We start from the raw sequence: 72089 nt of genomic DNA on the forward strand, positions 1-72089 counted from the left end.
GAGTTTTCACACTATACTTACCATGAGTGGTATCTTTGTGTGACTGAGATGTCTTATGTGCTTACCCGTGTATTGTGATATTCTGCATTATGTATTTGAGAATTATGCTGAGTATTATTATTATGAGCTTATTGAGTTAGGACCGGAGGGTCCACCCGAGTTTTGGGACTGCAGGGTCCCACTGAGACACATCGAGCGGAGGGTCTTATCTGAGTATAGCCATGAGAGGCTATTGAGATATGTGTGTGGTATTTTGGGGAACTCACTAAGCTTCGTGCTTACCGTGTTATGTTATATGTGTTTTAAGTTTTCTCAAGATCGCGGGAAGGCACCGGCTTGATTGTACACACCAGAGCCCAAACGGTGATTTCCCAAAATACCCTTACTTATTTGTCTTATGAGTTATTATTAAGATATTAGTGATGCATGCTAGAAGATAGGCTACGTATTTCATATATTAGGGCTAGAGTTTCCTGATTTGTGATGTCTTAGCCTAGGAATTGTTGTTATCTGTGATGTGCTTTGAGTATGTGCGGAGTAAGAGTATCCAGCAGGAATCTTTTAGAGAGAACTTTGAGTAGAGGAGTAATCTAGGAGAGATACCTAGATGATCATTGGAGAAGCTGTCACACCCCCAAAACCTATGAACGGCGGAAACGTTCTGGGGTGGAGGACGTCATGTACAGTATCACAACAATGCAAGTAGTAAACAAGCAACAACATCATCCATTGCATTAATAATATAATTTCATACAAGTGTGTTCTGTCAAGTTTTAAAGACACCAAAACAATATACATCAAAAATGTAAGATGAGCCTTGAACGAGCTCCATCTTCTCAAAACCTGGCTCCGGTACCTGTCTACTGGTGACCTGAGAATAAAAGTTATTTTGAAAGAGTTTATCAGCTTTAAAGCTGGTGAGATCATAAGTATATTAGTGTCTGTGTTTGTATGAAAGCATTTGTAAGATGTTTTGTAAAATGTATTGTATATGTTTGTAAAAAGTTTGTATTTGTTTGAACTCTCCTAGAAAACCCTATGTTTCCTACTAAAAGTAGCCTTCTACCAAGGCATCTAGTGTCTGTGTGTGTATCTCTTGTAAAAGTGTGTATTTTCCCAAATCCGACTATCATTAACCAAAAATATAGTTTTTACATCATTGTTTATTGGGTGAATAACACAAAGTAAAATGTAAGGGAAAATGTTATAGTACTGTAATGATGTATTAAGTAACTACTGCTGTACTAACTACCTTAAGCCAAATGTAAAATTTTAAGGTAACATGTGATCGGCATGTATCTTGCTACCGACTCAATAGTAAAATGACAATGTAAGATGCCGTAAAAATGACGTTTGGCACCCGTAGACTTGCAAGTCCCACTGTAGCGAGCAGCAAGGTGTAGGATAGTCAATCCAGTATAGATCTATACACAAACTCATACGCTCCCCAATTAAGGAGATTCTGATACAAAAACAGTCATGGCAGGTAGTGCCATGCCCTGTTTAATGGCTCACACAAATGTATTATTGTAAATGTTATGTGATTTGTGTGCTAGCTGTATTGTGTGTTCTTTCTCTGTCTAGCCTGTATGTTTGTTTCTCGTCATAGTGTCTATTGTTTGTTTCTCATCACTCTGTTTTATGTTTGTTTCTCATCACTCTATTTTATGTTTGTTTCTCATCACTCTGTTTTATGTTTGTTTCTCATCATAGTATGTACTGACTCATGTATGAACTGACTCATTGTATGTTTCATTGTTCTAGTAATCGTATCTTCCTAAACTACCCCTATGGTAGCTTACTAGCAATGTATGAACATGTTTGTATACCCTTGCTACCCAAGGGCATGTAACTGAATGAAGGAAATAACCTTTCATATCCATATACATATACATAATATATAACTAGGATTCAAACGACCTTCGGACAACTAACCTTGATACCCTAAGTCCACAACCAAACAAGGAACAGGAAGTAAGGTAGGCTAGCAGTCCTAAGTCTTTTCAATCCTACTTATATAACTATATCTATATAGATACACATAATATAAGTTAAAAAGACTTTAAGTAAAAGTATTTGATAAGTAAAAGCGTTAGTAAAGTAGTTTGAGGTAAAACAGTTTGATCAACAGTTTGAAAAGTAAGAAAACCATTTGTTTGGTAGTTATTAATCATAGGTGATTGATATAATAACTATAGTTGTTCAACTTGTATCCCCCCCCATAAAAGCATTTAAAAACATTTAAAAGGTTAATTAAGGGGGTATGAACTCACCTGTAGTGAGTGGTTTGGATGTACTGAAGAGATAGGATTGCTAGGTGTCAAGTGAAGACTTGTACACACACAATGATCCTATTTAACATATAAATACACATATATGTATTCAATTAGTCTTTAAACAACTAATTTATAAAGTTAAGACATCCTAAGACAAGTTAAACACTTTATATAAGTGTTATAAGTCCCAAGGATTGCATCTAAGTGTTGTAGGACCAAGCTATGGGGTTTAGGGTTCAAGGGAACCCCTTTCATGAGTTTACGGTTTCTTGACCATAACCACATGAGTTTACGGTCGTAAACCCATGCGTTTACGGCCGTAAACTCACACCCCTTTGACCATTTGTTGTTTTGAAGGTTTCTAAGTCCTTAGAAGTGTTTCCACTTGAAGTATAAGTCTATGGAAGAAGTTAGGGCACCATTTCACTCCTATTTGGAGTTTACGGCCCTAGGACCATTTCCCTTTGGGTTTACGGCCGTAAACCCCTATGGATGATGGTATTTTGATGTTTTCAAGTCCTAAACACATTAAGGTATAAGTCTAGACTAGTTTCCAAGGCTAAGGAAGGGACTAGGGTCACTTTGGCCCCTTAAGAAGGGTTTACGGTCCAAGGTGTTCTTGGACCGTAAACACCTTTGATCTTGGTGTTTCCTTGTGTTTTCTTGATGTAAAGATGTGTAGCAAGCTTAAACATACTCTAGGATAGAAGTACTTACAATATAGAAGCTTGAAATGAGCCAAAAGTCCAAGAACACTAGTGTGTGTTCTTGGTGTTCTTGGTGAAACTTGAAGATTTGATCTTTTGGAAAGATCTAACGGATAGAAGTGTGTTAAATCACTAGATTAAGTGATATACTAACTTAAAAGGGCTAGAAACACTTACTAGATTGAAGATCTTGAATAAAACTTGGATGATACTTGAGAGGATTTGATATTTGTTCTTGAGAATTTGTAAAAATGATATAAAATGACTAAGTGTCATATATATACTCTCAAATTTAGGGTTTTTGGCTGTATATATTTTATTCAGGCAGTAAACTCCAATTTCTTGGAGTTTAGGAATAACAGTGATGCACTATAACCCTAGGGCATCCTCTCCCCTGATATCTCCTAAAGTGTAAATCCTAAAATACTCAAACTTATTCCAAAAAGTCTGAAAATTTAACAGTAACTGTTTTGACTTCTATTGACTTGACATGTTGTACAGAATAGAAATTTCGGGTTGTCACAGAAGCCTAATGAGGGAGTAGTTAGATATCTGCGAGACATATGGTTGCTTGAGTTCGATGATACCTTTTGAGTGTAAGTAGAGAAAATAGAGTTGTAACCTAGAGTGGTTTTACGTGCTGGTGGAGATTATTCGATGCACGAATGATGCTTGCTTCGTGCTTTGTGGAACTCTTGATGATGGGAGTCAGCTACTAAGTGAATATGATGATATTCTGGAGGTAGATGGCTGGCATCATAAGGAGTTCTTCATCAGCTGATGGCAGAGAAGTGTGAGAACCTAGGAAGATCCTATGGAGTGACCTTAGTCAGATGAGTATGCTGATAGAGGAGTGTATTCGCTGGGGAGTGACCATGTTTAACGAGATTGGTGATCGAGAAGGTTGAGCAGCTACTTAGGAAATCTAGGACGATCCGTGTGGAAAGTATGGGTAGATTTGGCAGGTAGTATGAGCCCGTACTACTGAATGCAGAGGACCCATATTCGAAACAGGAGAATTCCAAGGGTTCTAAGTAGCAGATTGAGAGGGGATAACATGGTTCGGGTACCATGATTCGTAGATGATTGAGAGGAGATAACATGGTTCGGGTACCATGATTCATAGCAGATTGAGAGGAGATAACATGGTTTGGGTACCATCATTCGTAGCAGATTGAGAGGAGATAACATGGTTTGGGTACCATGATTCGTAGCAGATTGAGAGGAGATAACATGGTTCGGGTACCATGATTCGTAGCAGATCGAGAGGTGATCACATGGTTCGAGTACCATGATTTGTGGCGGTTAGTGCTTCTGGTTTTACCAGTTATCCCGTTCTGATTGATTAGACTGAGATCAGATGTGATAGAGTGTGGGGCCAGAGGGCCATGTCGAACGAGTTTCAATAGAGCATACCTTGAGAGGGAAATCGAGTTAGTTTCAGAAAGATTTTTGGTGAGATGCCAGTTGGATTCGCAAGACTCAGGTATGAGTAGAGATGATGCTTATTGGAGGATCGCGGTCTGAGTTGAGCAATCAACTGATAGATGAGGCGTCACCTTCTGTGGCAAGAGTTGAGCTGTCCCCGTTTCCCGGGGGAAGAAAAAGAGATGACGAGCTTCCGATTTCAGAGTTTGGAGGTAAACCCCGTGGGGTAGCATAGGGTTGCAACCTTTTTACCAGAGTATTTTGGGCAATATATTTGCTACGAGGTATTTCTTATACCATGAGAGAGTCATTTGTGGGTCTAAGATGGAAAAGAACAAGGAGGTGCCTTATTGAGGGAGGCATACTTTTAGCGGCAGTTGCAGGTGGTTAAGAGGAGTATATCGGGGAGGTGGCCCTCGTTCTCACCATTGTGTATCGACTGTGAGAGTGATGTCTCTTGATTTTATGATGATTCCCGCGATGGTAGGCTGGTCGAGGGGTCAGAGACGAAGTGCGTGATAGTGCATTATTTCCGGACCGAGACTCAGGACTAATTCGTAACATTTGGGGTATCCGGCGGTATATCGGTATGAGGCTTCGTGATGACTAGAGGCAGTCACGTTGGGAGGATTATGAGATTTTTTTCTGAGTTACGGGATATTTGGAGTTGCTTGGTTCCATTGGGAAGATCATTGAAGTGATTATCTGGTACGTTCCAATAGTCAAGAGGGATATACCTGGTGAAACAGTCTATAGAGTAGCTTGTTGGTATGCAAATTGGTGATGGTTCGAACCCTGAGTGGGGGAGAAATGAGTATTCTATTGAGAGGATCAGCGATCCGTTCAAGTGCGGTTAGAGAACTGGTTATGGAGATCCGGGGTGCGGACACATGAGACCTGGGTTATTGGTGGGTGAGGCGAGGTGCAAGGCGGGATGATATATGAGTATGTGCTTAAAGAAGGATGAGTGAGTCCACGATAGGTGGCCGTTGGTCAGAGAATTTATTATGGCTACGGATTTTTCGGGTTTGCAAATGTTGAGTTCGAGGCGGTTGGGTCATTGAGTTCAGGGTGCAATAGCTGAGATTTGTGGGTATAGGTATAGATTGTGATCTATACTCCAGGAGGGGCAGCAGTTGATTTGTCAACCAATTTTAGAGTCGATATGAGTAGTTCGTATGGGCGATGATCAGTAGAGGGTGGAGCTTCGAATTTTCGTCAACGTGTTTTCAGTCGTTGACGATTCCTCCGTGTTTCAATTTGTGAGATGGGAGTATTTCAAGGTTTCAAGTTGCGTAAATGGAATATCAGTGGTTGAGGCAAGACATCGTGAGATGTTGTGATGGTGTATTGAGGTTCCCGAGTATGGTGTCCTAATTTTTGTTCATGTTGAGAATCGAGTTGTGGGATGGGGAGTGGAGTACCGAGAGACTTTTTTCCCAGTGGGAACCCATCAGTTAAGTGTCACCAGATTGGGACTGTCTAAGGGTGTATTTGTGCTGAGAAAAGTGCCTTGCCTACAAGAACTTACATCAGGAGTGTTGGTGCATAAGTTGGGTGGGTGTAAGCAGCTATCTATGTTGAGCTGCGGGGCATGAGTTGGTGAACTCAGTGTAGTGATGGCTTGATGATGAGATTATAGGGCGATAAGAGAGCAAGTGGATCCGAGTGGGAGTAATCGCTTGGGATTATTAGGAAAACCATGGAGTGAGCCCATGGCTATTCAATGAGCGAGAGAGTGTTGTAAGACAACAGGGAGCCGTAGCATCCATGAGTCAGTGAGAGAGTGTCGTGATACTGCGTGGAGCCGTAGTATTCACTGGTTAGCGAGAGAGTGTTGTGATACTGCAGGGAGCCGTAGTACTCACTAGTCAGCGACGGAGTGTCGTGATACTGCAGTGAGCCGTAGTATTCACTGGTTAGCGAGAGAGTGTTGTGATACTGTGGGGATCCGTAGCATTCACGAGTCAGTGAGGGGGTGTCGTAGGACTATGGGGGCACCGTAGCACTCAGTAGTCGATAAGAGTGAATATTGTTCTGACGGGAGTTGTAGCATTCACTACTCAGAGTATGACGTAGAGGACTTCTTAGGCTTGGGTAGCCTTACCACTTGAGTCTTCTGGAACCTGGTTGCCGGACCAGGGGCGACATTGGGGTCTCCATGACGGTCGAGGATTGTTGTATCCCGGGTTGAGGAGGGATTATCGTAATCAGAAGGAATTGGAGAGACGGTGTGTGCATAAATTCACGAATCGCGGGTTCGGGTTGAGTATCAGATTGGAAATGAGTGGTTCCAATTCTGCTGTGGAATCAGACTCTTGAGTTCAGTTTGGGATAATTCGTGTATTGAGTAGGCGAGATAATGTTTTGGATTCATAGATGGGTTTCATTTTGAGGGGTAACGATCTCTATCTAATGTCTCAGACCGGAGTGGGTCAGTTTTGTTGGTATGGGAAGAACCGCGAGACGCATGGAACCAGTAGGTGGTAGACGACAGAGGTCGGAGGTGAGACGACTTCAGATGGGGTTGTAGTATTTGCTTGGGGTAAAGAGAACTTTGTGACTTGTGTGTCACAATGATCCGAGATAGTTATTCTGAGAAGGAAGCCGGTAAGTCGTTTTATTAGGTGTGCAGTGGGTAACCTTTGGAGGTTCAACAATTGGGTCGGAGTTGACCTGGTGCTCAGTGTTGGAAGGGAAAATTGAGATGAATTGGGGCTTATGATTAAGGGTGTCAGAGGATCATTCCGAGCTGGCTTGACCGCTTCCTTGTATGAGGACAGAATTTTGAGGATCATTCCTTCAGAAGAGTTCTGATAGCTGTTCAGGCGGTGGGTCCTTAACAGGATATGACCTTTCCGTTCCTTTTGAGTTGGGATCGGGATCTATTAGAGAGTCAGATTTGGTAGAGTGTTCTTAAGTCTATTATTCGATGAGCGATTAACATGATGATATTTTGAGAGGGTGGTCTGACAGAGAGACAGACCACTAGAGTTTCCAACTTCCGAAGAGTCAGACCGAGTACCGTAGCGGCAAAAGGATCTGTCCTTCTTCAGGGTCGGGAGTTCCTGTTGGGTTCAGGTGCTTTTGGAAGAGATTGTTGTATGATATGAGGTCCTTTCGGTGGTTCTTCTTGGGTTTGAGTTCGATCTATGTGTAGATAAGGAGCGATTTCGAGGGCGAAATCTGATTCAAGTGGGGGAGAATTGTAACATCCTGTTTCGGATCGTCTGTGATTAGGGTTCGTAGGCTGCAACCCGGGAATGAGGAAGTCTCGGGGTTGCGACGAATTGCTATAAGCGTAGGGCATCTCGTCACCTTTCTGTGGATATGAGGTTCATTGGAAACGGAGTTATATCAAGGAATGGAAGTTTGAAGTTTTGGCAGGATTAATCCCATATTTGAGAAAGGTGGCAGATGAGTACGTTGGGCGTACATGTTTGTACGCTTAGCGTACTCATGTGCGTGATTTTTTAAGCAAAGCTACCTGGTATGCTGGGCGTACCAAAGGGTACGCTGGGTGTACTAGGTGCTGAATGAAAAACCCTAGTTGAGGGGTGTCCCTATATAAAGAATGAGATGGCCTCATTCCTAGCCACCACCCTCAGATTGCAAACCCTCTTAAACCCTAAACCTTCGTTCATGGAGCTTGTGAGTGCATTTGAGAGCCTTTGAGTGTTTTTGTGTGTTCTTGGACTGAAGAAGAAGCTTTGGAGAAGAAGGAGTGAGAGTCCAGGCCCTTGGATCTGAGCATATCTATGTTGGGAGCTTCATATAGAGGTATAAAGCTTCAAGCTTTCTCACTCTTTTGATTTGTGGACCTTAGTAGAGTATTTTAGGGTTTTGTCCCAAAATTTGGAGACTTTATGAGATATTGAGCTCCAGAGACTTTGATCAACCCCTTTGAGTGTATTTAGTGGTGTAATGTCATAAAAATCAAGACTTGGACATTGGAATCAAGCCATGCATGAGATATGAGCATTTTGTGACAGAAGAGTGAGAGTTTTGTGTGTTTGTGACCTTATCAGCCATGGCAAGGCTTAAAGTCACTGACTTTATGGAGTAAGAGCTATTAGGGAGTCCAGATCTGTGATATTAGCCAAGGTCTTAATGGATTAAGACCAAATGAGTAGAAAGAGTGAATCTGGGAAGTACACTTAGCGTAATTCCAGTACGCCCCGCGTACTGACCATGTGTCCCCGATGGCCAATCTGGATTCGTGAGTACACTGAGCGTACCAAGGGAGGCACGCCCCGCATAACGTCACTGTGGACTTTTTGGGCTAAGTCTCATTTTGGGCCTTGAGTGTTGGGCCTGGAGTTTGGGCTTGTTTCAATAGAGTTTTGGAACAGAGGAATATATATGTGCTTTGGGGCCTTAAGTTGGGCTTGCCATTTAGATTTGTGAGTTGGGCCTCGGAAAGCCCATTTATTGTTGGGCCTTGGTGGGCCCAATGGGTTTTAGGTTATTGATGGGCTGGTTAGTGGACTACTTTTAGACCTAATGAGTGAGAGTTGGGACTTAGTTCCTAATTGGGTTAATTGTAGGTTTGGCTTAGAGATAGAGGCCGGTGCGTAGCAGCAGCAACATTTATAGGGGATGTTCATCATCCGAGGTGAGTCTTCTCACTATACTTACCATGAGTGGTATCTTTGTGTGACTGAGATGTCTTATGTGCTTACATATGTATTGTGATATTCTGCATTATGTCTTTGTGATTTATGCTGAGTATTATTATTATGAGCTTATTGAGTTAGGACCGGAGGGCCACCCGAGTTTTGGGACTGGAGGGTCCCACTGAGACACATCGACCGGAGGGTCTTATTTGAGTATAGCCATGAGAGGCTATTGAGATATGTGTGTGGTATTTTGTGGAACTCACTAAGCTTCGTGCTTACAGTGTTATGTGATATGTGTTTCAGGTTTTCTTAGGATCGCGGGAAGGCACCAGCTTGATTGTACACACCAGAGAAAGAGTTATGTTTTGAGGATCCTTGGTTATTAATCAAATAATTATGGAGTTGTGTTTTGTAAATTAAATCAATGAGATTTTTGTGAAATGTGTTATGATAATTATGTGATTTTAAAATGAAAATTTTGTTTGAAAATTTACGGTGTTACAAGTTGGTATCAGAGCCTTCGTTTGAGGGATTCGGATGCACCTTCGGGTATGTCTGGACTCAAACTGGGGATTTGAGAAAAAATTTCAAAAGAAATTATTTTTCTAAAGTGAGCAAGAGTTTCTAAGAGAAAACGAGAAGGAGCAGTGTGTACAATCAGCCAGAGCCCAAACGGTGATTTCCCAAAATACCCTTACTTATTTGTGTTATGAGTTTTTGTTGAGATATTAGTGATGCATGCTAGAAGATAGGCTAGGTATTTCATATATTAGGGCTAGAGTTCCATGATTTGTGATGCCTTAGCCTAGGAATTGTTGTTATCTGTGATGTGCTTTGAGTATGTGCGGAGTAAGAGTATCCAGCAGGAATCTTTTAGAGAGAACTTTGAGTAGAGGAGTAATCTAGGAGAGATACCTAGATGAGCATTGGAGAAGCCTAGTGAGGGAGTAGTTAGATACCTGCGAGAGGTAGGGTTGCTTGAGTTCGGTGATACCTTTTAAGTGTGAGTAGAGCAAATAGATTTGTAACCTAGAGTGGTTTTACGTGCTGGTGGAGATTATTCGATGCACGAATAGATGTTAATCATTTCAGAATATGAACATTATCGTTATGGAAAACGATCAAGTAAATAATCAAACATTTAAATAAAATAGCTGAGACATATATATATATATATATATATATATATATATATATATATACATGATAAATTTAAAACATACATTGTTTTATATTACAAGTAGTATATGCTCTAAGCATAAATAATGAACTAAACTCCAAGAGTGTAGTTCCAACTTGGTTGTGCTCAGCTGGTTACTCTTTTGTATATATTTAGAAGCAAGTTACAAATATTAGTCTAACATATAAGTACCAAGTACTCGAGTGTTATATGAAAATTATGAGGTCTATCTAGTAGATACCTGAAGTATTATTCTCTTCCAGACTTTCTTTTCATATAAGAGCAGCAATTTCTCTTCCAATATCCAGTTTCTCCATAAAAGAAATAAGATCCATCTATGTGGGCTTTCCTGGACTTCTTGGGTTTAACGATGTTCAGTCCATAAAACATAGGCTTCTTAGATTACAAAAGGTGACTCCTTTTAGCCTTGAATTATTCAATTGTTTGAAGAAGTTTAAAACAAATATCATTGTATTTATTGTAATATTGCTTAACATGTTATGTCATCAGATATATCTAAATTACCTAAGACTTCGTCGAAGTTAGAAATAACTATTGCTAGTATGATGTTAGAAGCACCTTAAGCATCAAAGTGATGCATTTAATAGGTACCATGTGCAGGTCTATTGCTCAAAGCAAGTTGTTTAGGACTAGGACCTTTAAGTGCATACAATTTCACACCTCTCAAGAGATTGTCTCTCAAGACATGATCCTATTCATTGAAGTTGAATCTATTGATTATTATTGTTTTATCAAGTAATTTAAAGAAAATGACTATTAATGGTAATTAGAGTGGATTATTTATATATACAAAATTTTAACAAAATTTTTTGAGTATTTTCCATATTTAATCTTTAATAATTAATACCATTTTAGTTTCCAAAAACATTAATTATCTAAATCTAGGATCCAAATGGAAAAACAAATAAATGGTTAGGTATCATTTATCCCATCCATTTGAATTCAACATGGTAGATATTGATTATCAATTATATCTGACTATATAATTCTTAAATTTATGGGATCGCCAATAACAAGTTTAATTAGACATGTTTGATCCCATCTATGCCTTAGAACTCTCTTGCTTAGTTATCCTTTATCACAAAAGATTTCCGATCAAATCATTCAATTTAAAGAACTTGTGTAATCGACATATAACTTGGCTATAGAAAACACGAAAATACCCCGACCATCAAAAGATAACACTAAGCTGTTAGGTATCCTTTATCCCACTAGTCACACAAAAGATGTATGAGTGTTCTTCAACATGGATTGCATAGATTTTGATGTTTGTAAGGGTTATTAGATGTTTTTATAATTCTAGTTTAAAAAACATATTATATCATGGTTATTGTATGCATCCAATAAACCATGATATAATTTAAAAACTCTTATTTTAGATAAATATCACATTTTAACAGTGTTCTTTTATAAAACTTTGATGGGAATAATATTCTCTAAGATCGATAGATTCAAACAGATATCAATAAGACAGTAATAAGTAATAGGAAACAATGAACACCACTGTGAATCAAACGAATTGCGAATGATTAAAACAGCAACACCTCAGAAGAGCTCGACGAAGAACTTCTACTTTAGAGGCGTGCTAGGGTTACAGTACTTGTCAAAGGAAATATTCAAAAGCGTAATTAATATAATGCATGCATGCATTATATATACTAAACCCTAAAAACAGAACACGGTTGGACTGGCCCAAACCGTGAATACATATGGACCGAACTAACAAAGCCCAATGGCGCAACCCATATACTCAACAATCTCCCCCTTTGCGCCAATTGAGGCGAAAGATCACTTCGGTTGAGCAACTGTGGTTTTCTTCACAGTCTTGAACAGCTTGGGGATTATGGCAAGAAGAGTTTGACGAAAGTTGATGTACCACCAAAGCATATCGGAAAACATCTTCTTATCAGCTTCACTGTTCTGATCGCATCCGTGTATGATATCGAGAATATGCTCCAAGCAGGCAGTGGAGAACAGGTGTTTGTCAACAAGAGCGAACAGGCATTTTTGACCTTCGCCCCTGATGAACATGACTGTATGAAACTGTGGGTCAATTTTACCCTTCATCATCAAATTGATGTCGCTTGCCTTCCCTATTGGCTTGATAGTGGGCTTCTTTCTTATGGCAGAGGCGATTTCTTGATCCATCTTTGCGACTTCAAGAATGTAACACACCCGTATTCGCTTCATGTGATCTATAATAGGCTCATACTCCTTTTGATTAGTCAGCAAGATATTGTTCAGGAGAATCCAGTCGTGAGGATTCAAATTTGGCAAATCAGTGAGGGAGATCATATGAACCGAACTGTCTGAGCCTCGGGTCACTTTGAACTTGATATTGATAAACTTCCCCGCTGAAGTGGGTTTCAACACCTTGACTGTTGTGATCTTCTGTTTACTCTAAGTCAGGTATTGAGGTTGAGAGAACTCAAGATAGTACTCAAGCAGGTCTCGATCAACCTTCGGGTCAGGAGAAGGGATGGCAACTTTTGAATCAAAATAATGAAAGATGAATGCCTTTCGGGTGATTGACATATCAAATTGAGAATCCTTGGAATTCTCAAGAGCGAATGAAAGGACCGGTTCGAGCCAATGTGTGCTTGGAGCTTCAATTACCTCCTTCAGAAGTTTTTCCATAGTCCACAGAGGGAACATAGATTTCCTCTGTTCTAATACTTCGTTCGCTTTCCTCTCCCTATCAAATGCTTCCTTTGCTTTATGAACCTTTTCCTCAATCTCTCGATCATTAGGCTTGACTTTGAAATTTACGGTGTTGGAAGTTTTTTCTCCTGTATCAGTCACATCATCGATTTCATCCTCATCATCATCACCAATTTTCTTCTTTCGTTTGTCCTTCATACTGCCCGAAGCTTCATTGCCCTTCGGTTCAGCAGTGACTTTCGGTTGGGTGATGGGTTTGCTTTTTGGAGGTTGTTGTGATTGACCATGGCCCTGAGTAACATTTTCTCCCCCTTGTTTCGGAGGGACAACGGGCTCCGGAACACCTTCAATCCTGCTTAGAATGTCTAGAGCAGGTCTCAATTTCTCAGCCAAGTGGCGTCGAATCGAGATGGTAAGGACCGAGTCATGTGCTTCCAAAAGATGTAAAAGAATAGAATGCACATCACCAACAGAGCTTTTGACCACTGCTCGCTCAGACTTGAGTTCTTCAATCTCTTTGGTTGCCGCCTTGAGCTTCAAGTTCTGAATTTTAAGCTGAGAAGTTCGACGACCCAGCTCATCCATTATCTTGCTTTCCACAGCTAGTCCGGCTTCAAGTTGAGTGAGACGGGCATCAACCGATGTTTGAAGCTCAGTGTTGGCAGTCTGGATTGCTTTGCATGTTTCCTCAAAGTGCTTCTTTTCAGCCTGAAGCGAGCGGGTAAGATTATCAACATAAGCATTCACCGTTTGAGCATTCTTCTGACCTGCAACCTGAAGAGAGTCAAGAAAAAGTTGAGCATCAGAAACTAGTTTTTCGACGTTTGCGGTCGCTTGCTTGCAATCTTTGGTGGAGTCTTCTACAGCAATGGAGGCTTTCTGACATGTGGAAGTGGAAGCATCGATAGCTTTGACAGCATTAGTAATGGATGTATCATGATCCTTGACAAAGGTTGCCAACAGAGCCTTGATAGCTGTTTCAGAGTATGCATTACTAGAAGAAGAGGAAGAAAGCAATTGGTCAAGCTTGTCATTCATATCCTTTAAATGATTCTTCGTGACAGGAGCTTCATCATCATCATCGCTCTGTACTCGATATGGACTATAATAAACAAAATCAAATTCCATTTCTGCTTCTCCAAGAACAGTGACATATTCGTGTGAGGGAGGTGGAGATAAAGGTTTGGAGGTAATTGGGGGATCAGAATCAGAAGTAGGTGCCCCCGTATCAGATACGTTGACACGAACATGAGGTTCATTTGGAGTAGTAGTAGTGGTGGTAACTTCGGTGAATAAAGGGGTTGGAATTGGAATTGTGGTTGTAGTGGAAGATGAGATGGAAGGAGGGAAGGGAGCAATGGTAATAGGAACCAATTATGTAGGAGAAGGAGGAGGTGAGTGTCGGTTACCTTCATTAGTTGGTGAGGGTCGAGGCGAATTACCTCGAGGCGGACTTTCAGTTTGAGAAACGTCGTCTTCAGTGGACTCTGGTTCGGGCTGTGGGTCGGATGGAACGTAGTCAGAGTCACTTGAAGAATGAGAAGGAGCCTTCGGCTTGTGTGCTTTCTTCTTGATCTTTCGTTTCTTTGGAGTAGTAGGGGCTGCTTGTTCAGACTTTCGCTTCTTGGGAGTAGAAACTTTAGAGGATTGACCTTCCTTCTCCCCTTTTCTTTCAGCCTTCTTCCCTCTTTTCGCTGGTTTATCTGTTGCGTCTAGGGAGCTTTGCATTTCTGGAGTAAGCTACCTTGGCCCTGAAGGAGGTATTGCATTTCTGGAGTAAGCTGCCTTGGCCCTGAAGGAGGTAGCTTCTTGTACGCAGTAATTACTATGCTTGCATCGAAAACGCACCTGTACATGGATTCCAGAACCGAACCAATAAAGAGAAACTTTGATGCATCGGAGACAAGTATCATCGTCGTGTGGAAAGTAGCAATAGACGACATCAGTGAGTCTGTCATTGATGGAACGTGAAACTTCTCCATCACCCATTGAGTAACAAGAGTCCAAAAGCTAGCACAAGAGATTTCAGAGTAGCGTGAAGTAGAACTAATACTCTGAACCAGTTGAGACCATAAGATAGATCCAAAGTCCATGTTGACCCCATGGTACAGACCATAAAGAAGGGTGAGGAACACCTTGCTTGCTCCATCAGAACCTGCAGCCCTCTCCGATAAACCCTTAGAGAGGAGGGTAAATAGACCATTCCACTGAGTAGGAAGACATGATTTCTTAAACTTTGTGACAGTGGTGAGAATCTCAGTGTACCCATATCATAGAACATTGTGACGAGTTGAGTGTTGGTAATGGAATCAGGGTTGATCATGGAGTCGTCGACAGTAAGCCATAACAACAAACAAAACCTAGCTTTTGAAATCGACATCTTTTGATTGACGATCTCAAAGAAAATGCGCTCCTTGGCTTTATCGTAGACAGCGGTTGAGTAGATCTAAGAAATTAGCGACATTGGAACATACTCCACCTGGGTTAGGGATACGACAAGTGGTGAATATTTGATACATTCAACCACTTGCAACATGTAGGGATCATACTGGAAAGGTGAGAGATCAATGATGAGGTTTTGATTCGGTTTAATGGTGAGAAGAGAGGACTGGGCAGTTTGTTCATAAACAGATGAAGATTCAGCCATTGTTGCAGGTGTGAAGAAGAAGATGAATAGTAGAAATTCGCCGGTGTGTTCTTGAGAGAGTTGTGAATTGGTAAAGTAGTCCAAGAGGTGTGAGAAAACCTTATATACCATCTCCAGGAGAGAGAAAGAATCCACAGTAATGATTCGACGATCTTCTGAATCGGCGCCTGAAAAAGCGCTATTTGACAACTGTGCTTTCCTAGGAAGACGTCATCAGGCGTGATGTTAGGGACCGTTTCAAATTCACGCGCCCGTTTCAAATCTTATCCAATGACGTGGTTTGAAATCTTATCTTGTTACCGCCATTTCACTTCTAACACTTTTCAAATTCCTTTTCAAACTGTGACAAACCCTTTCGCTTCATATAAGGCTGGCAATGTTCGCTCCTTTACACGGTATACCACCATAGCATTTACAACCGAAGCATCAAATCTGAAAAATTGCCATCAGTACCACGAACAAGAATTGGGAAAATCATAACGATCTTCGTGTAAGAGTGTGCCAATAGAAAAGAAATAAAGCAAATTATTTGTGGGATTTAAGTGATGTCTATTTAGATACGAAACTGTGGATCCCGGGCACGAATCGCTTCCTTCAAAGTCAAGAGAGACTTAGAAGTGTCTGTGTGGTTTCCCGTTGAATTACGATCAATGTTTATTAAGAAACATTGAAAGGCATCTTTTCAAATTTAAGCTATAAAGGGTGGCTTATCTTCAACCGAACTTCAGTACTTGACATAAGACCGAAAGTGGGATGAAGTACTTGTGAGACCAGTGTAACCTATTAAACAAGTAGGTTAGATAATATATCCAATGACTTGGTGATAATTGTAGAAATCTCAAAAACAAAATTAAACTGGATCTTATGGGAAGAAATGTCTTGGTGTTAGACAATTTCATAAAGATCGCACAAAAATAAAGCGTGGGTGAAAACTAGAACATTTCATTGTTCACCGTCAATTCGTTATTGGTGTTGGATTTTGGGTTTCACTTAGCACGTGGTGAAACGAAGCTAAGATTATTAACACAGATGTTGTGTAACCATAAACCTCAGTGGTAAATTCTGAGAGTCTCAAGGGTTACAATGATGAACCGAAATGAGATGGAGAAGAGTGATAAGGAGGTTAAAGAACCGAAAGTACCTCTGCTATATAGTAAGGACCGAGTAGACAACTCTTAACTCAATGTGAGACGAGTAAGGTAGCTCATGACATAAGTGATTTTATCAGCCTGATTGGGAAGATTTCATTTGTGTATATCAAATCAGTAAGGCTTCACTTGAAGTCTTTGAGGCTATGGTCTACATACATCAACATGCTTCTAGGGACACTTAGCTAGTACTAAGATAAAGAAATGTATACCTGTCCCAGCTCCATCATTTGAATGATCGATGATACCTTTCAGTGATATTTTCGGAATTTTTGATTTTAATGAAAAGCAACAAAAACAACAAAAAAAATTGGATTTTATAAATTTTCTGAAAAAGAAATAAAAAACGGAAAGGAAAATATTTTTGAGTTTTATGAATTTTCTGAAAAAGAATTAAAAACAGAAAGAAAAATCTTTTTGATTTTTATGAATAGAAATGAAGTGAGAAAAGACATACATAGTGTACAAACCATTCAACCGAAAAAAAACCTAAAAATAGCGAAGCGAAATAGATCGAGCCTTCGGTTCATTTCGGTTCCCAAAAAATCAGGAATCGAAATAGACCGAGCGTTCGCTCTATTTCGCATTCGGTCCATTTCGGTTCCCGAAAATTCTAGAGCCGAAATAGACTGAGCGTTCGCTCTATTTCGCATTCGGTCCATTTCGGTTCCTGAAAATTCTGGAGCCGAAATAGACCGAGCATTCGCTCTATTTCGCTTGATCAAATTTAATGAGGCGAAAGTAGTTTCGGTACTGATTCAGATTCCATAATTCCTAAGCCTTGGAGAATTTTATTAAAACTTACTTCAGGTAAGGCTTTTGTGAATATGTCAGCTAGTTGATCAGCAGATCTAACAAAATGGATTTCCACATTACTATCTTCAACGTGATCTTTGATGAAATGGTATCTCAGTGCTATATGTTTCGTTTTGGAGTGTTGCACTGGATTGTGACATATCCGAATAGCGCTTTCTGAGTCACAATAAAGTGGAATCTTCTTCATGTTTACGCCATAGTCTCTAAGTTGGCTTTGTATCCAAATGACTTGAGAATTACAAGATGTTGCAGCAATATATTCAGCTTCGGCTGTAGAGAGTGAAATGCTTGTTTGTTTCTTGGACTGCCAGCTGACGAGTTTACCATCGAGGAATTGACATCCGCCTGTAGTGCTCTTTCAGTCCGAACCACATCCTCCAAGATCAGCATTAGAGAATGCTTGAACGAAAAATCTTGATTTAGCAGGATACCATAGACCGAGAGATGAGGTTCGCTTCAAATATCTGAAGATGTTCTTAATAGCCACCATATCAGGTTCGCGTGGATTAGCTTGGAACCTGGCACAATAACAAACAGAAAACATAATATGTGGTCTACTAGCTGTTAGATAAATTAGAGACCCTATCATTTGTCGATAGAGGGTCATATCTACAGTCGGTTTTTCCAAAGATGGTGTTAACTTCGTTCCAAATGCCATAGGAACCTTTACTTTGGAATCTCCCATCATGCCAAACTTAGCCAGTAGGGTCTTTGTGTAAGCCTCCTGATTGATAAATATGCCTTCGGGTCCCTGTCTAATATTCAAGCCAAGGAAAAAGTTAATTGGACCCATTGAGTTCATCTCAAACTTAGTCTCCATCAACTTCCTGAATTCAGCTGTGAGGCTGGGATTCGTGGAACCGAAGATGATATCATCAACGTAAATTTGGACGATCATTAAATGGTCACCCTCTTTCTTGCGAAATAAGGTTGGGTCAACCGAACCTTGTTTAAACTTTGATATTTTTATAAATCGAGTAAGGGTTTCATACCAAGCTCTAGGAGCTTGCTTCAAACCATAGATAGCTTTATCCATAATATAGCAATGATCAGGGTACTTTTCGTTCACGAAACCCGGTGGTTGCTCAACGTATAAGTCTCCTCTAGTTCTCCGTTCAAGAATCCACATTTGACGTCAATTTGAAAGACTTCAAAATTCTTGTGAGCAGCGTATGCCAGAAAGATCCGAACTGATTCTAGCCTTGCTACAGGAGCGAAGGTTTCTTTGTAGTCTATACCTTCTTCCTGACAATATCCCTTTACAACCAGCCTTGCCTTGTTGTGAATTACATTTCCCTCTTTATCCATCTTTTTCCTGAATACCCATTTCAACCCAACCACAGATGCATCCTTTGGTGTGGGAATCAGTCTCCAGACTCGATTTCACTCAAACTCGTGGAGTTCGTCTTGCATTGCCTGTACCCAATCTGAGTGATCGAGTGTAGTATAAACCGTTTTTGGTTCTATTTTCAATACGAACGAATTAAACATACAAAATTCTACATGAGAGAACAGAGCAGTTTGCTTCGCTTTTATTTGAGACCGAGTAAGAACGCCTTCTAATGTTTCACCGATTACTTGAGTCTTTGGATGATCTTTTGTCCATTTTGTGAGAGGAGGGTAGTTTGGATCATAGGCAGGATCCAGTTCAACATTTATTTCTTCTTCGAAATCTGATTGAGAATCTTCAACATTTTTATTGTTTTTCTCCCACTCGAATGACGAAACAACCTCAACATCTGGTTTAAAATTCTCCCCCTCGATTGGACTTTCATGGGTCATTTATGGAGATAGGTTCTCCCCCTGGAATAGTAAGCCGGGTCGCCTTGGTGTAGATGAACTCTCCCCCTGGAATGTAGAAAATTTATGAGTAGGATCACTCAAGCTTTGGGATTCACCTTGAACTGGAGGTTCGCTTGAGCTTTCAGGTTCTCTTGGACTATGAGGTTCGCTTTGACCTGGTTGTTCGGTTGGTCCTTGGTGTTCGCTTTCCATTTCTTTTGCTGCTTCATCGATAATTTTCTTCAAGTTGTCGATCTTGTTGTCAGCAGCTTTTGCCTCAGAATGAATGGCTCTCTCTGGTTCATCAAAGAGCAACATGTCTTCTTCAAATAGATTGGAAATAGGAACCGAGACTTGACCTAGTTTTGGAAAGATTTCCTCCGTTGGTACTTTACTGGACTACAGTTTCTTCACATAATTATCATCAAAGGTGACATAGTAGGTTTCTTCAAGTTTCTTTGAACGTTTATTCAGAACCCTATATGCCTTTGAAGTTAGTGAGTAACCAAGAAAACTCCCTTCATCTGCTTTTACATCGAACTTGTTTCGGTTCTCTTTGGAGTTGAAAATAAAGCATCTTGAACCAAACACATGGAAGAACTTGACATTTGGCTTGCGATTATTCAAGATTTCATATGGAGTTATGGAAAATCTCTTGTTGAGGAAGGTTCGGTTCTGGGTATAGCATGCAGCAGCAATTGCATCATCCCAGAAGTACAGAGGTAGAGAAGCGAAACTGAGCATGGTTCGGGCCGCTTCTCACAACGAACGGTTTCACTTTTCAACTACGCCATTTTGTTGTGGAGTATAGGGAGCAGAGAAGTTGTGAGACACTCCCTTTTCAGCGAGAAATTCTTCAAACTCTTGGTTTTTGAATTCCAGCCCATTGTCACTTCGGACATTTCCAACCACCTTTTACAATTGAAGTTCCACTTGCTTTATAAATGCTTTGAGCTTTGGAGTTGCCTTTGATTTTTGTTTCAGAAAGAAAACCCCGGTGAAATGTGAAAAGTCATCAACAACAACTAAAATGTACTTACTACCACCGATGCTTTCTATGGCCGAAGGACCACATAGATCGATGTGAAGCGGCTCAAGAGATTCGATGATCTTTGTGTTGAAAATTGTGGGATGACTCTTTTGGCTTTGCTTTCCCATCTCGCATGCTGCGCACAAGTGTTCCGTTTGAAATTTGAGAAGTGGGAGTCCTCGTACATGATCACCGATAACCAACTTGTTGATATCCTTAAAGTTGAGATTTGAGAGCCTTCGGTGCCATAGCCAACTTTCGTCAGAGTGTGCTTTCGTTAATAAGCATACAGCTGGCTTTCCTCGAATTGGGTTATGGTTTAGAGGTGAAATCTCTCCTTTTCGCTTGGATTTTAACAAGACAGCCTTCGTTTTCTTTTCAACAATCTCAGATCCTTCATCATCGAACGAAACCTTCAGGCCAGTTCCCACAACCAGTTTAGAGACACTGATGAGATTGTTCTGCAATCCCTCTACATATGCTACCTTTCGGATTGAGAATTCCCTGTTTGTGATCATTTCGTAGCCTTTGATCGTGCCATATGAATTATTCCCGTATTTGACACATCCATCATCCTTAAGAGCCCGAAACTCCCTTAGCTCTTCCCTCCTTCCTGTCATGTGACGTGAGCAGCCACTATTAATGTACCATTCGTCGTCAAACTGCTCGTCACTTATAACCTGCAAAAATCAAGCAGATTTAGGAACCCAAAGTTGCTTAGGTCCACGTGAGCCTTTTACAGAACAGGGAATAACAATAGAAAGATCAACCATATAAGTTCTTTTTACTAGTGTGGTTGCGTCTTTCCTCTTGATGGTAAAGACCTTGAGTTTGTTTAAATCAGATTGAGGAATTTTTTTTTGATTCTTAACAGTTTCGTTTTCGTGTTTCCTAGAGTTAGCTGACGTCTTCTTTGTTTGCGTTTGGTCTTCAGAGATGAGCTTCCCTTTTCCCTTTCTATCCTTGACATCCTTGTTAGGATTCTGCTTTGGTCGAGAATGAGGAGTATAGGATTTAGGACCGAAACCTGTCTTTCAGTTCTTATCAAGGCTAGTCTGGGGACCGAAACTAGTCTTTCGGTTCTTGTCGCTACAAGAATTGGGACCGAAACTAGGCTTTCGGTTCGCTTGTTTGCAGGATTGGCACAGTGCATGGATCAGAATTATCCTTTGATCCAGCTTTCACCTTGAGATTTGATGCCTTTTCTCTGCGAACATAATTGGAGTTTTGGGAGTTCAAAAACTGCTTCCTTTCATTGAGATTCTTTTGATATCTTTTGTTTCGCTGGCGTTTTTGTTCAGCAAGCTGCTTTTGAGACTTGTGTATGTTTGCTCTTGGCTTTGGTCTCTCAGCATGAGTTTCGCTCTTCAACGAAGAGGTTTCGCTTGCAGCTGTCATTAGTTCGCTTGGGATTTCTTTGGTACCACTTGTGCTTGGTACATCAAAGCTTGTAGGCTTGTTGAGTGGTTCTGCCACATATCTGCCTTTAACCCTCCATGAGGTTCTCTCTGATAAACCGACAGTCTCATATGCATTGTCAATTGGAGCAGACCAAAAATAATTATCACAACCACCTGCTTTATCTTCGTTTACTATGGTTGTCAGTTCGGCTGTGTGTTTCTGAGTAACCCCTGTCGTGGTGTATACTTGATTTGGTACTGTTTGTACCTTTTGATAAACCACCGCTTTCGGTTTCAGAACTTTGGATTTATCTTGGGACACTCGAGCAAACTCAACCGAATTCTCAGATATAAGACCTTTGGTAGGTTCGGTTTCACTCTTGACAAATTCTGAACAGTCAACCACATCCTCTACAGAAATTTCACTCATATCACTTTCCTCGTCAAATTCAGAAGAGTTTTCAACACTTATTTAGTTTTCTGAACTTAACTTGGCATTCAATGAGTCAAATTTTTGTATGGTTTCGGTCTTGATTTTCAATTTATCATTCTCGTCCAAAAGATTTATAAGCATGTCCTTATGGTCTTTGGACTTGATAAAGGACTCGATTTTGTCCAGACCAACCCTGTAGGCGTCAGAGATGTTATCTGAAGAAACAATAGATTCAAACTTATAACAATCAATATCAACTTCGTCCTCCTTTAACTCCAGGAAAGGAAAAAATCATTTGGTGAATCTTTTTGCCGATTTCACAGTCTAAATGCAATTGAGTGATATTAGTATATAAACGTTTAGCAATTAAGCAAGAAATGTTTCTTTGTTTCATCTGTTTCAAATTATTATGTTCCAAATAAATAACTTCATCTCTCGTCCTAACTAACTCTAACTCTGTCTTCTCTATCCACATCCTTCGCTCCTCATTTTTGGATGTCACCCTGCTAATTTGATCGGTTAGGTTAGCATTTGTGAGGTGTGTTTGTACTAGAATACCACTTAAACTAGAAAATTAGAACTTCAAATCGTTTAATTCCTTTTCATAGTTAGTTACAGGTATTTTAAGTGATTCGAGAATGGATTGTACCTTCTTGATCAACTGATCGCAGTCATTGATCCTCTCGCTCACAGGTATGGCAGCAAAACACTTATCTTCCTTTAGATTCGCCTCCTCATACTCGCCTTCGGTTGTGTAGCCCCTCATTTGTGACACCCCAGTTGTCACCATCAAGCATCTCCCAGCAGACTCAGTACTCTTTTCTTTCGCCACAAATGCCTTGCCAAGTGTGGGTTTACGTACTTCTTCATCTTCAGAGTCTGTAGACCAGACCTCTACACCACCGAACTCATCATCCACAACGTTCTCCTGCACAATCAAAGCATTCATTGAACTGTTAGAGGCTTTCTTCTTCTTTATCTCCTCCAGCTTGCGCATATAGTATGCTTCATCATCTTCACCCTCCTTCTTCTCCGATAGCTTTCTTAACATAGAATCTTTGGCAAAGTGGTTTTTGCCAAGGTAGAAGTTGCAATCATATCTGGAGTCTCCCACCAGTTTGCTCTCTTTCTTCTCTTCTTCTTTCTGAGGAGTATTTTTGATCTCCTCTTTCGCCTTTTCTGAGTTATAGCTTCCCTGCCAGTTTCGGTTCTTGGCAATAGGAAACCTTTTGTGAGCAAACCACTTCAGGTTGGAAACCATCATTGCATATTCTTCGCTTGTCAGATCACATTCTGACATCTCTGACTCTACTTCATCCTCTGCCACATTCTTCGACTTAGAGAGAAGGGCCAGGGATCCCATACCAGACACCACTTTTGCTTCCTTAGTCACAACACTTTCATGAGACTTGAGAATACCTACCATCTTCTCCAGTGAATAGGTTTTAAATTGCTCGTGAGCCTTCACCGTTGATACTACACCCATCCATTCGGGCCTTAAACCATTCATAAATGTGACCTTCTGTTCGATCACTTCCCTTCCAATGTCGTGCTTGATCATCTTACTCAAAAGATGGTTGAAACGATCGAATGCCTGAATAAGTTTTTCATCAGACTTTTGTTGGAAAGCACCGAACTCATAGAGCAATAGAGCTTGGATAGAGTGATCTATGTCTTCATCAGTGGAATACAGCTCTTTAAGTCTATCCCATATCTCTTTTGTCGTGGTGCATGAGCTTACCAAAAGAAAAGTATCAGATTGTAAAGCAAATCGAATCATTCTCATGGCTTTAACATTACACAACAACTTATCCTTTTCGTCTTGAGGAATCTTCTCCACGTCAGTTGAGAGTTTGTTGTACTCCTTTTGAGTCTTAATCGTTTTATTTGTACCAGAATGAACAAAAGGACCCAATGTTATTGCTTCCTAGATAAGATAACCATTGTCTTCAGAACCAACGACGTAGTCCTCAAAGTGATGCGCCCAAACTTCATAATCTTGAGTGTATAGAATTGGGATTCTGGTTGTAGATCCAATACTGTTGGAGATGTTGATCGGATTGGTTTGTGAATCTTCGTGAGACATGATGACCTTTTTCAGATATCTGCTAAAAATCAGACTTGTAAAGATTGAATAGGGTAATATTGAGATCAATGAACAACGTCAATGAAGGAATGACGGCTTAACAGATCCAATAAAAGCGGAAACCCTAAGAAAATTCTTCAAACAGAAGAGATGCGTATGATTTACACATCGTCCTGCTCTGATACCAATTGATGAGAATAATATTCTCTAAGATCGATAGATTCAAACAGATATCAATAAGACAGTAATAAGTAATAGGAAACAATGAACACCACTATGAATCAAACGAATGTCGAATGATTAAAACAGCAACACCTCAGAAGAGCTCGACGAAGAACTTCTACTTTAGAGGCGTGCTAGGGTTACAGTACTTGTTAAAGGAAATATTCAAAAGCGTAATTAATATAATGCATGCATGCATTATATATACTAAACCCTAAAAATAAAACATGGTTGGACAGGCCCAAACCGTGAATACATATGGACCGAACTAACTAAGCCCAATGGTGCAACCCATATACTCAACAAACTTGTTTTATAAAACTAAGACGATCAAATTTTAATATATAGCTATTATAAGTCCGACGTTTGAGCGATTTAGAACATTTTTAAACTTTTTAATAAAATTTCCTTTTATAAAATAAGGTTTGGAGTTTTATAGGTTCACAAATCTCTATTTTTAAAATTATACAATTTTAATCCCGAGATGTTATCGGTTACTAGTTTTAAGGATAAAACATGTTTTTATTTTAAAACTATTTTTATCATCTTATGTGAAAAAAGGTAAATTTCATTAATACCAAACTCCTTTGTGATGTTTATTTATGTTCAAATATTTATTTTCATTTGAAAATCTAATTTATCAACCAAAACATAATAATAACAACATAAAATTAAACAACACAAACGTATTAAAACACGTGTGCATAAACTAACCAATTATTGACATTTTGTGAGCCATCACAAAATGTCATGTCCATTCCTAAAGAGACATTTAAAGGGACCAAAACTCTTCTAAGGATGTTGTTGTAGAAGCTTCCACTTGAGAAAACACTCATTGCTTGCAAAAAGTTGAAAGACTTCTTGAAAGTGAAAATTTGGCAACATGTAACACTTTTTAGAAAAGGTTGCATACAGTGTTGCATTAGGACCAGCAGCTCCAAGGGAAACTACCAAGAACAACACCTTTAGCAACAGTTTGAAGAAAGGCTTTTTTTTGCCCCTCCACACTAAAAAGTTGCGAAAATCACCTTTTGATCTTCAAAAAATGGTTAAATTTTCATTTCTTGTTACATTTTTGTACAAATAAATTATTTCTAAAAACTAATTTATTACTTACAAAAATAAATGAAGAAAACTAATTTATTTAATTATTACATACCATATGAATAAATAAATATTACAACCACTTTTTCAACAAATTAACACAAACAACAAAACAAAGGTCATTGGCTAGTTTATGCACATCATACACATTTATATGCTCAAAATTATATAAAACAACTCTTTGTTTTTCTAAGATAATTTTTATGAATAAAAAGATGCATGTAAACCTCTAGTCATAAAAATAACAATTATAAACATTTTAAAGTTGTCATAGAAAATATGTATATATTTTTCTTGCAATGAGAAAACAATGCAAGTTTTCCAAAAATATAAAATTCCCTCAACTTAACAAATAATGTATCTAATCTTGCAAAAATAGCTCTGATACCAATTGTTGAGTTTTATTCAAAAATTGTTTCAATAATATAAGCATAGCAACAGAGGAATTTAGATTTGAACAAAACAAAACTAGTTTTATTGCCACCAAAATATCATTTTGCAAGACTTAGAATGATCAAAACAACCATAGAAGGAAAGCATTACAACCTTTGAAGACTTTGGTTCCTTTTGGCAATTTGGAAGTTGATGAAGATGGCTTTAAGCTCCAAGGAAGAATCTCTCTAAAAGTATCCACCAATCTTTAGACAACTTGATAAGATGTTAGTCTTCATCTTGTAATAATAACACTCTTAAGCCTTTAAGAACAAATAAAAGCTTTTGTTCAAAAAAAGCATTCAAGTAAAGTATCAACTTCTTCCTATTTTGATCTTAGCACTATAAGAGACAAAACTAGAGAGAATATGGAGATGGGAAGGCTAAAATTGCATGGTTTTGGCTTGTGAAAGAAGGTAGAAAACTAGTTCTTTTATCTCCTTACATTAAGCCTTTATCCCATTGGTCTTAGAACTTTAAGACCCATGTTTTATCAAATCAACTAGCCATGCTTTCTAAGTGCATTGTATGTTAGAATAAATTAATCAAAAGCAAGTCTTATTTCTTCTTTATAGTCCCATTGAATATTTTATAAAAAGAAGAAGCTAGTTTCTCTACAAAAACTCTTCTAATTTTTATAACTTATAAAACATATAAATCCATGTAAGACAAAAATCCATTTTGGTCCAAAAAGATATACATGACATAATAAATCAAAGCTTATGATATATTATGATATGTTTTAATACTTAACATTTAAAATTAATATTTCCATGAAATAAATAATTTCCAATTAATTAGAAGAATTACATTTATTTATCAAGGATCAAATTCTTATAAATAATATATTTACATCAAGTTGTTGTTAGTTTGACCCTTTAGGATCATATATTATATAGAAATATCATTCTATAATGACTCTTGAGCATATAGATCTTTCTGTTAAAACTCTAGAAAACTTATGTGTTTACCATTAAAGCATTGTACTTTGAATTTCCATTTTAGACATCATACTTTGGGTGGTGGTTTGCAAATCAAATTATAATTTTGACTCAATACATTGTAGTCACTGTTAAGACATTTCTTCCCAATTTAAAGGTTGGTTCATGATGGCTTAATGGGTTAAGAAGCCAAATTAACACAAAAAGACACAGCTAGGAAATTATGTATTTTGCCCTTTTCTGTCCAGTTTTGCAAAAATACAACAGTGCCGAAAGTTCAAGTTTTGAGCCTAGTAACTCCATTAGTTTTTCCTTGACTTGTTGATGGTTCTAATTAGGGTAAAAATGTCATTTTCACCAACTGGTCCGTATTTAGCTTCTTTGATACCATGCATTATAAAATCCATAGTAAGTTGTAGAAAAATTGTATGGACTTTTATAAGTAGTCATTAGAAATATGAAGGACAGAATGTATGGTATATGGCAAAATATTTCAGTTTTGACAAGCTTTGGTGGTGCTATAGTGGTATCGAATAGACTGTTGTTTCGGGTCATAAACTGTAAAACGAGTCAATTACTTTATTAATATGTTTAGGGTAAAGACTAGCTATTTATACTCTTAATTGCTATTATCGTAGGGTTGTGAAATAATTTGGTTTTATTGGATTCCTAAGCTACTACTTGAGGTTTACCTTGTAATTTAAGGTGAGTTTATCACTACATTGATGTTGTGTATCCTTTACTATAGCTCGTGTGTATGTGTGTTTATGTGTGTGTATGTGTTTGTAGGATGTCTATGGGTAGTATTAGGTTGTGTCGGTGTCTAGTGGGCGTACAACAACAAATCAACATACTGAGGGATATACACATGGTATTTACTCAAGGTACTGAGGAATACGTATATGAGGCCCCGACATACAAAGCAAGAAGCCGACGTCTCCCAAGGGGTCAATATACCGAGCGGGGGTTGGGGTAGGGGGAGGGCTTTAGCCGATGCGTCCTAAATCAGTTATGCTTATTTTTTATTTGTTCTTTGACCTACATGTGTGGCTAAATGGTTATATGTTTTGGGTATCTGTGCGCTACGGGTAGAGCGTGTGTAATGTTATGTTGTGTATGTGTGAAATTCATTAAGCTTTGTTCTTAACCTTTTCCTTAAAACTATGGTTTTAGGATAGTCAGGTACTCATGATGGTAAGACGTGACAGTACATATTGGCTCGATATTGAGGTCGAGGATTTTTATGATATGGTTTTATCTGTATTTCCGCACGATAGTTTTATTTGTATTTCCATGAGATTCTTGGCTTTATAATTATGTTTTCACTGGACATTTTATGGAATATTGTTATGGGGTTTTATGAATAATAAAATATGGTAAAGTAATGGTTATTAATTAGTTAAAGATTATTTTTAAAAGTTTGAATTTACTGTAAATTTTGGGACGTTACATTAGTCTTCGTGAACATCTATTATACATTTACAAATATCATTTTACCACTTAGTATCAAGTACTCGAGTGTTAGATAAAAAGTAAAATATATCATATAGAATACCTGAAGTGTTGGTTCTACCAAACTTCCTCAATTCAGTAAGATAAGAGGAGCAGTTCATCTTCGAGTGTCCTGTTTCTCCACAATAGAAACAAAATCCATCTGTGGGGCTTTTTTTAATTTATTGGATTTATAACCCTACCTTTTATACATTTCCTTTTTCTGAACCATAGGCCATTACGAGCACATATTGTGACTATCTTTGACCATGGTAGTATCGAATATATGAATAGGGTTGTACCATACATCACTGTGTTGTTGGAATATCTACTTTACCTTAGTAACCATCTAATATGATTATAAATTTTCCAATTCCTTCTGAGGGCCAGTGACCATTGTTCCTTGTATTATGTCAGACACATCAATGACGTCTCAATAATGCTTCCGCCAATTAGCATGGTCGGACCAGTTGGTTAGTAGAGTTTGTTCAGGAATGGGACATTTTAAAATTGACAATTTATGTTTTTTTAGAACAATTTTCAAGGCACAATACCAGTCCTTGAAATTGTAACATTTGAATGTTATTGTCTCATGTAAATCAACAAAAAAAAGGTGGTACATAGGTGTAAAAGTGGGTTTTGTTATCATCTACAAAATTTAACAAAATTCATTTAATATTTTCAATATTCAAATCCTTAACAATTAATACACTTCATGTTTCTAAAACATTAATTATTAAAGTCTAGGATCTAAGTTACAAAAATAAATCAATTTTTAGGTGAAATTTATCCCATTTATTTAATTCAACATGGTAGATAGTGATTATCAATTATATTCCAATATACAATTCCTAGAGGTATGAGATCACTAACAACTTTTGTTAATTGACATGTTTGGTTTCCATTGATGCCTCAGATATATTTTTCTCGGGTGGACTTTATCATAAAATATTTATGATTAAATCATCTAATTTGAAAAACATGTAGAACTAGCACATAATTAGTGGTTATGTGACCTTTATCCCCCAAGAAATTGTGAAACTACAACGACCATCAAAAGATGAATCCAAATGGTTAGGTAACATTTATCCCATAATGACCATACAAATTACGTGCGAGTGTCTTTCAAAATGATTATAAAATCCAATTTTATATTTCGACACTTTCAAAATTTAAAATTAATATCTTGTATTAAGGTTTGACGTTTGGGCATTAAAGAACTATTTACAAACCTTTCAATAATTTTTCTTTCATTATTTAAAGTTTATAGTTTGAATTAGTCTCCAAAATCCTAATTTTAAACTTAAAATTTTAATTGTCAAAATTTGTCATTATAAAACTTTAAACGATAAAACTAATTTTCATTTTAAAACTTTTTTACCATCATATGTTATAAGATAAATTTTATTAATACAGCACAACATGTGATCTTTTTATTTTCAAAACATCATCTTGCGTTTAAAATCATATTTATTAAACATGCATAATATTAACATAAAACCAAGCATGACAAGCAAATAATATGTGCATAAACCAATCATAAACTAGTGAAATTTTGTGAGTTATCACAAAAATGTCAAGTCCATTCCTAAAGGAGATAAGAGTCCAAATCTTCTATGATGTTATTCATGCTTCCACTAGCTTAAACAAAAACTTTGTAGCAGTTTGTTGAAAACCTCATGATGCTTATAAAACTTCACCAAAAATCGTATGCATGAATATTTCATCGTCAAAATTGTCACCATCTTCACTCTTGTTATATTTTTATAAACATAAATATTCTAAAACTAATATGTTAATTACAAAAACAAACAATATGAAAACTATCTTTTTAATTGTTACATACCATATGAATAAATAAATATTACAACCATTTTAACAAATATACACAAACATCATCACAAAAGGTTCATGACTACTTTATTCATTTTAATACACATTTACATATAAAACAACACTATTATTCTAAGACAACTTTCATCACCAAACATTCATGTTAAAAGTTTTGGTCACATAAACTAACAATTATAAACATTTTAAAGTTGTCATAGAAAATATGTATGATATTTTCTTATAAAAAGAAAATCATCAATGTTTTACAAAAACAAAGATTATCAAAATAATCTAAATAATCTAACTGTGCATTCAAAAATGGCTATGATACCAATTGTTATGCTTTATTCAAAATCGATTTCTAAAAATGTTAAAATGGCAACAGAAACTTTAAAATATTGAATAAATAAAATAACTATTTTATCCCACCAATGATCAGTTTCCATAAACATGGAAGAATAAAACACCCATAGAAAGGATGAAAGTAACAACCTTTGAAGACATTCATCGACTTGGGAGTTTGGAAGTTGATGGAATGATAGAAAGAATAGGATGTAGAGCTCCTCTAAAGCTTATACCAACAATTACCAACTTATTATTGATGCTAGTCCTAACTCTTAGCTTTTAAGAAAAACCAAACTTTTGACTTGAGGGAGAGTAAATGAAAGTATCAACTTTCATCCTCTATGACTTAACTATTTAAGAATACTATTGTGAAACAAGGAGAGATGGAGTGATTCTCGAATTTCATCCAGGAGAAAACAATGAAGAAAAACTAGATTTTAAGCTCTTAATTTAAGCCTTTATCATATGGGTCTTAACACTTTAAGACCAATTTTTCATCATCATAACTAGTCGTGATTGTAAATCATGGCATAAGCATTAAACTAGTCAAAAGAAGACTAACCTTTTATCCCCTCTCTATTTTCGAATTTCATAAGAAAAAGGAAGAGATTTTTATAACACAATCTCACGCTTCTTTATAACTTATAAAGCAATGTACTTTCATATAAGACAAAAACTCATTTTTGTTCAAAAATTTGTACATGTCATATTAAATTATACCTTACGATATATTTTGATACTTGACATTAAAAATTATCATTTTCATAAAATAAATAATTTCCAATTAATTATAAGAGATATTATTATTTATCAAGAATCAAATTCTTATAAATAAATTATTTGCATGAAGTTGTCATTTGTGTGACCCTTTAGGATCTTATATTATTGTTAATAGCATTCTAATAATGATTCTTAAGCATATATATATATATATATATATATATATATATATATATATATATATATATATATATATATATATATATATATCATATACCTATATGTGAAACCCTTTCTCTGCACCATTAAGTTGTCCACGTTTACGAGAAACCTACCTGTTTGCGTGCTTAAACTTCTTTCAGCTTCAAATACTGGGATTGAAGAAACGGCGTCGTTTAGCTGTTAAAAGTTGCCTTCCTGCTTGTTTCCGGTCAACCTGACGTCACGATGATGAAGAAGACTTGGTGGCGGTTTTCCTTGTTGGCGGTGTCGTTTCTCCCGATGTTGCTTGCCACTATTGGATCTCCTTTAATCGACACCTCTCCTTGATTGTAGCCGACTCACCCAAAATCAGGTACTACGAACCTAACATCAATTGGGTACCAGTTTAATATTTCCATCCACTGCAAAGAGCCCTAAATCAGGTAGACACATAATTTCTTCGTTTTTTCTGCAATTCCAAAACAATCGTATCTGGGGTCTGGCATAGCTTATTTGTTATATGGGTTTGTGAGATCTTCATGATCGCCGCACTTTCCACCGCCTATATTCTCCAATCAGTTTACGTGTACTCACTCTTATCTTCCCCAGAGAACTATTGTCTTCTTCTCTTGCCTGATTCCTCGTCCTTACAAACAATAACTGGAAGCTGGGGAGATGGTTGAGACATGAAACTTCCCATCCATCTTGTCTTTACGCTTATACATTCAAGTTCGTTTCTTCTTCCATGGATTCTATATTTCTTCTCCTGTGTTTTCTCTCTTTTTCCTCTTAAAGTCGACTCTCTTGTTATTCTATATAAGGTATGTACAATTTCATATTTTTAATTAACAATTTTTGTAACCTATGGTTTTGTAACTTTGTATTGTTTAGTTTTCGTTTCATGTGTGTAGTAGACATATTTCAAAGGCAAGTCTTATTTTTTCAACCACTTTTACCGGGTTTCATGTATAACTGGTCCTTCTTGGACGATTTCATGCACCCTTCTACCCTCTATCACACCTTTTCATGGAATTGTTAATATTTTGTGACATAAGTAATTGATTTTTTATGCACGCTAAGTGTTTGATTGAATGTTTGAACCAAATATATATAAATATAATCAGTAAGTTAGTTCAATCTTCCAACTCGCTCCACACCTAATCTTCTGTAGATGTTACAGGTAAGGTAGAAAGTAATATGTTTTTACTTGGATGCAAACATAGACAATTCTTAAAAAAAAGTTGCAGGCTATCGCATAGTTCCTGCTGAGGTGATGTATTAATTATAAAACTCACATCAAGTGTTGTTTAAAAAAGAAAAGTCATATCCTCAATTTGCTAGTTGTGACATCATCCCCCCGTTAAAGAGAATTTCGTCCCAAAATTCGTTCTAGAGTAGCCCTTAAGAACTAGAGAAGAGATGTGGTACTTTTGTAGCATTTGGTCTTTGCGTTCCTAGGTGAACTCTGGCCTTCTCTTGGCACTCCATCGGACCGTCACGGTGGTAATGTACACCCGTATGGATTCCAATAACATTGACATTTTGGACTTCAATAGCCTAATGAAATAAGGTTACATAGAGGGGTTGTTTGAACAAGAGTCACAATCTAAACCCTAAATTTGCTTGTTGTGACAGAAGGTAAGTGCTTGATGATTCATAATGGTATTTCAGAACCAAGAGGATATGTAATTGATGGTGGAAAGGAATCGGAGAGCTACTTTGTTGCAAAGATATTCTCGGAGCAAGTGAATGAGTGCAAGAAGGTTGTTGACAATGTACATTCTATTCTCAAATCTCTTAACATTTCTACATCCCGTTATGATTCTGAGTTCGATGACTTATGATATACTATTTATAATTTTAGTGATACTTTAAAAAGAACTCATCTCAGTAATTCTAATATGAATGATCAACTTAACAGGATAACATTTAAGAGTGAAGAAAAGGTCTTTCATAAATGACCTCTTGCAAAACAAAAGGGAAATACGTTTCAGAACCATTGAATCGTGTGGACCTTTGTTATGATAAGGCCGGACCAAGTGGCAAAAAAGATGTTTCAAGTGAAACCTCTTCAGAACAGAATGAAACGCCAGTCAGAAAAGAAAAACCGAAAGCTAACATTCATAAATCTGCTGAAGATTTAATTGCAAAGAAGAGGCAGTTGAATGCTCGATATAGAAAGAATTTAAAAGAAAGAAAGCGTTTTGGAAGAAAATGAATTTCAATCAAAGTTCCATCAACTCAGCACAATCTTCTAATCAACATAAGGATTCGTCTCAAATTCCGAAACCAAAATCAAAGTGTTCTCCAAAACCAAAGTTTTCAAAACCTCTCACCAAAACAAAAGTTTTTAAGGTTGAAACAAATTTGCTTCAGAACCAGAGATTACTCTCAAAACATACGAAGCAAATTTGAAAAAGGAGGAAAAAGACTTTTCAAAAAGAATGGTACCAAAAATCAAGAAATATATTCAACGAAAATCTAATTTTGTTGAAATTAATATTTTTGACAAAAAGGTTGAAGTTTTCAAAATGGAAAATGGAATGAAGCGTACTTTGAAAAGAAAATATTTAGGGGTTGACAATACTAAGATTTTTCCTATGCAAAAGAAGTTCTCATAAGGACCCACGATGGTATTGGTTCCTAAAACTCTCTAAATTTTGCAGGTATGCATGACGAACAATATGATTCAGAATGGTTCATCGATAGCGGTTATTCTCGTCACATGACTAGAAGGAAAGAAGAGCTAAGAGAGTTTCGGACCTTAAAGGATGGCGGAAAAGTGAAGTTTGGAAACAACGCCACTGGAGAGATAAAAGGATATGGAATGATAAAAAATGGAAAATTCTCAATTCGGAAGGTAGCATGTGCTGAAGGCTTGCAACACAATCTGATTAGTGTTTCGCAATTGGTTGCTGGTACAGGTATAAAGGTATCTTTTAATGAAGAAGGTTCAGAAATCTAAAGCTATTCTTCTAAAGTCAAAAAGGAAGGGAGAGATGTATCCTCTGAATTTGAATCCAATAAAAGGGAAACCATCTACTTGCTTGCTTACAAAAGCATCGTCGGATGATAGTTGGCTATGGCACAAAAGACTTTCCCATCTGAATTTCCAGGATATTAACAAGCTTGTCACTGGTGATCTTGTAAGCAGTCTACCTCTTATAAAATTTGAAAAGGAACACTTGTGTGCTGCCTGTGAGCTCGAAAAACAAAGTAGGAAGAGTCACTCATCTATCATAAATACCGAAATTATTGAACCACTGGAGCTATTACATGTAGATCTTTGTGGTCCATCAACAATCGAGAGTATTGGTGCTAACAAATATATTTTGGTTATTGTTAATGATTTTTCTAGATTTCCCTGGGCATTCTTTCTTAGACAGAAATCCAATGCAACTCAGAAGCTGATAGATTTCATCAAGCAGGTTGAACTTCAATTACGAAATCATGTTCGGAAAATTCGTAGTGACAACGGTTCGGAATTCAAAAATCATGCATTTGAAGAATTCTTAACTGCTAAAGGGATTGCTCACAACTTCTCTCCGCATTATACTCCACGATAGAACGGTGTAGTTGAAAGACGAAACTGCTCTCTCTATGAAGCTGCAAGGACTATGCTTTCATTTGCGAATCTTCCTTTATACTTCTGGGCTGATGTTGTTGCAACCGCTTATTTTACTCAGAATCGTTCATACATCAGCAAAAGATTTCTGATTATCCATAAGAAATTGGAAACCTAACGTTAAATTTTTTTCATGTGTTTGGATCTAGGTGCTTTTTATTCAATTCCAAAGGAAATCAAAACAAATTTGATGGAAAAGTCGATGAAGGAATCTTTCTGGGATATTCACTAACTTCAAAGGCATATTGAGTTCTAAACAAAAGATCAAAGAAAATTGAAGAAAGTTACTATGTCACCTTTGACGACAACTACATAAAGAAATATCAATAAGAAGATTGTCAATCTAAGGAAATCTTTCCGTCAACAAATTCTACGACGATTCCTCTTATGAATTTATATGAGGAATTTCTAAAATTGTTTGATGAACCTGAAAAGCCAATTTCCTCATAATCAAAGGCCTAGGATAATCAAGAAGATGAATTGATAAAGATTATTAATAAGGCTGTTGAAGACAACGAGAATCCTCCTAAACAATCAATTCTGAAAGAACCTCAGCCAGAACCTTCTGATGCTTACGTCCAGGGGGAGAGTTCTTTTCCAAACCTCAATACCGATGTTCTACTCCAGGAAGAGAATTCAATTCCAAACGACGGGTCACATGCAAACCTCTAGGGGGAGAATGAAAATAATGACTCGGATGTACAATCGGAATTTGAAGAAGTTTATGCTGAAACTGATCCTGCCTATGATCAAAACTATCCTCCAATGTCTAAATGGACCAGAGATCATCCACAATCTCAAGTGATCGATGACTCATCTTCAGCAGTTCATACACGTGCTCTTGATCATGCATATTGGGTTCCCGCTATGCGGGAAGAACTTAATGAATTTGAGCGAAATAAATTATGGAGATTGGTTCCCACTCCGAATGATGCATCTGTAGTTGGAATCAAATGGGTCCTCCAGAATAAGATGGATAAAGAAGGAAATGTAATTCACAACAAGGCAAGGTTGGTAGTTAAAGGTTACTGTCAAGAAGAAGGAATCGACTACGAAGAGACATTCGCACCGGTGGCTAGACCGGAATCAGTTCATATTTTTCTCACCTATGCAGATCACAAAAACTTTGATGTATATCAAATGGATGTGAAGTGTGCATTTTTGAACGGAGAACTTGAAGAAATAGTCTATCTTGAACACCTCCAGGTTTTGTGAATGAAAGATTTTCGAATCATTGTTATGTTCTGGATAAAGCGGTATATGGTCTTAAACAAGCTCCGAGGGCATGGTATGAAACTCTGACTCTTTTCCTTAAGAAATCTAAATTTAAACAATGTACTGTTAATCTTACCTTCTTTCCTAAGAAGAAGGGTAACCATCTAATGATTGTTCAAATTTATGTTGATCACATTATTTTTGGATCTACTAATACCAGCTTAACAGCTGAATTCCGAAATCTAATGGAAACTAAATTTGAAATGAGTTCTATGGGTAAAATGAACTTTTTCCTTGGCTTAAATATAAGACAGAGTTCAGAAGGTATATTCATCAATCAAGAAGCCTTCACTAAGACTTTATTGGCGAAATTCGGAATAGTGGTTGATTCTAAAGTCAAAGTTCCAATGGCGTTCGTAACGAAACCCACTCCTTCTCTTGATGAACTAGTAGCAGATATCACTTTATATCGACAAATGATTGGTTCTCTGTTGTATTTAACTTCTAGTCGTCCTAACATTATGTTTTTCATGTGTTACTGTGCTCGATTTCAAGCCAATCCTCGAGAACCTCATATGTTGGCGGTCAAGAATATCTTTCAGTATCTGAAGTAGACTACTTCTCTTGGTCTATGGTATCCATTGAATTTTGGATTCTTTATGCAAGCATACTCCGATGCTGACCTAGGTGTTTGTGGCCTTGATCGGAAAAGCACTTATGGGGGGATGTCAGTTGCTGGATGGCAAGCTTGTTAGTTGGCAATCTAAGAAGCAGACATGTGTATCCTTATCGACTGCTGAAACTGAATACATTGCAGCAGCATCTTGTACATCCCAAGTAGTGTGGATTCAGAACTAGCTTATAGAGTATGGAATTAACATGAAGAGAATACCTTTGTATTGTGATTCCGAAAGTGTTATAAGAATTTGCCACAATCCAGTGCAACACTCCAAGACAAAGCATATAGCACTGAGATATCACTTCATAAAGGATCATGTCGAGGATGGGAACATCGAAGTTCATTTTGTTAGATCCTCATATCAGTTGGCTGATATCTTCACAAAGGCCATACCTGAAGCATCCTTCAATCGGATTTTACAAGCGTTAGGAATGATAGAAGCTGACTTTGTTCCAAAACCAACTTCACAATTACCAGAGTTACTGTTCATGCTCCGAATGGTTCTGAGCTTCGGAATGTTTTGGATTTCAATGTTCACATTCCGAATGGTTCTGAGCTTCAGAATGCTTCGGAACTCACTGTTCACATTGCGATTGGTTCCGAGCTTCGGAATGCTTCAGATTCTACTGTTCATCCTCATTTCGGAACAATGTATATCCTTTATAAATTAAGTCTCTTCTAACTGATTCCAAGCTTCAGAATGGTTCGTAAGTTATTGTTCATTTAATTTTCTAAATTCCTTTGTCTTAGTTATTTTTCTTTTATTTCTGTTTTTCATTTTTTCAGAATATCAAAAATATTTTTCTTTTTCTATTTTTATTTTCTTTAGAAAATTCAAATTTTCAAAAATACATTATTTGGCTCTATATTTACTTTTCAAAAATCAAAAGCACCAAAAACATGTTAGTTTCTAGGAATTGACATTCTTTTCTCAGGTTAATTTTCTTCATTGCCTTAATTCAGTACGAAGGGGCATATATGATTCTGAAACTGTATACTAGCTAAGCGTCCCTAGAAGCATGCTGCTGCATGTTTTCCCAAGCCTCTTAGACTCTATGTTTGAAGCCTTAATGAAACTTTCATTCCGATTGTTTCTTCCCAATCAAGCTATTAAATCACATAAGCCATCGAGCTACCTTACTCTTCTCACATTGAGTTGAGATTTTACTGCTTAGTCATACAAATATAGCAGGGGTACATTATCTTCTTCGGAACCAATCTATATATTCTTCAACATTTTCGTGTTCATAAACGTAACCCTTGAGACTCTCAGAAATTACCATTGAGGTTTATGGTTACACAACATTTGTGTTTATGATCTTGAAATTGTTATCACCACGATTTTGAGTGAAACCTAAAATCCGATTCCTACTTCTAAATTGACGGTGAACATCTTTTTGCTCTAGAAAATTTAACCAACGCATTGACGAATAAAACCTTGTTGGTTAGTACCGTTACTAATTTGAAATCTCAATTTTTCTTTTTGCGTGATCTTAATGAAATGTTCTCGACCCAAGTCATTTCTTCCCAAAAGATCCAGATTTTTTTTTTGAGATTTTCATTATATCCAGTTACTTTAAAGAAAATCCAAAGCTTACTTGTTATTATGGCTATATCGGTCAAACAAGTATTTCATTCAAATCTTCGGACTTATGTTGAGTATCGGAATCCGGTTGAAGCTTAAGCCACCCTTAAAGCCTACAAAAAGAAGCCTTTCACTATTTCTCAATAAACTGATGATCGTAATTCAACGGGAAACCACATAGGCACAATCTTGCACAAAAATCCTTGTGATTTTTCAAAATCTAGTTCTAATTCTGATTGGTTACTTTAATTCTGACAACAGGTCATGGTTTCAAAGCTGGTGGTTTGTTTAATGATTTCGAATCTGTCAATTCCGAAACGACGATATTTCAAGAGACGAAAACTCAAATCAGGCGCGACTTTTGAATTCCCTGACACACGTGTGTCTATTACAACGGCGTCTGACAGATGTAGATGAGTTGTCGTGATTTTACAGGCTAATCTTACGGCATACAAGAATGTGAAACGGCGGTTTCTCTCTCCACTCATCACATATCGTATAAAATGGCTTTGAATGGTTCACTTTCTCTCAGCGCAAAAACAATTCTCAAAACCATCAAATCAATAATCGTTTTCTCTACTGTTCATCATCTTCTTGAATGTAACAATGGCAGGTTCATCTGAGAACATCTCCTTCGCTGACCAGTCCGCCTCTGTCATCATGCTTACCGTGAAGCCCAACCAGAACCTGATTCTTGATCTTGATTCATCACGCTACACTGAAGTGATCAGGCTAATGATTGAATGCCTTAAGTTCTCGCCACTGGCTCAGGCGTTAACAATGGCGGAAACTGTTCCCCTGGTTCATCTCTCAAAGGCATACTTGTCTGCTATCTATCGCAAAGCAGATGATGTCATCCACTTCGAGGTTGTCTCACAAGACCTCAATCACAAATGCCCATTTTAGCAAACTTCCTGGGCTTACTTTACCTGAAGTTCATGTGGATCCATATTCGAATCCAACCACTGCTTTAATTGAGATGTTCTATCAAATGGGCTATAATGGCGACATCTCCCTGTTGTCCAATTTTAGGAAACCCTTCCTTCTTCCAATGTGGAATGGGTTGTTCACGTTTCTGTTCAAGAGTTTCTCTGAGAGGGTTGCTGGTTCATACAGTGCAAGTAAATTGTTCTACACTCTCATTTATGGGCTATACCATGGTGACAATCTTGACTATGGTTATATTTTGTGGACATAACTCATTCAAAGCACCGTTTCCACCACTCGACACAATGAGATTTCATTTGCCATATTTTGGTCGATCATTGTCAATCGTTTCCTAAGCCACTTCAAAATCCCTTTGATGAAAGGTTCATTAATGGATGAAATTCCGACACACCAAACATCTACCTTTGTGATGTTGGATGCTAGAAACTTTGATTTTTTGGTACAATACCGGATGCAATGTTGGTTAGGGTTCCTCTTGACAATACAATTGTGAGGGAGTATCGAAATTTACCTTCTTCTGGTGTTCGTCCGATGACAGCTGATCTTCGACAATTGATTGATGAGAGCACAAAACCGAAGAGGGGAGGTAAAAGAAAAACCAAGGTTGCTCCGTCGAAAATTGTCAAAGCTCCTAAGTAGACGAGGAAGCCTACTAAGAAACTCAGATCTCCATCTCTGGTTCTTCAAGACGAGTCGGATGAGAGGACTTTAACAGAGCCTTAAGAGGTTGACCCTCTTCAGAATGAGGAGGAAGATACTACTGCCACTTCAGAACCAACTCCTACAGAACAAATTTTGAAGGTATCTTCTCCACCATCTTCGTTTGTTCCCACTTCTGATATCTTTTATACTATTCTACAAGAACAAATTATGAACCTCACTACTACTCCACCACCATCACCCGTTACTCCGCCAACCTCACCAATCAACTCCACAATTCTGATTTCCTCCATCCCTCCATTACCACCAAAGAGCTTTGTTGGAATATCTCTTCCTCAAATCTTAATTCCTCTACCCACGCCTATCTTTACCAATTCCACGACCCCTGCTACTGTTGGATTTAGTGTCTAAGACCATAACTATAATTGGTATGTACTTGACCCGAGAGTAGCATGGTCCATTTGGGTTGCATGGCACCGGAACAATTTGTAAGGATGGACTTATGAGAAGAGGATATTTATGATTTATTAATATAAGTTCTAATATATTAATATGAAATCATATTATTTAATTAGTATTGATCAAGAATTAATTTGGAATTAATTTTGTGATCAAAAGAGACTAATTAAAAATAAGGGGTTGATTTGGTAAATCATTCGTTCTTATGATGTGGGCCTATCATCCATGATTCCTTATGTTGGGCTAAACCCATGTGACAACCCATGGATGATCCATGGGGGTTTAAACCCATGTAGCATGAGGAATGTGGAAGGTCATGCACATTAGGGTTTACATGGTGTAACCCTAGTTTTGCCACACTATATAAGAGACCCTAAGGCTACCAAAATCGGCACCTAAGTGAGCTTAGAAGAGTGCTAGCCGTTTTTGTGAAGCAAATAATCCTCTCATAGGTCCTCCATTGTTTGTGGTGTTGTGTAAAGCATTTGAGGCATCACATTTGGGGTGCTAGGCTCTTAAATGTTCAAGGAATTAAGCAACAAGGAAAGGTATGTGATCTAACTAGTTTTTGTTATACTAGTACCCATGTTTGTATGTTAGATAGGGAAATGCTTTGGAAAATCATTTTACATGTATAATTAAAGAAAACATAGATCCATAGCATTTATGGTTGTATGTGCACCTTAAGGTTGTTAGGATGCTCAAAACCCTTCAGTGGTATCAGAGACTAGGATTGTTTTCTATTATACTTGATGTTATATTGATTTTCAAAGGGTAACTCACCGAGTCCACTCAGAAAAGTGCCAACTCGACGAGTCCAGTTCATGTACTCGCCGAGTTGGTGCTCCAGAGTGCAGATTTTCGAGTTTTTGGCATAAATTGGATTAGGATCATTACCCCGAACTGTTTTTTGAACCATGAAACCTGTTTTTTCATAAGGTAATGATCATGCTTGTCCAATTAAAAAATAATTGTCAAAGTTTCAAGATTTATATTCGTATATATCATTTCTTGAAAATTGTTGATGTGAATTATCTTTTCTTATGAGTTTTGCTAGATCATAGATATTATTTGACATTTCTTGTTCATTTAATTGTTGATCTAAATGCTTTTAAATGGACTCCATAACTTGTCCGCAAGATATGGAATTCCAAAAGTCTTTTTCATAAAAGTCATTAAAACTCATATTTATAGAAAATGAAAAGTTTTGAATAGTGTCAAAACTTGTCCTCAAGTTTTGGAATCTATAAAGTCACACTTAGATACTTTAATTCCAAACCCTAGAATTTTAAAAGTTTAAAATTCAACCCTTATACTTTATAGTATTATAAGCTTAATAATATATATATATATATATATATATATATATATATATATATATATATATATATATATATAAGATCAAGTTATTCTTACCATTAGTAGACCTCATTCACGAAGTTGGTCTATAAGGAGGGTATAAGGTTACTGCGTATAAAATGGCAGTTTAATGGGTGTCCACTCTCGCCCACCGCTTCCTTGACTGGTGGAGGGTCGTTAGCCGAACGGGTAGGATAGGACATTAATTCTCATTAAGTATAATGATAATTATAAAGTAACTAAACCTTTTTATAAATTCCCAATCTTAGTCTTTAGGAAAATGTGAAATTGATGCTAATCCATGAAATTGCACTTTGCACCTTGCCAAGTCGTTAGTGCAGCGTGTGTGGTTAACCGGCACACTAACATGAACAAGTAAGGGTGGAAAATGGTGGCTTAATGTGTATCATAGATCGATGGAGCGCGTTTGGTTAACCGGCACATTGATTAGGTGATAAATGACATTAAGAGTACCAAGTTAATTTGCATGGTTATTCACACCTTGTTTGTGATCCTCGGTATCCCAGTCACAAACCTGAAGCGCATAATCGAGATTTAAACATGCCATTGAATTGTTCAATGAATCTCAAAGGATCTAGGAGTTTCAACCCAATTAAAACTTAATACCTATTTCATTTTTCATGCTGGAAATTGGTAAATCGTCATTTACCTACCTTCAAATATTTTGCCAGTTGGATTACAGCATCCCTCTTCCAATTTGTAAAATATTGTGTTGGGTCCTAGCCTTAATATTTCATTTTGGGTGTTATATTAAGGACTCATTATCTAATCTAAACTTTGTTTTTCTTTCTTTTCAGATGTCTTCTAACACTGCTTCTGGCTCAAACTCTACTGGCTCCTTTTCTCTCATGAAATTGTGTGGGAGAGTCATCTTTGATGGGACCAACTTCAATGATTGGATTAGGAACATCAGGATGGTCACTTTCTATGAGGACAAGGAATATTTCCTAGACAAGGAGCATAAGGAAATCGATGAGTCTTCTGCTACTCCTGAGGAGATCGCTGAGTTTAGGGATCATGAGAAGGATGCCACCAAGGTGTCTTGTATCCTGTTGGACACCATGATAGTTGAACTCCAAAAGTCCTAAGAGGATTTCTACCCTTTTGAGATGCACCAGGACCTGATGGAAAGATAACATCAGAGTGCTCGTCAAGAGAGGTATGAAATCATCTCTTCCATGATAACAACCAGGATGAAGGATGGTGAACCCATCACGGGCCACTTGTAGAAAATGCAAAGGTTTGTGGACCGGTTGCTAGAGTTAAATGTGAACTTCCCTGAGGAGCTGGCTATAGATATCATTCTACACTCCTTACCTCCATGTTATGATCAGTTCTGCATGGCCTATCATATGAACAAGGAAGAGGTCACACTTAGCAAACTTCAAGGGCTTTTGAGGACTGCAGAAAGTGGTCTCAAAGGTAAAAATGTTGTTTCTACTCCTACCGCAACTGCCCATGTTCTGGCAATTGGAAAAGGGAAAGGCAAGAAGAGGAAGGCTCCCACAAAGAGTCGCAAGGGAGAGTCTCTTGATGGATCCTCTTAAAGTGGGACTACGGCTGGTTCGGCTGCTCCCTCTTCCATTTCTAAGGAAGCAGAGTGTTTCTACTGTCATGAAAAAGGGCACTGGAAGTGAAGCTATCCCAAATACTTGCAGGATGTAAAGGATGGGAAGGTTAAACCTACCCATGAAAAAGGGCCTAAAAGGAAGTAAGGATGTGGAGCACGGGAAGATAAACTTGATCATGGGGAATAGGAAGGTTTCACTTGTCACCAAGATTGGAGTTTACTCTTTATTGCTTAGTAGTGGGTTAGAAATTGATTTGAATAATTATTGCTACTCGTCTGATATGGCGAGAAATATTATTTCCTTTCATGGTTTGTACAAACAAGGCTATAGTTTTTCATTTGATAATGAAATTGGTGCTATTAATGCTTTTTACAATGGTGTATTTTATTTTAAAGCATTACCTTGTAATGGTGTATATGAAACTGTGAATGTTGTAGCCAACTTAGGAAATAATGTGTTGCATATCGATTCTTCCAATGAATTTGATAAAGCATGCTTGTGGCATAGTCGTGTTGGACATGTCAGCAAGAAGCGCATAGGCCAACTCCAAAAGGCTAGAGTTTTGGAGTCATTCGACTTAAGGTCGGATGACACTTGCGGATCTTGCTTACATGGAGAGATGACCAAGTCACCCTTCACTGATACTTGTGAAAGGGGTGAAGGTTTGTTGGATCTCATACATACCGATGTGTGTGGGCCCTTCAGAACTGCTAAAATGGATGCTAACCGCTTCTATGTGACTTTTACTGATGATTACAGTAGATATGGCTATGTCTGCTTAATCAAGCATAAGTCAGAAACCTTTGAGAAATTCAAAGAGTTTAAACAGGAAGTGGAGAACCAGCTGGGCAAGAAGATAAAGATGCTCTGATCCGATCCGGGTGGTGAGTATCTTAGTATCGAGTTCCTTGACTATCTTAAGGAATATGAAATTGTTTCACAGTTGACGCCACCTAGGACATCACAGCTTAATGGTGTGGCTGAGAGGCGCAATCGAACCTTGTTGAACATGGTTCGTTCCATGATGAGTCAAGCTTCATTACCTATCTCATTCTGGGGATATGCCTGAGAGACTGCCGCCCATATCCTTTATCTAGTCCCAACGAAGAAGGTTGCTAAAACACCTCACGAGATGTGGACTGGGAAGGCTCCCACATTAGACCACATCAAGGTTTGGGGTTGCGAGGCTTTCGTGAGATGCGAGACTCACGACAAGCTCGAACCTCGTAGTGAGCAGTGTATTTTCATCGGCTACCCACATAAATCCTTTGGTTATCTCTTCTACAGACCGAGTGACAATGTTGTCTTCGTTGCGAGGAGAGGAGTCTTTCGCGAGAGAGAGCTCATAGGCCAAGGAGACAGTGGGAGGAAAATTGACCTTGAAGAACTTTAAGAGTCAAGCGGTGAAGGAACCTCAAACACTAGCGATCAACCTGAGGAGGAAACTCCTGTTGAGCCGATTGACAAGTATGTACCTCCGAGGTGTTCCAGTAGAGTTAGGGTTCCACCTGAGTTTTATGGTTTCCATATTACTGCAGAAGGTGATACATTTATCAGTGATAGCACACTAGTAAATTTGGATGAAGCTAACAACTACAAGGAAGCCATGGCAGGCCCCGAGTTTGCTAAATGGAAAGAGGCTATGGACAGCGAGATTCAGTCCATGTATGACAATCAAGTTTGGAACTTGGTTGACAATGTACCGGGTCGTAAGACAATCGGGTGCAAATGGATCTTCAAGAAGAATATCGACATGGATGGGAAGGAACAAACTTATAAGGCGCGACTGGTTGCGAAGGGCTTTACTCAAACTCCGGGAGTAGATTATGATGAGATCTTCTCACCAGTAGCGAAGATTGAGTCTATTAGGGTTATGCTAGCCATTGCTGCATTTCCTGATTATGAAATATGGCAAATGGATGTCAAAACGCTTTCCTTAATGGAAAGTTGGTTGAGGATGTTTACATGAGTCAGCCAGAGGGTTTTGTCGATGCAAAGTACCCTAATAGAGTGTGTAAGCTTGAGAAATCCATTTATGGATTGAAAGAAGCATCTCGCAGATGGAATCTTTGTTTCGATGAGAAAGTCAAAGAGTTTGGTTTTTCGAGAAGAGAGGATGAGTCATGTGTATATGTCAAAGCTAGTGGGAGTACAGTTAGCTTTCTTGTGTTGTATGTGGATAACATACTTCTCATAGGAAATGACATCCCAACCATGCAGGAGGTTAAGTCCTGGCTTGGGAAGTGTTTCGATATGAAGGACCTCGTAGAAGTTGCCTATATTCTTGGGACAAGCATATTGAGAGACAGGAGTAAGAGACTAATTGGGCTTAGTCAAAGTACTTACTTGGATAAGGTGTTGAAAAGATTCAACATGCAGGATTCCAAGAAAGGTGACTTACTGATGTAGTGCAATGCCAAACTGAGTAAAACTCAGAGTCCGAGTACATATGCTGAGATAGCTGAGATGAGTCTAATACCATATGCTTCCGCGGTTGGTTCGATCATGTATGCTATGACTTGTACTCGCCCTGATGTGGCCTTTGCTTTGAGCATGGTCGGCATATATCAAGGGAATCCAGACAAGGCTCACTGGGCTGCGGTAAAGAACATTCTCAAGTACTTGCGGAGGACTAAGGACTGGGTCCTTACCCTCGGTGGGAGTGATGAATTGAGGGTGGTGGGGTATAGTGACGCCAACTTTCAGACCGACAGAGACAATTTCCGCTCTCAGTCAGGCTGGGTCTTTACTCTGAATGGAGGAGCAATAACTTGGAAAAGTTTCAAGCAAGAGACAGTAGCTGATTCAACTTGTGAATCAGAGTACATAGCAGCAAGCAAGGCGGCGAAGGAGACGATATGGCTGAAGAACTTCATCGGAGACCTTGGAGTTGTACCAGCTATAAAGGAGCCTATGGAGATTTTCTGTGACAGCGAGAGTGCAGTTGCTTTAGCCAAGGAACCAAGGGATCATGGCAGATCCAGGCACATCGATAGAAAATATCACTTCATTAGACATCATCAGCAGAACTCCTCGTGGCAAAGAGGGTATCGTCTAACGAGAACCCAACAGATCCCCTCACGAAGGACTGAGTAGGGTTAAACACTTACAGAATGCGAGGCGCAGCAGGCTGAAGGACGATATTAGTTTTAATGATTAGATAGCTTTCGAAACTTGTAATAGTTGAAATGTAATTGACATTTGATGCTTAAATACAAGGTGTTTTTTATTTACTAGTATGGTACTGTCTTATGTCAATCATTTACTATTGTTTCATTTTGCATGTTTTGTCTTCCAGAATAATTATATTATTCAAACTATCCACAGTCGATCATGTGTTGGAAGTAGGTATTGAAACAAGACTGTCATGAATTTGGCTTGTAGATTTGTCTGAATAGTATTAGACATAGCAAAATTTGCTACAACATTCTTGAGTACTCATAAGGTCTGAGTATTGTATTAAACCCACGCTCACTTGTATCACTTCATGGAATTTATCTCGAGTGATCGTCATATGATAATCTCATATAAGTCTTCAAACCAAGAGATATGAGTTGTTGACTATGAGTTGGTTGTACATTGATAGTATGAAACCGCTTCAGTAACTTGATGCTATAAAACGTGTTGTTGTGTACAATTTGATGACTAGTTCGTACAAGCATATGAGTCGAAGTTTATCTGTTCCTTTTAGTCCTTGGAGGATTTAAAAGCAATATCTTGGGCCCCTCGATGATTTTTTTTTGACCTATGTGTCGGGCCCGGTCAGAACTAAATTGATGTGTTCGATTAAGTTCTATGTCAAACAAATCGGAGATCAAGAAATATGTTGGATTAGGTGTCTAAGTTCATAACTATTTTTGGGATGTACTTGACCCGGTTGGCATGGTCCATTTGGGTTGCATGACATTGCAACACTTGGATAGACTAAATGAGAGAAAGGACACTTATGGTTTATTAATATATTATAAGTTCTAATATATTAATAATATTATTTAATTAGTATTGATCAAAAATTAATTTAGAATTAATTTGGTGATCAAAAGGAGACTAATTAAATATATGGGGTTGATTGTGTAAATCATCCATTCTTTTATAGTGGGCTAATGATCCATGGTTTATTGAATTAGGCTAAAACCCATAAGGTGCTCCATGGATAGTCCATGGAGGTTATAAACCCATGGATCATGGAATATGGAAAGCCATGTCAATTAGGGTTTACATGTTGTAACCCTACTTGTGACACAACTATAAAAGGACCCCATGAGCTACCAAAATCGGCACTATGTGTAGAACAAGAGGGCTAGCCGATTTTGAGTGATAGTGTACTTCTCTCAAAGTTATTCCAAGATTTGTGGTGTTGTGTGAAACATTTGAGGCATCACATTTGAGGTGCTAGGCTCACAAGGTTCTCAAGGAATCCAAGCAATAAGAAAGGTATGTTCTCCTACTAACTTTTATGTATCAAAGTTCCCCATGCCATGCTAGTTAGCTTAAGAACCTTGGAAAATCAAATTTGCATGTATCTTAGTAAAACATAGATCAAAGGTTTCTAGGGTTGCATGTACACCTTAGGAGTGTTAGAATGCTCAAAACCCTTCAGTGATATCAGAGACTAGGCTTGTTTTCTTGATACTTGATGCAAATTGCTGAAAAAAAAACTCATTTTTCCTGCATTCTGCTGAGTGAAATCGCCGAGTCAATGGGGGGACTCGACGAGTCCAAGCACAAATTCATCCTACTCGTCGAGTAGGTTCTTGCACTCGAAGAGTAAGAGGCCTAGAACGCATTTTTTCGAGTTTTGCTCCTGTAAATGGACTAGAATCATTACCCTTAACAGTTTTGAACTTATAAAACCTGTTTTTGATGTGGTAATGAGTATGCTAATCCATTTACAATGGTAATTATCAAAATTTCAAGTTTTATATGTGTTGTTTATGATTCTTGAAATTGTTGATATGAATGTTCATGAACTTATGAGTTTGGAAGATCATAGGAATTATTTTGTTAGTTGAATTCTTGATCTTGATGTGGTTTAATGGAATCCATAATTTGTCTTCAAGTTATGGATTACCAAAAGTCTTTCTTTTAAAGTCCATTAATGAACACATAGGTTACATAAAATGAAGAGTCTTTCATTTTAATAAACCATTAACTCGTAAGTTATGAAAGTTGAAAAGTTTTGAAACTTACAAAACTTGCCCTCAAGTTTTGGAACATGTAAAGTCACCTTAAAAGCTTTAGTTCCAACCCCTAGAATTTTAAAAGTTAAAATTTAACCCTTATACTTTATAATATTATAAGTTAATAATATATATATATATATATATATATATATATATATACATATATATATATATATATATATATATATGTATAAGAACAAGTCGTTTTACCGTTAGTAGGCCTCATTCACAAAGCCGGTCTATAAGGGGGGTATAAGGTTGCTGCCTATAAAATGGCAGCTTAATCGGTGTCCAATCTCACCCACCGCTTCCTTGACTGGTGGAGGGTCGTTAGCCGAACGGGTAGGACAATGACTTTAATCCTCATTAAAATTATGATGGTTATAAAGTAACTAAATGTTTTTATAAATTCCCAATCTTAGTTACTTTAGGAAAATGTGAATATGGTGCTAACCCATGAAATTACACTTTGCACTTTGCTTTAGTCGTTAGTAGAGCGTGTGTGGTTAACCGGCACACTAACCTGGACTTAACAAGGTAGGAAAAGGTCAGCTTAAGGTTTATCATAGATCGGTGGAGCGTGTGTGGTTAACCGGCACATCGGTTAGGTGATAAACATTAAGAGTACCAAGTAATTTGCATGGTTAATTCACACATTGTTCTGTGATCCTCGGCATCCCAGTCACAAAACTTAAAGGGCACACTCGAGATTGAAACATGCCATTGAAAAGTTCAATGAATCTCAAAAGAATATAGGAGTTTCAAAACCAATTAAAACCTAATAATACATTTCGTTTTTCATGGTGGAAATTGGTGAATCGTCATTCACCTACCTTCAAATATTTTATAGCTTGGATTACGGCATCCCTCTTCTAAGTTATAAAATATTGTGTTGGGTCCTAGCCTTAATATTACATTTGGGTGTCTTATTAAAGACTATCTGTATATCTAATCTAAACTTGTCCTTCTTTCTTTTCAAATGTCTTCCAACAATGCTGCTTCTGGCTCAAACCCTACCGGCTCCTTCTTTGTCATGAACCTTTTGAAGGGTTTTCAGCATTCTAACACTCCTATGGTGTACATGCAACCCTATAAACCTTGGATCTATGTTTTCTCTATTATACATACAAATATTCAATATTCCAAGGTTTCATCCTAACTAGCATAATATGAAGCAACTATGCTACAAGAATCTAGTAGAATGACATACCTTTTGATGGAGCATGAAGTCTTGAACCTTTAAAAGCCTAGTGCCTCAAGTGTTGCACCTCAAATGGTTCACACAACACGAAGAACCCTTGGAATAACTAGAGAATAAGGATACTTAGGTTCACCCTCATGAAATCGGTTTGCCCTCTTGTGTACACACACTCTAGTGCCTAGCACTTAGCCCATTTCATGAACCATAGACCTCTTTATATAGTGTGGAGGATTAGGGTTACATTCATGTAAACCCTAATACCCATGACCTTTCATTTCCATAGGATCCATGGGTTAAACACTCCATGGACTATCCATGAAAGCTTAGCCCAACCTAAATGAACTTGGCCCACCATATATATATAAGAGTTCATACTTAATTAGTTCCTTTTGATCACTAAATTAATTCTAAATTAATTCTTGATCAATACTAATTAAATAATATGATTTCATATTAATATATTAAAACTTATAATATATTAATATAAATCATAAGTATCCTTTTTCTCATTTTGTCTATCCAATTGTTCCGATTCCATGCAACCTAAATGGACCATGCCAATCGGGTCAAGTACATACCAATTATAGTTATGGACTTAGACCCTAATCCAACAGTCTCCCACTTGGATAAGTCTAAAACTATTATTGCGTATGACTCCAAAACCCGACTAGCAATCGTAGCTCTTAAAGCCGCTGTCGAACTCTGACCTTAGTCAATGACTTGTCCATTAGATAAGGGATCATATATTCCTCCATTATAGATATCATATGGACAGCGACGTGGATTATAATCATTCTCTCTATCCATTTGTTGTTTCCCGGTTTCCGATTTATGACGACCGACTAATTGAACAAATCAAATCAGTCCAGGCTTGGCCAAGCACTTCGGGGTGTCATCACTGTTGGGGTATAAAGTTATCCATGTATGACTTTGTAAATGGTTTGACTTTTGTAGACCCACTTGCATGTGGTGCTTTAGCCTTGTGACATGAGAGTTAGAGAGTGAGAGAGAGACATGTAAACACCTCTATATAAGGTGGGTTTATTCCACATATAGAGGTGTGCTTGAGAGATGTAAAATTGAGTGTGTAAGTGTGTGTTATTTATGTAGATTTAGATCTAGATCCCTTTTTGTAACACCATACATAATCGAATGCATCTCTTAAACACCGAAATCACCGTGTTCGTTGTGTGTTCTTTAATTCCGCATGCCAAACCAAAGCTCATAACTCACATCATTTGGTATCAGAGCGGGTCTTCGAAGATCAACATGATTTTTTGAAGAAACGATTCTCGGTTGGGCTACAATCATCACAATTGGAACATTTATGGTGAGTCTCTATGGTCTCTCTTAATTTCATTAAATCGTGCGTTACGTTCTTGGTTGTTTGATCGTTTTGTCTCAATGCATCAAAATTCGTTTTCATCCCATTGATTGACCCATTTATTGTTGATTAGATCAAAAGTTCATAAATAAAATCGAATTCCAAAAAAAATTTCGAAAATTACTGTTCATAGATCATGTTTTGAGCCCAACTTATTGTTTGGATCTGATATATTAAAAGTTTGAGCCCAAAATTAAATTTGTATACTGGCCATGTAACACTTTTGAGCCCACATATGATTTCGTTACTATTCATACTCAACTTTAAATCCAAAATCAAATTCGATTCCTTTTTCCTTCTGTTCATTTGACAAATGCGATTCATAAATTCATTTCACACGAGTTGAAGTTAAATCTGATTGTTGATTCATGTTGTTCGATTAATTCTGCTTTCTTATGATCTGTTCTAAACCTGATATCATTTGGATCGTTATCGATTTTGTTTAATGATCATCGTTCGTTTATCGTTTTGGTTCTTAAACGGAAATTGATTTGTTGATCTTTTAAATCATGATCCAGAACACTGGAAGGTGATGAAGAACAATGAAACATTCACGTTTTGATCTGAAATTTTGCATTAGAAACTTCAATTTCGTGTTTATTAGAATTTGATTTCGAAAAGTCAAACATGGGAAAAAGTCAAACTCGATTTTTAAGCGGTGATTCATTGAATTGGAAGTAGAAATCGGGTGATACAAGTTAAACAAGGTCTGTAGATGTCGAAATCGAGCTTAAATTTGAGTTTAATTTCGAATTTGGATATGTGGTGTTCTTGATGACGAACTTTGTAAGTTGACTGGATTTGATAGTTTGGAGACGAACAAACTTTGCTTTGAGAACTGTTGAAATCGATTGCAGTTGATATCGATGTTGTGAAGTTGATTTGGGTTGGTATCGAATCTAACGAATGTTTGGAGTCGATTATTTGCTGAGTTCGTGATTTGAATGATAAAAGAGAATTCTGGAAATTGGATGATTCGATTGTCAAAGAACAAAGTCTTGTTATTGGTTTGATTTTACAGTCGAATGTTTGGAATCGTGATTTGAACTGAGTTATGGAATCGATTTTGGGGTTAAAGAACGAATGTTTGGATTTTGTGATATTGAGTCGTTGTTGATGAAAAGCGAATAAAGTCGATGCTTTGTAAATGAACAAATATCGACTGGGGTTCAATTTTCGAAGCTTTTGGAGATTAAGGGATTAACGAAAGTTTTGATAACAAATTGAGATGAAAATTTTCGTTATTGAGGCATGAAGATGAAAAAGCAAATGGATGGATTGATTTTGAGGAAACGATTTCATGATGTTGAGTTCTTGAATGAAAAGCGAAGTTGATTTTGGAGTCGACTGGGAAGCTGATTTGGTATGATGAGAACGAAAGTTGTGATTTCGTTAAATGGGTGTGTTTGATTAAGTAACAAAGACAATGGTATTTGATTTTGACGAATTGACGAAGATATGAAAAATTCGTGAAAATGGTGTTCGTTACCTGATTAACGAAGTGAAGAAAAAAGAGTTTCGTTAAAATGGTGTTGGAAAATTTGGTTAAAATGGTGCTGAGGATTTCGGGATTGTAATTAACGAAGGGAAGGAAGATTTTTCGTTACCAGATTAAAGAATTGGGAAAGAAAGCTTAGAGGTTTCGAAAATGGCCCTAAAGTTTCGAAATTTTGACACTTTTTACACACTTTCGATAGTTAGGGAAATTTTCGACAATTTGAAAGAAATAATGGAGAATTTTCGAAATTGGTCCCTGAAATTTCGACAACTTGGCAGCATTAGTCCAGATTCGACATCAGGGCATATTTTCGACATTTTGGGACAAAAGGCTGAAATTTTGAAAGCAGTCCCTGAAGTTTCGAAAGTTTGTCTGTTTATACCCAAATTCGAAAATGGGCTGATTTTGCTGAGAAACTTGAAAAATATGCATTTCAGGCCCCTGCAGTTTATGCGAATTGACGCTTTCTACCCAGTTTCGAAAAAGGGGGAGAGTTTCGCATTTTTGGCTGTTTTGGGCACATTGGGTCACTGCAGAATTTTGAAATTGACAATTTTTACCCATTTTTGAGAAATTTTGTCAAAGGCGGTCCGTGAATGAAGCTAAAAATTGAAGATTTTTTGGATTTTCATGATTGAAGCACAAAGTTTATGCCACATGTTAAGGGGGAGTTTTGACACGAAAAATTCCGAATAGAGCACGTTCTCTTTCTTGATGGTTTTATAATCAAATTTCGATTATAAAAAGGGGGAGAAATTTATATGGATATTCGAAGTTGAATTTTTCATATTACGCGAACTTGAAGACCGAAGTGACCTTGAATTTTTGAAGTTTATGAAATGATGCGATTGGAGATTCGGAAGTGATTTCGGTTCGAGATGGGTTTGGACTAATTGAAGATTTTTGGGGTGCGTTTTTATGCTCAACTTTAGGGTGATTATTTGGAGTTTGAGATGCTCTTAATCATTCGTTGATGCTCGGTTCGTATGGTCTCACATCCTAGAACCCAATTTGAAGAATCATGGAAGAATTGAAGATTTGAAGTTCATCTCAACATGTGTCACGCTTGAGGCTCAGATCGCGTACTTGCTCGATTTTGGAAGATTTGAAGTGGGTCATCCATTCCTAACTTTGAGGGGGATAATGTTAGGGTACAAAGTTATCCATGTATGACTTTGTAAATGGTTTGACTTTTGTAGACCCACTTGCATGTGGTGCTTTAGCCTTGTGACATGAGAGTTAGAGAGTGAGAGAGAGACATGTAAACACATCTATATAAGGTGGGTTTATTCCACATGTAGAGGTGTGTTTGAGAGATGTAAAATTGAGTGTGTAAGTGTGTTATTTATGTAGATTTAGATCTAGATCCCTTTTTGTAACACCATACATAATCGAATGCATCTCTTAAACACCGAAATCACCGTGTTCATTGTGTGTTCTTTAATTTCGCATACCAAACTAAAGCTCATAACTCACATCAATCACTAAATCATCGAGGGGCCCACGGATATCGCTTTTATCCCTTCAAGGGTAAAACGAATGGATAAACTTCGACTCATGTGCTTGTCCTACTACTTGTTGAATCATACACAAGGGCACGTTTTATAACATCGAGTTACCAATGCGTTTTCGTACAATCAATGTATAACCAACTCATAGGCAACAACTCATATCTCTAGGTTTGAAGATTATAAGATATTATCATCTCATGATCACTCGTGATAAAATCCATGAAGTGAGTCAAATGAGCGTGGGTTTAATCCAATACTTAGAACTTATGAGCACTCATGAATGTTGTAGCAACTCTAGCTATGTCCAACACCTTAGACAATTACAAGCCAACTTCATGACAGTCTTGCCTTAATACCTACTTCCAACGTATTATCGACTGTGGATGGTTTGAATAACTTAGTCATTCATGAAGAATGACCTAGTTATTTTGTAAGTCAAAACATGCAAAGTGAAACACAAGAATAATCGAATCCAATATGGTCTCAGAACTTATGAATATAAATAGAACACCTTTTTTTATCACCATATTGATTACACATTATTCATTGTATAATGTTTCAAATTTATCAACTTAATACTTGAATTAAAACAATAGTTGTCCCATGCTCCAAGCATATACACTATGTTTTCTGAACACTAGTCATGCCATACACCAAGTATGCACATTATGTTTGTCTATGATCTTTACTTTGTGGAATAGATCGATTGAACATAATTCCAATGATTCTCATTTCACAATCCCAAATCCTTACCGCAAATGCAAGAATTCCAAATTCCTGCCATTTACCGAAATATGTTAGATTTTAAACTTATATGCACTGATCCTCTGTAATGATTATGCACAAAGTCACAAAGACTTGTCAACAGACATTAGAGAGTATTCCAATGGAGATCAACTCTATGGAAACGAAGTCTCAAATTCAAAGTACATTGCTTTGAACATCCTTCTTGCATTAAGTTTTCTAATCTTACATAGATTTAATGGATAGCTTCCACCTATGAAACATTTCCATATTCCCATTCTGACTATCACTTCTGAATAAGAGTTGCCTCCTTTCAGACTATGTCAATATGGTCATTTCCAAAAATCTACACCATACTTCCAACTGTCCATGAGCAACCAATCTTTGGTAAACCTCAGATTGTCCTCAACAATTGCTTAATCATTTTAGTCATATCCAATTCTAGACCTCTTCCCCACTTAATGCCCCCAGGCATTTGGAAAATTTAGAAAGGATAAATATTATAGCACATGCAATCGATCATATACCCGAAGCATGTGGGACACGATTCATGATGTCTCACACAAAGACATGATTCTAGACCAGTCTTTTGCTATAATATTTTTATTTGCCATGTTTTCATAATTCGAGATAATCAAATTTTGAGAACGCAATATATATAGAATTTCCTTTAGTTGAGCCATTCCAACATAAAATTCATATATATATATATATATATATATATATATATATATATATATATATATATATATATATATATATATATATATATATATATATATATATATATATATCCTTGACTAAAGATGATTAAAATCTCAATCTAAGCTTTTAGAATTGAAATGAAGTATAATTTCCACTCCCTTAATTATAGCAAAACAACTTTTCCCAATTGAAACTTTTGTTTTCTATAATTAATATTGCTAACTTGCAACATTATCATAATTATCATGCTCCCACTAACATGATGATTATTAGCATAACACTTATGCTCCCACTAGCTTTGACATGTACTCAGAAAGACTTCTAGAAATCAATACTTTATTAACTTTCTTACCAAAGTTCAGACTTCTGATACGAGATGCTTTGATAAAACTTTATCAAAATCATACACCTTTCCTTAGATAGCACAGATGTGTGTCTAAACAATTTCAGAACTATGAAAAGGGATTTCGTAATCACAGTCACAATTGTTTAGACCTTTACCATTCCTCACAAGTCCATGTTAGTGTGCCGGTTAACCACACACACTCCACTAACGACTTTGAGAATGCAAATATCACAATTGCTATCTACTTAAAACCTCTTAGTGAAAGTGTTTCCTCACCATCATTTTCATGAATCGGAGAGAAACCTTATGACACTTAGATGTTATGGTGTATGTGTTCCTATCCATGTGAATTTGTCAAAACCATAATCACAAGACAAGGTTAGTGACAAATCCAAACTCATATGGACTGAACTTGTGCAATCTTAAATTCTTGCCATCTTGCAGCACAAGGGCCTACCATTGCTTCCAAGTTGTTATGCAACCAATTAAGAACATGTAGACCTCAGATGCATCGTCAACTTTAATTGGAATGGGCACAAAAATAGGAATATGTCAACACGATAGGTTGCAAACCTCAAGTCGTGTGCTAGTGATAAGCTACAGGTTTTATTCTTGATTAGATCTTAAAACGCTTTCAGGATCTTTTAGACTCCCACTGTCCTCTTGACATATAAGAATCTCTTTCCAAGACCCATTCCTTGACAAACAAATATTCAAGAGATATTGCGGATTCTTATCAAGACAAACACTTCACACAATTTTCCTTAGTTGGTCTTTGTTTTATCCAAAACATCGCAGCTTACCAATTTCAAATGTACAAGAGTAGAACACAATTTACTCTTACATTTGACAAGTGTTAATAAACCTTCTTTAAGATGTGTCACTCAAGTTACAATCTTGGAGTATGACTCTAAGAATTGTTTTGGAATGAAGTATGACTTATCTTCTTGATTTAACCATTTCAACAATTCAAGATTCCTCTTCTTAGCCATAGGAATGCACTAAGATGTCCTTAGAGGACCAATTGTGATATGGTTTCTTAATCATTACGATGATCACAAAACATGATAATAAAGTACTCTCTCCCATCTTTTCAGATTTGAGAAACTTTTATCTTTCTGCCTAATTTGATTCTTCTCATACGTTCTGCCATACATCGAAACTTTTCCAATGTTTCAGAATTATACTTAAACTTGTAAGTATAACCATATTTATTAAACTTTAGTAAATCATGACGAATAGTCTTATCGAACTTTTGTGGTGGACTTGACCAGTGCACAAGAATGTGTACTCGATCCCTTAGTCCTTCACTTGACTCACATATACATGTGAACAAGGAATTAGTCTTAATTTTCCAAAGATGAAAATTCTCATTCATCATACAACTTGCATTGTAACAATGTAAATTTTCAAAACAATTTTTCATTTTTCAAACAACATGATTTTCATTTAAACACTCTCAAATCTCATGTTCAACAATTGTCATCAAACGAAACATATCCCAAGATCACAAAACATAAACTCCATAAGTGTGTACGGATCATGCCGGCGCCTTCCCGCGATCCTCGCTAGTACCTGAAACACATAACACAACAACTGTAAGCATAAATGCTTAGTGAGTTCCCTAAAATACCACATACAACACATACGTCACTCGAGGCTACAGTACGACCCTCCGGTCGATGTGTCTAAGCGGGACCCTCCAGTCCCGTAGCTCGTTGGACCCTCTAGTCCGGTCATAGCTCGTCGGACCCTTTGGTCCAGTCGTTGGACCCTTCGGTCCGGTCTATATCGTTGGGCCCTCCGGCCCGGTCTGTTCAACACATAGCATACATATAACACAATGCACATAATCTCATATATACACATAGCATACAAGACTCTCCGGTCTACACATAAATACCACTCCAGGTAATGTATACTGAGAAGACTCACCTCGGGTAACTCGGATAATCTCGCACACGAATATACTGATCTAGCCCCCGCCTAATCACATACACAATATCCTCAAATAAATAATGGCTCTCAAAGGCTAGATTAAATCCCTTTCTACAATCCCACAAAAGGGTAAAAGACCATTTTACCCCTCCTTGACCCAAAAGTCCAAATGTTGACCAAAACCCTAACAGTCAACGAAAGTCAACAGGGGCAGTACGCGGCGCGTACCAGCTCTTGTACGCGGGGCGTACTCCGGCGATCCAGAATCGGGGTCTCAGACCCTTACGCTGTTCGTACTGAGATTTACGCCCAACGTAAGTCTCAGTTTCATGCATTCATGGATTTTGGTCTTAAACGGTTAAGACAAACATCCAACTCCCAGATCTGACTACCCCTAAGCCTCTTAATCCATAAAGTTGGTGACTTTAAGCCTTTGCATGGCTGAGAGAGTCACCAACACCCAAATCATTCCACTTCCAACACTCTAAACCCCATAACTCAAACATGACTCCCTAATGACGACCAAGCTGGGATTTTTATGGATCTACAACACACATATCACTGAAATGGGACAGATCTAGGTCCATGGAGCCCCTTTTGCTCATAAAGTCTCCACCTTTGGGACTTAAACCCAAGAAATGGACCATGAAACACCAAACCAAAATAAAGAGGAAAGTTCTGAGCTTTTTACCTCTAAGTGAAGCTCCTCCCTCTGAAGAACTCAGATCCAAGCTTGAACTCCAAACCCTAGCCTCCACAAGCACCTCCCCTTCTTCTTCACTAACACACAAAGGCACTTTTAGCTCAAAACACTCACACACAAGCTTTAGGACGAAGGAAATGCTCTCTTAGGGTTTCACTCTCTGAAATGGTAGCTGAGGATAAGGCCTTAACATTCCTTTTATAGTGCACAAGCCACAATTTAGGGTTTGCATCTGGGCCCGCTACGCCCAGCGTACCTAGGCGAGTCCGCGTCCAACTTAAGCACATGAGTACGCGCAGCGTACTCTTCAGTACGCCCAGCGTACTCAATTGCCTTAATATTCCAATTAAGGGCTTAACTTGATAATCTTGGAAAAGGAGAAGGGTTTAAGAGACGCACCTGAAATTCGAGATGTTATAATTCTCCCCCACTAGAACCAGACTTCGCCCTCGAAGTCTCATGCCGCAAACAACTCCGGATGCTACTCCCGCATCTGTGACTCCGGCTCCCAAGTCAGCTCAGACCCTCTCCGATGTTGCCACTGGACCTGAAGCAAGGGCACCTCCTTGTTCCTTAGAACCTTGATCTTTCGATCCACAATCGCGATTGGCCTCTCAACATAATTCAGGCTCGCATCCACATGAATGTCCTCTAGCGGTACCACTGCCGTCTCGTCAGCAATACACTTCCTCAACTGAGACACGTGGAAGGTATCATGAATCTGGCTCAACTCCGCAGGTAGCTCCAAACGATACACTACCCTGCCCACCCTCACGGTCACCCTGAACGGACCAATGTACCGGGGCCCCAGCTTGCCCCTCTTCCTGAATCGGATCACTCCTTTCCAAGGAGACACCTTCAGGAGTACGAAGTCTCCCACCTAAAACTCCAGCTCGGATCGTCGCCTATCCGCATAACTCTTCTGGCGACTCTGAGCTGTCAACAACCTCTGCCTGACCTGATGTATCTGCTCAGTCGTCTGAAGCACTATCTCAGTGCTACCCAGCACGCGCTGCCTACCTCTCCCCAGCAAATGGGAGTCCGACATCTCCTTCCGTACAACAACTCGAAGGGAGGCATACCAATACTCGAATGGTGGCTGTTGTTATAGGAAAACTCAGCCAATGGCAAGTACGTGTCCCAGCTTCCTCCGAAGTCCAACACACATGCTCGAAGCATGTCCTCGAGTGTCTGAATCGTCCGCTCACTTTGTCCGTCCATCTGTGGGTGGTAGGCGGTACTGAAATGCAACCTCGTACCCAACTCCTCATGGAACTTCTTCCAGAACCTGGAAGTGAAACGCACATCTCGATCTGACACAATCGAGGTCGGTACTCCATGACTCGATACCACCTCCCTCACATACAACTCGGCCAGCCTCTCTGCGGAAGAGCCCTCACTGATAGCAAGGAAGTGAGCGCTCTTCGTCAGCCGGTCAACAATCACCCAAATTGCATCGACACCCCTCACGGTCCTTGGCAATTTGGTGATAAAATCCATGGAAATTTGTTCCCACTTCCACTGGGGAACCTCAAGTGGTTGAAACTTGCCGTGCGGACGCTGGTGCTCGGCCTTAACCCGGCGACAGGTCAAGCACCTCTCCACGAACCACGCAACATCCCTCTTCATACATGGCCACCAATAGTCTTTCTTCAAATCCAAATACATTTTAGTGGCTCCGGGGTGGATCGAGAACCTCGATCTATGTGCTTCCTCCATCAGAATGGTACGTGCCCCGCCTGTATACGGCACCCAAATCCGACCTTGAAAGGTCATCAGCCCTCGGTTATCGGTAACGAACTCAGACACCTGCCCGATCACCCACTCCCTCTTGCGGTTCTCTGGTATTACGGCCTCTGCCTGGGCCTCCCGAATGGTGTCCAACACCGGAGTCATCACCGTTAATCGCATACAAGTGTCTCGAATCGGGGCATTCTCTGCCCTACGGCTCAGAGCATCAGCTACAACATTAGCTTTGCCCGGGTGGTACAGGATCTCACAATCGTAATCCTTTACCACATCCAACCATCTCCTCTGGCGCATATTCAGGTTGGGCTGATCCATCAGATACTTCAAACTCTTGTGGTCCGTGTATATGGTACACTGAACCCCATACAGATAGTGACGCCAGATCTTGAGCGCGAACACCACTGCCCCCAACTCCAGATCGTGGGTGGGATACCTCGTCTCATGAGGCTTCAACTGCCTCGATGCATACGCTATCACATGCCCTCTTTGCATAAGCACCACACCCAACCCCGATATCGATGCGTAGCAGTACACCACAAAATCCTCCATTCCCTCTGGAAGGGATAACACCGGGGCTTCGCACAACCTCTGGCGAAGAGTCTCAAACGAGGCCTGCTGCTCAGGACCCCAACTAAAAGCCACGCCCTTCCGGGTCAACCTGGTCAGAGGAACGACAATCTTGGAGAAATCTTTGATAAATCTCCAATAATAGCCGGCCAACCCCAGAAAACTTCTGATCTCGGTGGGGGATCTCGATACCTCCCAACTCATCACAGCCTCAATCTTGGCCGGATCGACCAAAATCCCATTCTGGTTGACGAGATGTCCCAAGAACTGGACCTCTCGTAACTGGAAATCACATTTGGAGAATTTGGCATAAAGCCTCTCCGATCTCAAAACTCTGAGGATCTCCCTCAAATGCTCCTCATGCTGCTCTCTGGATCTCGAATACACCAATATGTCATGGATGAACACGATCACTGAACGATCCAACATCGGCCTGCACACCCTGTTCATGAGATCCATGAACGCCGTCGGTGCATTGGTGAGCCCAAAAGGCATCACCACGAACTCGTAATGCCCATAACGAGTCCTAAACGCCGTCTTCTGGATATCCTCATTTCGCACTCTCATTTGATGATATCCCGACCTCAAATCAATCTTGGAGAACCAAGATACTCCCTGCAACTGATCGAACAGATCATCGATCCTCGGTAAGGGGTAACGGTTCTTGACCGTCAACTTGTTCAACTCCCGGTAATCAATGTACATCCGGTGTGAACCATCCTTTTTCTTGACAAAAAGGATCGGCGCTCCCCAAGGTGAGCTACTCGGTCTGATAAATCCTTTCCCTAACAGCTCCTGAAGCTGTGAGGATAACTCCTGCATTTCTGGTGGCGCAAGGCGATAGGGCGCCTTGGCGATAAGCGCCGCTCCCGGAACCAAATCAATGCGAAACTCCACCTGCCTCTCGGGAGGCACACCCGGCAACTCCTCGGGGAAAACGTCCGGGAACTCTCGCACTATCGGCACATCATAACAGAACTAGGCCTCTCCGTTGCTACTCGTGTGTCCATCATGTAGGCCACAAACCCACTACAGTCCTGCTGTAGACTCTGCCTCGCTCTAGCAACCGAACAGAATGCTGACCCTGAACGGGTACCCTCGCCGTACACCGTAAGAACTCACCCACTAGGGTCTCGTATCGTCACCAACTGTCGCTCGCAGTCTATAACAGCCCTAAAACGGCTCAACCAATCCATGCCCACTATGAGACACACATCCCCCATCGCAATCGGGACTAGATCTATCGGGAACTCAACATCGAAGATCTCGAGTACACATCCCCGAATCACATCTGTAGCATACACCGCTTGCTCGTCAGCTATGGAAACTCGTAGAGGTCGACTCAACGCCTCCCGCTGGATACTGATGTGTTGAATAAACGCTAACGACATAAATGACCGACTCGCACCCGAGTCAAATAACACCAAAGCAGGTACAGAACTCACAAGAAAAGTACCTACGCATATCATAATATAAGCACAATATCTCAAACTCAGCATAAATAAATGAAAGAATACATACCAGCCACGACATCGGGCGCTGCGCGGACCTCCTCCGCTGTCAACTGGAAGGCTCTCCCGCGAGCCTTCGGTGCCTCGGCCTTCGCTGGCCGGATCTCAGTACCTCGAACAGTAGGTGCAGATCCCTGCGCTGATGCCTGCAGTAGTTGTGGGCACTCGGCCTTCCGATGGCCGGTCTGGTTGCAATGAAAGCAAACCGTGAACCCCTTAGGGCAATCCCTCGCATAATGCCCCTCCTTTCCGCACATGTAACACACCCCAGCTCTGCACACTCCCTCATGGCTCTTGCCGCACTTCCCACAAGTGCGGCCCTTCGGACCCCCAGATCTCAAATCAGGCCACTCTAGTCCTAATATGAATACCTAGCCTACTCTAGCATGCATAACACATCATAACATAACTCATAACACATAATGTAAGGGTATTTTGGGAAATCACCGTTCGGGCGCTGGCTGATCGTACACACTGCTTCCTTCTGTTTTTACCAATTTCTTTAACTTTTTAGAAAAATTGTTTATTTTATGAAAAACTTTCTCAAATCCTCAGTTTGAGTTCAAATACACCCAAAAGTGCATCCGAATCCCTCAAACCAAGGCTCTGATACCAACTTGTAACAATGTAAATTTTCAAAACAATTTTTCATTTTTCAAACAACATGATTTTCATTTAAACACTCTCAAATCTCATGTTCAACAATTGTCATCAAACGAAACATATCCCAAGATCACAAAACATAAACTCCATAAGTGTGTACGGATCATGCCGGCGCCTTCCCGCGATCCTCGCTAGTACCTGAAACACATAACACAACAACTGTAAGCATAAATGCTTAGTGAGTTCCCTAAAATACCACATACAACACATACGTCACTCGAGGCTACAGTACGACCCTCCGGTCGATGTGTCTAAGCGGGACCCTCCAGTCCCGTAGCTCGTTGGACCCTCTAGTCCGGTCATAGCTCGTCGGACCCTTTGGTCCAGTCGTTGGACCCTTCGGTCCGGTCTATATCGTTGGGCCCTCCGGCCCGGTCTGTTCAACACATAGCATACATATAACACAATGCACATAATCTCATATATACACATAGCATACAAGACTCTCCGGTCTACACATAAATACCACTCCAGGTAATGTATACTGAGAAGACTCACCTCGGGTAACTCGGATAATCTCGCACACGAATATACTGATCTAGCCCCCGCCTAATCACATACACAATATCCTCAAATAAATAATGGCTCTCAAAGGCTAGATTAAATCCCTTTCTACAATCCCACAAAAGGGTAAAAGACCATTTTACCCCTCCTTGACCCAAAAGTCCAAATGTTGACCAAAACCCTAAAAGTCAACGAAAGTCAACAGGGGCAGTACGCGGCGCGTACCAGCTCTTGTACGCGGGGCGTACTCCGGCGATCCAGAATCGGGGTCTCAGACCCTTACGCTGCACGTACTGAGATTTACGCCCATCGTAAGTCTCAGTTTCATGCATTCATGGATTTTGGTCTTAAACGGTTAAGACACACGTCCAACTCCCAGATCTGACTACCACTAAGCCTCTTAATCCATAAAGTTGGTGACTTTAAGCCTTTGCATGGCTGAGAGAGTCACCAACACCCAAATCATTCCACTTCCAACACTCTAAAGACCATAACTCGAACATGACTCCCTAATGACGACCAAGCTGGGATTTTTATGGATCTACAACACACATATCACTGAAATGGGACAGATCTAGGTCCATGGAGCCCCTTTTGCTCATAAAGTCTCCACCTTTGGGACTTAAACCCTAGAAATGGACCATGAAACACCAAACCAAAATAAAGAGGAAAGTTCTGAGCTTTTTACCTCTAAGTGAAGCTCCTCCCTCTGAAGAACTCAGATCCAAGCTTGAACTCCAAACCCTAGCCTCCACAAGCACCTCCCCTTCTTCTTTACTAACACACAAAGGCACTTTTAGCTCAAAACACTCACACACAAGCTTTAGGATGAACAAAATGCTCTCTTAGGGTTTCACTCTCTGAAATGGTGGCTGAGGATAAGGCCTTAACATTCCTTTTATAGTGCACAAGCCACAATTTAGGGTTTGCATCTGGGCCCGCTATGCCCAGCGTAACCCTGGGTACGCCCAGCGTACCTAGGCGAGTCTGTGTCCAACTTAAGCACATGAGTACGCGCAACGTACTCTTCAGTACGCCCAACGTACTCAATTGCCTTAATATTCCAATTAAGGGCTTAACTTGACATTCTTGGAAAAGGTGAAGGGTTTAAGAGACGCACCTGAAATTCGGGATGTTACACGCATTATTCCAAGTTTCGGTCCAATTGAAACTTGGGTGATGAGAATCTTTCCTTATTTGGCAAATTTAGACACTTCCACAAATGAAAGAATCAAATTCATATTTCCAATATTGCTAGAAACATACAAACATCAATTTTTCATAAATGCCATTGCAAGGAGATATAATAAAATAAAACAAAATTTTATTTATTTACAAAATGCGGAAAAATCTTTTTCCTTACAATGCAACTTTAAATGAAAAACTATGCTATTACATATTTTTCTAGCAATCTATCATAACTCCTAAGTAGTAGCTCAAGAATCTGATCTTTCAACCAAGCGATTGAAATCCATCTTCGCGATTAGATTCAGCATACTCTTCCTTTAAGTTTCCTTCTCTTTGCTTGATCCTGCCAAGCATCAAAATGTAACCGAGTCACATTTTGTATTAAGAATCATCGATTAGGAACTTAACAGAGTTAGATAGTGGACTTACCTGAAGCAGAGTCAAACTTTTTGACTTTACCATCCTTACGATCTTTCAGGTAAATTTGGCAGCTTCGCAACCAATGCCCCTTCCTTTTGGCAATAGAAACATTTGGACTCTCTAGGAATGGTACACGGGACAATCTCAGACTTAGCCTTTCACTTTACCATTTGGTCAACCGAGTTGACTATGGCCGATCCCTTTCCATTAGGAAGAGAAATCTTTCTGGATTTCCAATGTCACCATTGTCAATGTCCATGGAAGTTTGGGAAGTCGATATTCCAATCAAATTTGATTTACCAGTGCTCCAAATCATTGTTGATTCAACAGCACCAAGCAAATAGATTAGATCATTAAGGGTCATGTCATAGTCTGTTACATAGTAGTCCCAAAGGTACTCACTATGTGACTCAGAAAGTGATTGAAGAACCTAGTCAACAACCAACTTCCTCAAGACTTTGAGACCAAAATCTCTCGGCTTGTCAATATGTGACTTCATCTTCAAGATGTGAGCACACATAGACCTTGCTTGCCAATAGGGCTTGAGTGACCTTGAACTTGTGGGTTAGGGAGAATAATTGGAGGAGGTGGAGGAAGTGAAGTATGATTTCCATGAGCCAACCACGGGACATCATCTTCATTAGGAAAGCTTGTTCCAAGATATTTGGAAAGATCATAGTTGTCTAAACCAGACATCTTTTGATGGGAGAAATTCAAGTTAGTTGATTTAAGTCCTTAATATAACACCCAATATGAAATATTAAGGCTAGGACCCAACACAATATTTTATAACTTGGAAGAGGGATGTCGTAATCCAAGCTATAAAATATTTGAAGGTAGGCGAATGACGATTCACCAATTTCCACCAAGAAAAACGAAATAATTTATTAGGTTTTTAATCAGATTTGAAATTCCTAGATCTTTTGAGATTCATTGAACTTTTCAATGGCATGTTTCAATCTCGATTGTGCCCTCTCAAGTTTTGTGACTGGGATGCCGAGGATCACAAAACAAGGTGTGAATAACCATGCAAATATACTTGGTACCCTTAATATTTATCACTTAATCGATGTGTCGGTTAACCACTCGCGCTCCACCGATCTTATGATAAACATTAAGTTACCCTTTGCCTACCTTGTTAAATCCAAGCTAGTGTGCCGGTTAACCACACGTGCTCCACTACCGACTTAAGCAAAGTGCAAAGTGTAATTTCATGGGTTAGCACCAAATTCACATTTTCCTAAAGTTACTAAGATTGGGAATTTATAAAAGGTTTAGTTACTTTATATTTATCATTATACTTATAATGAAGGGAGAATTAGTGTCTTGTCAAACTCGTTCGGCTAACGAACCTCCACCAGTCAAGGAAGTGGTGGGTGAGAGTGGACACCCATTAAACTGTCATTTTATAGGCAGTAACCTTATACCCCCCTTATAGACCGGCTTCGTGAATGAGGCCTACTAACGGTAAGACTGACTTTGTTCTTATACATATATATTATTAACTTATAATACTATAAAGTATAAGGGTTGAATTTTAACTTTTAAAATTCTAAGGGTTTAGCTTGGAATTAAAGTATTCATGAGGAGAAACTTTACAAATTCCAAAACTTGAGGGCAAGTTTTGAACTATTCAAAAACTTTTGGATTTTCATAACTTTTGAGTTTAATTAAGGTTTTAAAAACTTTAATGAAGAGACTCTTGAACATCCATAACTTGAAGACGAGTTATGGAGTTCATAAAACAAGAGGACTCTTCAATTGTGTAACATATGAATTTTAATGGATCTTTAAAAGAAATGACTTTTGATAATCCATAACTTGAGGACAAATTATGAACTCCATTAAAAAAACATTTAGATCAAGAATTAACTAACAACCAATTTGCAAATAATTCCTATGATCTACCAAAACTCATAAGTGTATGAACAATCATATCAACAATTTCAAGAATTACATAAACACACATAAAACTTGAAATTTTGATAACAACCTTGAAATTGGTTTACCATAATTATTACCACATCAAAAACAAGTTTTATAGGTCCAAAACAGTTTAAGGTAATGATTCTAGACCAATTCCAGCCTTAAAACTCGAAGATATGTTGTCAGGGGGTCCAACTCATCGAGTGCATGAACCAACTCGACGAGTTAGATGAATTTACGCATGGACTCGTCGAGTTCCTTAATGGACTCGGCGAGTCAGCTGTCCAGACAGCATATAAACTTCGATTTTCAGCAATTTGCATCAAGTATAAATGAAAACAAGTCTAGGCTCTGATACCACTGAAGTGTTTTGAGCATTCTAAGACTCCTATGGTGTACATACAACCCTATAAACCTTGGATCTATGTTTTCTCTATTATACATACAAATATTCAATATTCCAAGGTTTCATCCTAACTAACATAATATGAAGCAACTATACTACAATAATCTAGTAGAATGACATAACTTTTGATGGAGCTTGAAGTCTTGAACCTTTAAAAGCCTAGTGCCTCAAGTGTTGCACCTCAAATGGTTCACACAACACCAAGAACCCTTGGAATAACTAGAGAATAAGGATACTTAGGTTCACCCTCATGAAATCGGTTTGCCCTCTTGTGTACACACACTCTAGTACCTAGCACTTAGCCCCATTTCATGAACCATAGACCTCTTTATATAGTGTGGAGGATTAGGGTTACATTCATGTAAACCCTAATACCCATCACCTTTCATTTCCATAGGATCCATGGGTTAAACACTCCATGGACTATCCATGAAATCTTAGCCCAACCTAAATGAACTTGGACCACCATATATATATAAGATTCCATACTTAATTAGTTCCTTTTGATCACTAAATTAATTCTAAATTAATTTTTGATCAATACTAATTAAATAATATGATTTCATATTAATATATTAGAACTTATAATATATTAATATAAATCATAAGTATCCTTTTTCTCATTTTGTCTATCCAATTGTTCCGATGCCATGCAACCCAAATGGACCATGCCAATCAGGTCAAGTACATACCAATTATAGTTATGGACTTAGACACTAATCCAACACCTTTGTGGGAGAGTTATCTGCGATGGATCCAACTTCAATGATTGGATTAGGAACATCAGGATGGTCACTCGGTATGAGGACAACTAATTTGTCCTCGACAAGGAGCTTAAGGATCTTGATGAGTCTACCGCTACTCCTGAGGAGATCGCTGAATTTCGGACTCATGAGAGAGATGCCACCAAAGTGGCATGTATCACGTTGGCCACGATGACAGCCGAGCTCCAAAAGTCCTATGAGGACTATTACCCTTTTGAGATGCACCGGGATTTGATGGACCGCTACCATCAAAGTGTTCGTCAAGAGAGGTATGAAATCATCTCCTCCATGATAACAACCCAAATGAAGGATGGTGAACCCATCACGGGCCACATGCAGAAAATGCAAAGATTCATGGACCGTTTGCAGAAATTGAATGTGAACTTCCCCGAGTAGTTGGCAATTGACATCATTTTGCACTCCTTACCTTCGTGTTATGATCAATTCTGAATGACATATCACATGAACAAGGAGGAAGTTACACTCAGCAAACTTCAAGGACTTTTTAAGACTGTCGAAAGTGGTCTTAAAAGTAAATCGGTTGTTACTGCTCCTACTCCTACCGCCGCCCCTGTTTTGGCTATCGGGCAAGGCAAAGGGAAGAAGAGGAAGAGCCCTTCGAAGGATACCAAGGGAAAGTCCCTTGATGGCTCCTCTTCAAGTAGAACCAAAAGAGGTTTTGTCACTCCTTCTGCTAACCCTAAAGAGGGTGAAGGCCTCTATTTCCATGAAAAGGCGCACTGGAAGCGAAACTGCCCAAAGTACCTGCAAGATGTTAAGGATGGGAAAGTAAAACCCAACCATGCAGGTATTTACACTATATTGTCTAATAACTCACCCCATTCTAATTCTTGGGTCCTTGATGCTGTTTGTGGTATTCACATATGTTCTGATTTGCAGGGACTCGGAAGAAGTGAGAATATAGAGCATGGGAAGATAAACTTAATCATGGGGAAAAGGAAAGCTTCACATGTCACCAGGATTGGAGTTTATTCTTTGTTGCTAAGTAGTGGGATAACATTAGATTTGAATAAATGTTGTTACTCGTCTGAAATGGCGAGAAATATTATTTCCTTTCATGGTTTGTACAAACAAGGGTTTACCTTTTCGTTTGATAATTAATGTGGATGTATTAATGCTTTCTTTAATAATGTTCTTTATTTTAAAGCATTGCCTTGTGATGGTGTGTATGAAACTGTGTCGGTTGTTGATAACCTAGGAAATAATGTGTTGGGTATTGATTCTTCCATTAGCTTGGATAAAGCATCATTATGGCATTGTCATCTTGGACATGTAAGAAAGAAACGCATAGGCCAACTCCAAAAGGATGGAGTCGTGGAGTCATTTGACCTAAAGTCGGATGATAGTTATGAATCTTGTTTACTTGGGAAAATGACAAAGTCACCCTTCACTGGTACTTGTGCTAGGGGTGAGGGTTTGTTGGATGTCATACATACTGATGTATGTGGACCCTTCAGAACTGCCACAAGGGATGCTAACCGTTTCTATGTGACTTTTACTGATGATTATAGTAGATATGGATATGTCTACTTAATCAAGCATAAGTCAGAAACCTTTGTAAAGTTCAAGGAGTTTAAACAGGAAGTGTAGAATCAGTTGGGTAGGAACATTAAGATGCTTCGATCTGATCGAGGTGGTGAGTATCTTAGTACAGAGTTCCTTGAATATCTTAAGGAATTTGGGATTGTCTCACAATTGACACCTCCCAGGACACCACAGCTTAATGGTGTGGCTGAGAGGCGTAATCGAACCTTGTTGGATATGGTTCGTTCCATGATGAGTCGAGCTTCGCTACCAATCTCATTTTGGGGGTATGCCTTAGAGACTGTCGCCCATATCCTTAATCTAGTCCTTACAAAGAAGGTTGCCAAAATACCTCACGAGATGTGGACTGGAAAAGTTCCCAATCTGGACCACATCAAGATTTGGGGCTGTGAGGCTTTCGTCAGGCGCAAGAATCAAGATAAGCTCGAACCTAGAAGTGAGAGGTGTATTTTCATCGGCTACCCACAAAAATCCTTTGGTTACCTCTCTACAGACCCAGTGATAATGTGGTCTTTATAGCAAATAGAGGAGTCTTTCGAGAGAGAGAGAGTTCATAAGCCAAGGAAACAGTGCGAGGCAAATTGACCTTGAAGAAATTCAAGAGTCAAGTGGTGAAGGAACCTCAAAACCTTGCAATCAACCTGAGGAGGAAACACATGTTGATCCGACTGACGAGTATGTACCTCTGAGGCGTTCCACGAGAGTTAGGTATGCACCTGAGCATTACTATGGTTTCCATATTACTGCGGAAGGTGATACACTTATCAGTGATAGCACACTGGTAAGCCTGGATGAACCTAACAGCTACACGGAAGCCATGGCAAGCCCTGAGGCTGCTAAATCGAAAGAGGCTATGGACAGCGAGATACAGTCCATGTATGAAAATCAAGTTTCGAACTTGGTTGACTATGTACCAGGTCGTAAGACAGTCGGGTGCAAATGGATCTTCAAAAAGAAGACCGTCATGGATGGTAATGTACACAGTTATAAGGCGTGACTGGTCGCAAAGGGCTTTTCTCAAACTCCGGGAGTTGATTATGACGAAACCTTTTCACCAGTAGCGAAGATTAAGTCTATTAGGGTTATGTTAGCCATTGCTGCATTTCATGTTTATGAAATATGGCAAATGGATGTCAAAACCGCTTTCCTTAATGGAAGGTTGACTGAGGATGCTTACATGAGTCAGCCAGAAGGTTTTGTCAGTACAGAGTACCCTAATAGAGTGTGTAAGCTTGAGAAATCCATCTATGGATTGAAACAAGCACCTCTCAGATGGAATCTTTGTTTCGATGAGAAAGTCAAAGAGTTTGGTTTTTCGAGGAGCGAAGATGAATCTTGTGTATATGTCAAGGCTAGTGGGAGTATAGTTAGCTTTTTGGTATTGTTTGTGGTTTACATACTACTCATAGGAAATGACATCCCAACTCTGCAGGAAGTGAAGTCCTAGCTTGGGAAGTGTTTCGCTATGAAGGACCTTGGAGAAGGTGCCTATATCCTAGGGATAAGGATTTTGAGAGACAGGAGTAAGAGAATAATTGGACTTAGTCAGAGTACCTACTTGGATAAGTTGTTGAATAGGTTCAGCATGCAGAATTCCAAAAAATGAGAGTTGCCGATCCAAAGTAACGCCATATTGAGCAAGACTCAGAGCCCGTGTACAGAGGCTGAGATAGCAGAGATGAGTCGAGTACAGTATGCTTCCGCTGTAGGCTCGATCATGTATGTTATGAATTGTACTCGTCCTGATGTGGCCTTTACGTTGAGCATGGTCAGCAGATATCAGGGGAACCCTGGCAAGGCTCACTAGACTGCGGTAAAGAACATTCTCAAGTACCTGCAGACGACTAATGAATGGGTCCTTACCCTCGGTGGGAGAGATGATTTGAGAGTAGTAAGGTATAGTGATGCTAGCTTCCAGACTGATAGGGATAATTTCCTCTCTCAGTCAGGCTGGGTCTTTACCTTAA

The sequence above is a fragment of the Lactuca virosa genome, chromosome 5 (assembly GCF_052849685.1).
Source record: "Lactuca virosa cultivar CGN04683 chromosome 5, Lactuca_virosa_CGN04683_v6, whole genome shotgun sequence".
In the NCBI taxonomy this organism is placed as follows: domain Eukaryota; kingdom Viridiplantae; phylum Streptophyta; class Magnoliopsida; order Asterales; family Asteraceae; genus Lactuca; species Lactuca virosa.